Raw genomic sequence first — 72,089 nt, 5'->3', positions numbered from 1 at the left:
TCTTATTCCTTTCTGTGTCCTTAAAGCCTAGAGCAGTGCCCAGTACATAATAGGAACTCTGTGGATATTTGCAGAATGATTGAATGATCACAAGAAAGGTAGAAGGTAGGTACACTAAGTACCCCACCCTCATTTTAAACATGAGGAGACAGAGGTGACACCTGAGCTGGGGCTTGAACCTGAGTCCTCTGGCCGCAAAGCTGGTAAGTTTCACTGTGATGCCTTGGGTTCCTCCAGACAGAACTTAAGACCAGGATTCAAGCTGAAGCAGCTCATTTGGGAGGTGATACCAGGAAACTGGTAGGGGTGAGGGAACGGAGGCAGGGAAGGAAAGAGAAAGAGGCCAGCAAACTTCATCATCAGGCATCTTACTGCTGGGACAGCAGAGCCGACCCCCACCGAAGTGGTCAGGGGAGCCTGATGGCCAGGGGTGGGGGGAACTGGAGAACTCCCACTACGGCTCCCATCAGCCACTAGCTAAGGGCTGCTTCCGGGGGACTGACTCCCCAGCATGTCTGCCTCGCCCCATGTGTGGGCTGATGCTCCCACAGTCAGACAGAAGTTCTCGGCAGAGACCCACACACACTTGCCAGGGGAGTGCAGCGGGCCCCTAACGGCACCCTTTTCAGATGCCACACAGGCTCTCACCCTCAAAAGGTTGCTGTATTTTCTCCAAAGATGACATTTAAAGACCACATATTTATAGGCGAAAAGCCCTGCCTCCTCCCTCCCCCGGGATTGGCAGCTCTCCTCACCCACACCCTCTTGCTCTCACTTCTTGGGGTCCCACTATCCTTCAAGGTCTGGTTTAGACCTCAGCCTGGCTTCAGGCTGGAGGAAGCCCCAGAGATTGCTTGCTATACTCTGTGAGGAGTTCAGCACAGCTCTGGGGGAAAGTCCTCTCTGGCGGGCTGCTACCTGTCCTACCCTCCCTACTCCTACAGAATAGTCCGGTCCCTCTGCTACATTGTGGTCCATGTGCATGGCCTGGAATCTATGCTCTCCCTCCCCAGCTTGCTCTGCAGTTCCTGCCCTTGAGGGCTTCCTCCCTCCAACTGTATTAGCTTTGCCAGCAGCCATCCCGGCATATGTTAAGCTGACGGTCCATCTGAATCCCCAGCATTCTTCATTCAACCCATGTCTTGCAAGTCAGATGGAGATGCCCCCGTCTGAACCTGAGGGCGTGCATCCTCAGAACGGCCACACAAACAGGCTCTTGGTCCATCTTGAATTTCATCTTGATAAACACAGTCCTATGGAGGAATGGGCTTGTTCCTCCTGGCCATGCTGGTCCATGGTCAGCCCAGGGGTTATTCTCTCTCACAGAGAGATGGAATCAAGTACACTCCCTATTTCTATCTTTCCTCCTTCTGACTCACTCTGTGCCTCCTTTCTCTTACTACAGAACCAGCTACAGTTGCTCCACTTTTGCTTTTCTGAGCATCTGGGTTTGAGTCTATCTCCTTGCCTTAAGCTCTTAACCATCCCACCTGTCCTTCTTGAGGAAGAGGTTTTGTACACATTCATCTCTGAATCCTCCCCATCATGCAAGGGACTGGCTCACTGTTGGTGCACAGACATCTGATAAATGAATGGCTTGGGCTTTGGATGGGGCCAGACCCCTTCTACGGCTGTCCGGCCACCATCCTTCCTGCCTCTGTCCCCATCTCCCTTGACACATCCACACTCCAACTATATCAGATCACTCACCCCACCTCCTCATGCCCCATCCTTTGTCTCTCTCTGACATGCCCTTGACACGCTTCTGCATCCTCTTAAAGAAATCCTTCCAGGGATGGAGAAGAGGCAGCCAGCCTGGCTCTTCCTCTTTCTAGATCTGTGCATTAGCTGATCCATGCCTTTTCTTGCTCGACTACAAAATGGGAATAAGAAAATGATCTGAGGTCTGGTTCCCTAGAAGCAGAGCCTACTATTTATCAGGGAGTGCCCTCTAAGAGCCCTGCAGGGGAAAGAGGGGCAGGACAGGGAAGGAGAAGGTGCTTGGCAAACCTGCAGTTTCAGGAAGAGTCCTCCTTCATCCTGATCCCTGATCCCTTGGAGAGCCTTGGAGGCTGAACTGCACCAGAGAGGCTGTTGCCACCTAGTGGTGCCCATCAGCCAAGGACCACATCCTTTGGAGTGAGGTGCAGGTATGAGAAGCCAGCCCCCAGAGAGCAAGGGGCTGAGCCTACGTGCAGCATGGCTTCACAGCAGCATCTGCTAACAAATACCTATCTGAGAGATTTGCTGGGAGGATGAATCAGTGTATTTAAAGTACTAAGACTAGTAATTGACACTAGGTAGAGTTCGGCTGTTGTTTCTCTCATTTGTCCTCTTGCTTCAAAATCCAGTAAAATTCCACCTCTGAAGTCTTCCTCACTGGCTGTCTTGAGAATTGATCATCCCTCCCCCAGTTGCCTCAGCACTGGGTGTTTTTGCTTCCCATTTAAGTTTTAAAACTGCACAAGTAAAACACAGGAGCTTGTTACTGTGAAAGATTCTAACAGAGCCTGAAAAATACAGGGTATACACAGAATGATCTCCCCAGAGGAAATCTCCGTTTGGTCTCCTTTGGTGACACTTTGTGCCTCGAGTGTATCGACCTGCCTTGTATTTGGGGAGTTGGGTTTTCCCAGCTGCATTTAGAGACCCTTAATAGGAGGGATCCGGCTTGCCATTTCCTCTCCCCTGCTCGATAAACATTTGCTCCGCTCAGAGTCAGCCCGAACTTCCAGAGCATAGGATGGGGGTGGGGCGGGTCTCCTGCCTCCTCTCCGTGGAGATTCTAACTCTGCACCTGAGTCAGCCCAGGAGTCTCTTTACAGATTCCGGTACCATGTTCTCCAGGTACGTGGGATAGAAACCTGTCAGTTTTAAAGGTGGCTTCTATCCGATGAAGACCTTGCCCATTGATTTATTTAGATGTCCCCTCCTTCTCACTTAGTAGGACTATTATTTTGTGTGTGTGCACTGGATGACTTTCATCGTGACAAAAATAGTAAGACACGGTCCTTGTGGGGAACTGGTAAATAAAGTCAGCTTTAATCCCATCCCACAAAAATCACTTTTGAGGGAATTTCATGCAGTCCTGCCTGACTCGTCATGGCCAGTTTGCTTTCAGCCCTTTCCGGCCCCTGTCTCTCTAACAGGCCCCGGGGGACCGGTGCTTCTTTCTCATCTTATTATGAACTCAGGGATGATGTGCTCACCAGCTCGCCAAATGCCAGCCACCTCCTGCCTCTTCTTCCCAGTCCGGAAGCGGGAAGCAGCAGCTCCCTCATGATCTGCAGCCAGTGCCATCTCTTAAGAAGTCTTCGAGTTGCATGAGTCTGTCAGGGCCCTATTTTTAGTGGAGTGGGACTTCTTCTGGGCGTCCGACTGCCGGAGCTCCTTCTCTACCAGATGCTCTTCTATGTTATCACTAGAACCCCATGTCCTCACCCCTCACATGCTTGTCACCTCACATAAACTTTGCAGTGGCTGAGTAATTCCTCTCCCTCCCCTGCCCATTCTCAGATGAGGAAACTAAGGCTCACTGAGGAAGAGGGGGTCTCATCTAAGTTCCCACATGCAATAAGGGCAGAACTGGGCCTCAGCTCTGCTCCTAAGCCCAGTGCCTCACCTGACCACCCCCACCCTGTCCACTCCACTCCCATGACCCTTTGTGCCTCTGATGTGGACATGGCCACATTCTGCCAGAGATAGGAGAAGGGGGAGTGTGTGTCTGTGTGTAAACAGATAGCATTGATCTTTCTCCTGCTAACCCAGAGGTCATAAGCTGCCGCCCTGCTGGCCAAAAACCTACCCCAGCTGTATTGTGTTCTGTCCTCTCAGAGTTTTAAATTTTTAAAAGCAGTTGATGACACTTACAGATCAAGAGTATTCACATTAAAAACCCAGAGGTCTAGCTTCTCCTGAAAAAAAAAGAAAGAAAAGAAAATTGGCAGTCTAGTCTCATATTCCTGCTTGGCCACCGTTGGAGCTAAGTAGTGGCTGTATCCACTTGACAGGGCAGATGCCACAGTCCCCACCACTCCTTATGGACTCCCCATCTAGAGCCAGGCTCAGCTGCTATTTGTCACCTCACATAAACTGTTGCTTTTTCTTATTGCCAGATTTCAGAGGAGAGCCGTAAGTCAGAACCAGCCCAGTTCACTCAGTTTTGGCCTGGTCCTTAGAGGCATTCTCTCTGCTGTCTTTCAAATCCCTACCCATTCATTCTTGCAAATCCCAGAGCTGTAGCACATAGTAGGTGCTCAAAAATAACAATAGCCACCATGTGTTGAATGCTTACCTTGAAGGAGGCTATGGAATTTATCACCCTTTAAATAAACTAACCAGCTCATAGAGATGGAGGGTATGCCCAAAGTCACCCAGCTGGTGAGTGTGTTATTAGGACTTTTGTGGTGTCACTAGGACTTTTACCCTGAGTTACCTCACCTTTTGCAGATTTCCCACCTATTCCTTTTGTTTTTCAACTTGTCTTCTGGTTTCTGAAGGTTTCATAAAAGAAATAATAACTAAAGCTGTGCTTTGACACTATGCATGGTGACTGATTGAGAGAGAGAGAAAGGCATTTCCATGGAAGGATCAGAAGAGAGACACAGACATGGTATAATGCTAAATGTGCATCATGGAGGGGTGCTGGGGACCAAGGTGGGAAGGGAGAGGAAGAGCACTTGGGCCGGAGCAGGAACTTGGAACGGCAGCCTGAGGCTCTGGGACTTCTGAGGGTGCCAAGGAGCTATAGAAAGTTTTAGAGCAGAATTGGCCATGATTCATGTCTGGCTTCAGGAAAGCAAGTGTGACAGCTGGGTGGAGGCAGAGAGGAGGCAACTGTCAGAGATGTTGGAGTCCTTCAACTCAGGGTGGAGAGCAGATTCCAGGGGGGCTGTGGGCCTCATCAGTGAGGATTTGGTGATGGGAGAGCCTGGAACTGGCCATCTGGAGGCACCTTCATGTCATTAAGAGGGACAGGAAATGTGTGTTGGTGGAGTGTCCACAGGGAGATGTCCTCTGGGCACCTGAGGGAGAGGACAGGGCTACAGCAGGAGATGAAGGGCTGCTGCCAAGCCAAGTGTGGAGCAGTGAGAACCGAGTGTGCTGAGCCAAGAGCCTGGAGACACCTCCTCTCACACCTGCCTGATGACCTTCTGGTCACTGGCCTCCCAGGCCCCCCTCTTGCCTCTATGCCTAAGCCCCTAAGAGTCAATATCCCCTGCCTCATCCCAGGGCTGCAGAGCACAGGCCATGATGAATTTTGTCCTCACCAATGAGAGCAGGATCCCAGCCATTCCTAGGAAGCAAGCTTTTTAGACGCCTAGAGCCCAGGGTCTCCCCAGGCCCTAGCCCTTCATTCAACAAGCCAAGGCCTGGGGAGTGGGATTTACCGTGGCCAGGCCCTCCCTGTCCCCCACCCCATGGGGGCCCATCTTCTTCTCTCTTCCTGCGAGCAGAGCAGTGCATTTGGCTTTTTATAAAGCCAATAAATAAATAAGCAAGCGGGCATGATTAATTGATGGCATGGAGCAGACCGAGGCGCTGGGAGTCAGGTGGCCAGCTTCCTGGCGGAGCAGGGCTTTTCAGTGACCTGGGGCCTGCGCCAAGGAAGGGAAACCTGCTTTGGGGAGGTGCTTTCAGTGTGCCTGGGGTTTTCACCTTTCTCTTGGGGCAGAGGATCTCTCCTGGCCTTCTCTAGGCCCTAGGCCAGGCAGGCTGGAGGCTGGGGACCAACAGGTGCCCCTGCCCTACCCCCATCTTTTTTCCTGTGTCTGAGTACCCTCAGGCTAAACACCCTAGGATTGGTCCCACCAGCCCACGCCCCCTAAACTAGGTTTCCCCTTCTACCTCCTCCACACCTCAATTCGTCCCACACTATGCGACCCCCGACACACGTTTCAGGTGTGTGTTATTTTGGGGGGGCATCCAGACCCAAGGGGAAGGGGGAAAGGGGTGGCTCCAAAGGGCCCGGCTGATGGTGGGGTGCGGGGGGAGGGTAAGGGGCTGCTGCTAATGTTGGTACCTGAAGAGACAGCCCTGGGGGAGGCCAGAGACCCCTCCTCAGGCCACCCTGCGTGCTCATAGAGAAGGGCGCTGGACGGCGTGTTCTAGGTCCCGCAGGGCGCTCTCCGTGCAGAGTTTGGGGAGGGCCGAGGGGAAACGCGCGGGGGAGGAGGGAGCGGGAGGGGAGGGAGGGAGAGAGGCGGGCAGAGCGCAGTGCAGCGGTGGCAGAGGCGACGGTAGAGGGAGGGAGGCAGGCGGGCGGCGGCGGGGCCGCGGGGCGAGGCGAGCGCCGGGCGGCCGCGGCAGAGGAGCCGCAGCCGCAGCGGGGCCGGGCCGGGCCGGGCGCGCACCAGTGGCGGCGGCAGTGGCGGCGGCAGCGGCGGCAGCAGCAGCATCTTTCTCCCAGAGCCGGCGCAGGTAACGCAGGGGTGGCCGGGCCCGGGGCTCTGGGCCTCCTCCCCTCTCCCTCGTTCTCTATCTCCCTCCCGGCAGGCTTCCTTTCCACTGGTGCTCGGCCTCTCGGACCCCTGCCGGGCCAGAGCCCGAGCCCGAGCCGGAACGCGTCCTGGGTCCCTTTGCCCCTCCAAGACAGGCGCCTTGTCAGCGGTGACCTTGAGCGGGCAGCCGGCGGCGGGCGGGGCGGGCCGAGGTGGGCGCCTGCGGACCCGGCGCCTACGGGCGCCGGGGAAGGGGCGCGCCGTGCGCCGGGCTTCGAGAAAACTTTCGTGGGCTCGAAGCAGCCCCAGAGCTTGGGGGCGTCCAGAGCGCTAGAACCCCCAGTTTCTTCTTTCCCAGCCGGCTCTGACTTCTCTGCCTGGCTTCCCCCTAGTATTGGGGGCCCCTCTTTCTCCAGGCCCCGGTTCCTGCAGGCGAGGGACATGATCAGAGCTGTGGATTCTGGCCCAGGGCTGGAGCTTTCTCCCATCCGCAAAGGCTTCTAAGGGCCGAAGCACTGCAGGACCACCGCCACCCCCCACACACACACCCTGCCAGGTTCTCTCAGTATTTTTCCCCGAGCCCCTCACCCTGCCCACACCCACAGCTCTTCTCCAAGCACTGTGTGCCAGAGTCTCCCACCTGGTGACACAAGAGCTCCAAAGCCCCACACTCAGTTGAGCTCTCATATCCGCAGCTTAATTTTTCAGCCCAGCCGCAAAGGGTCCTTGAGGAAGTGGGCTCAGGCAGGGACCACAGAGGCCCCCCACAGCAGATCAGTATGTTTCTGCACACCTGGGATCAACAAGGACCTGGTCACCCTGAAGCCCTGGGGTCTCAGGAGGAAACTATATCCTGGCATCAGGTGTGTCCTAGCATCCTAGAGCATTAGTCTTGGAAAAGGCAAGTGAGGCCCAGAGAGGGTGAGCCAGCCTCAAGGTCACACAGCCAACCCCTGGAAGGAGCAAGAACTGGGCTTTCTTATAATGGGTTGGGGAGGGATGGAGAGGGACTCTTTGGTTCCTACACCTGGAGGATTTGAGCTCTGCCTCTTACCAGCTGTATGACCTCTGACAAGTCATTTCCCCTCTGACTCCCTTCCCCTTGTGTGTAATGGGGGTAGCTGCCTCACAGGGATGTGCTGATGGCTGGGTTCATGTTCTTGAAGTGTTTACCATCATGCCTAGTGCATGGTCTGTGTTCAAAATTTTGGGCTACCAACCTGTGAACTTTCCCTTCTGGGTCTGGAAGGGAAGAAATTATTTCCATCCTCTCCCTTCTGCTCTGGCACCTAGATTTAGGTGGGCTCTCCCCTGTGGCTAACAGGGCTGCTGGGGGGACTGTTTCCCAGAACCCTGAGCACTCATGCTCTAAATTGAATGTTCAGTGGTGACAAGGGCCCCAGACCCTCAAGACCCCTCTGGACCTACTAGTTGGACTGGCATAGGCTGTGGTTTCTTGCTGCTTCCATGGGGAAATCAGTCCCTAATACCTAGCTGCAAAATGCAGGTAGGGCCCTGCTACAGCCCCGGGAAGAGACCCCCACTCCCATCAGTCTCTTGGGGAAGCATCATTGTCACCTCCCATCTGACCCACTCTTCTCCCTACTTCTGTAAGATGTCACTTCTTCTCTCAGAGGTACTGTTGGCAGCAGAGGAGATTGGAGATGGGAAGAACTTATTCATTCATTCACTCACCAAGCTTTGATTCATGCCTTCTCTGAGTCAAGAGGTGCTTGGAAATACAGAGAAATCAGTCATATCTAGTAGTTATTTAGCTTCTACCAGGTGCCAGGCACCTGCTGGGCCCTGGAGACACATTCATTCATTTGACACATTTTTATTAAGTATTTAATATGTGCTAAGTACTGTTTGATATACCAGGGAGACCTTGGTAAACAAAACAGACCTGGTCCCGATCATCTAGGGTGACCCTATAATTTGTCATCCAAAATGAGATGCTTTTGAGAATGAGAGAGGGCGTTATTAATAATCACACCAGGACCGCAGACCCAAACTAGGACTGCCCAGCCAAAGTGGGATGTGTGGCCATGCTGTGACCTCGTATTTATACTCCAGTGTTCATGGAGAACTGTTCCTGTTTTTTGAGCTTGCTTTTTACTAGGCTCTGTTAAGCACTGCCACCATCTGCTTTAATCCTCCCAGTGCTGTGAAGCTGCTGTTACCATCTGCATGTAGCTGGTGAGCGGTGAGGCTGGGACCACTTCTGCTACTTTACTGCTGGGCCACACTGCCTCCCCAGGGATGGACAAGACCCAGGGCCCACCAGGGCTCTCATTCTCTCACAAAGAGGCTCACAGACTACTGTTATGGGCACAGAAGCTGTAATAGATGTGCCATGGGGGCAGAGGAAGGCCCAGATTCTGCCTGGAAAAGTCAGAGGCAGTTTCCCAAAGTAGAGGACCTTTGAGCTGGACCTTGAAACATGAGTTAGGATTCTGCTAGACTGTGCAATTTCATGGGAGGGCATTCCAGGCCCAGGTGGCTAAGTCTTGGAGGCATAGAGTGTGTGAATTGTTTGGGGATACCACCCCCAGATTGGTCTGGATCTAACTGTGACAAGAGTGAGGTCTGAAACAGCAGAACCAGTGAAGATGTAGTCCAAGAGTGCTATGGCATTTCAAAAGATGCTCTGAAGATGTGACTGTTCTGTAGGCAGGAAGCAGAGAGAGAATTTTTTGGGCTAGATTTCCTTTTGACAAGAATTTTCCTAACCCAGTCTATACTATGGATTGTGTGCAAGGTCAGAGAAATCATTTTGCTATAGAATCCCTGCAGAAGAATTTTACCAGCGACTATAGGGGCAAAAGGGTTTCACCAGGCAAACATTGCCGACAAGAGAAATATTAACCTACTTAAGGGAGAGGGTGTTCAGTAGCATCATTAGCAAATAAGCAATGTGCTCTGTATAAGTTAAATCTCTTCTGTGTGTTAAATCACATTCAAAAAGCTCTAACTTCCTCCTCTCCATGTCACCTCTGTCACAGTATAAATCCACGAATAATAAACCTATGTTTCTTTAGTAATGTCTTATTTCCCAGACTTTTCATGAAGTCAGACTGGCCTGCTTTCCTCTTCCCACCAGTGAAGTGGAATTATTAAAGCTATATGGTAGCTAAAATTTTGAATCCATTAATAGAGAAAAACAAAAAAAGAGGGCTCAACCATTGAGTCCTTGAGATTGGAAAATGAGGCTAGAAAGATTTGAGAAGCAGAAGAGAACTTGATGGAAGCCAGGGAAGGAGGCAGGAGCAGGGCCAGCTTCACGGGTGTGTGACCACGTAGTGACACAGGGCCCGATGACGAGAATGACCCCACACCTGATTTAATGCTCTGGAGTTGCCATATTGAAATTCTTAATAATTTTTATCAGGGACCCCACATTTAAATTTTTCACTGGGTCCCACAAATTATGGAGCCAGTCCTGGGATGCAGAGAGGAGGAGAGAGATGGGGTTAGGAAGGTGTAGGAGAAAAGGTACAGATAGGGGAGAGAGAAAGGAAAATAACACTTCTAAAGCCCCCACCATATACCAGTTGCTGTGTGAAACAATTTCCGTGTTTATCTACTTTATTCTTCATGACAATCCTATGATGTATGTAATAGCGCTCCTGTTTTTCAGTTTAGAGTTTAGGAATTCCCTCTGTGGCGCAGTGGGTTATTGATCTGGCTTGTTTCTGTGGCATTGCCGGTTTGATCCCTGGCCCAGTGCAGTGGCTTAAGGATCCAGGCTTGCCACACCTGTGGTGCTTGGATTTGTAGATGCAGCTTGGATTCAATTCCTGGCCTGGGAACTTCCATATGCTATGGGTGCAGCTGAAAAAGAAAAGAAAAACAAATTAAAATGTACAGTTTATAGGATTTAGGTACAGTAAGGGCAACAGATCAGGAGATGACTGCTATTTTCAATAGCTCCTGAAAGGAGAAGGCACCCCATGCCATGGCAGGGCCTCGGGGGTACACACAGGGAGCACCAGGGTCAGTTGGGAGGCTGAGGGAGGAGGGAGAAAACATGGGCAATAGCCTTAATTGTGGTTTTCATGAGAAGGAACAGGTGAGACAGGGTAAGCAGGTTTAGGATTGACTAGTTTGAATAATTTCAGTGGGCTCTGGGGCATAAGGACTGTCCCTAGTTATTTGGTATCAGGCCCTGGGGTAATTAAGGCAGGGAGAGTTCACGAGCTCCCTAAAGGAGATGGTGAAGAGGGGTATGGGGGGCTGACCAGGTTTCCTCTGACCCTTCCCACCTGTCCTTACCCCAGCAGGTCACAGATCTTTAGAGCTAGGATATCCCTTAAAGACTCTCTGGGTCAACTGCTTGGGCCAACTCCTTGATTTTACAGAAAAAGTGGAAAGATAGGCCCAGAGAGAAAAAGCAACTTCTCCAAGGTCACACAGCATTTGAGGGGTCTGAACTAGACCTAGAATTCATGTCTCCTGTCTCTTAAGCTACTACTTGGTTACTGTTGAGTTTTTCCTGGAGCAGAGTTATTATAACTAAGCCGGATCTACCAAACTGAGCATGTTAGGGTCTGAGTTCCTGTCTCATTTAGTGTCATATTCCCAGGGTGCCTGTAACATAGTAGGTGTTCTATACACCATTGTGTCAGTTCCTAGGGCTGCCCTAACAGATTAGCACAAACTGGGACACTTAAGACAACAGATATCTGTTCTCTCCCAGTTCTGGAGGCTAGTAGTCTGAAATCAAGGTGTCGGGCCACTGTCCTGAAATCTCTGGGGCTTTCACATCTTCCTAGCTTCTGATGGTTGCCAGCAGTCTCTGCTCTTCCTTAACTTGTAACTATACGACTCCAGTTCCTGCCTCTGTCTTCACACAGCTGGCCCCCCTCTATCTGTGTCTCTATTAACAAATCTCCCTCTCCTTATAAGGACAACAGTCATATTAGTAGAGCCCACCCTCACTGAGCATGACCTCATCTAAACTTGATCGCATGTGCAAAGACCCTATTTCCAAATAAGGTCTTGTTCACAGGTGCCAGGGTTAGGACTCCAGCGTATCTTTGGGGAGGATGCGAGTCAGTGCACAATGACAATGAACCAGAGTGAGTGAACATTTATGGGTTTATGAACGATTTGGGCCAAAAATGAAGTCACCTCTCCCCCAAGGCTAACACCAGTTCTGAAGAATCGAAAGTTCTTTAGGAGCCAATAACTACAACTGTTCAGTCCATATTGAGAGAGAAAACAGCCCATGGGTACACAATAGCATCTACCTTTGGAGCCAGCCTACTTGCCTCACAGTCTTGGTGCCATCACTTTCTCGTGGGGTCTTTGTGATCCTGGGTGAGTGAGTGGTTTCAGCCCTCTATTTTCTCATCTGTAAAACAGGCTACCGACAGCACCTGCCCCTTGGGTGCTTTTGTGAGGAAGAAGATTTAAGTCAAGTAATTCTTAGAACAGTGCCTGGCACACAGCTGTTACTGTTACCATTGCCATCAGCTTGTAACTTAACAGAGCATTTTTCACATCTCTTTGTATCTTTTGGTCTCTGCACAGCAAGCTATGATATGTCTCGATAAATACCAGCTTCCTTTCCCCACAGGCTTACTCACTGATGAAGCCTGATCTCAAAACCAGTCCTACGGTTTCCAGTTCCAAGCTGGCCTCACCACGTGGCACCTGCTCCGTTAGCTGGAAGCCACTGGTGTGAAGATGTTGCTGATGGATACTTCCTGGTTTCATGGGGCTAGGAGGTTGGAGAGCAGTGATGTGTCAGGCCCTGGTAGGGGACAAGGGGAAGGGGGCTGTACCCAGAAAGGGGAAACAGCCTCATCCTGTTGCCCTATTGTCACTGTGCTTCTCAGATTGGGTCTTTTACTTTTATCTTTGCATCCTCAAGCCCTGGCACAGAGTAGATGCCTAATACTATGGACGGCTGGATTTCCTACAAAGCATAAATAGTCACTGTCCCCCACTCAGTGACAAACAACAACAAAGTCCTGGGATGAGGCTCCCTTGCCTAAGTGGTGATTGCTATCCACAACTCAAAGGTGGACCATCAAAAAATGTGCTTTTGATGCTATTTGAGGAAACTAGCAGGGTGAGCTGTGAAGGGTAGTGGTGTAGATGAGACGTAAGAGGCACAGTGTGTGATGAACTGGCATTGGAGAGACACGCCATGTTGAGCGAATCTCCCACACATTGTCAGGAGTAGACAAGAACGTGAGGCCAGGGGAGTTCTCACTCAACAAATCCTTGCAAAGGACAACCAGCTGAATTCTGAAGTCACTGCATGTTTTTATCGGCACTGATTCACTGTTGACTGGTAACGTCACATTAGTTGAGGAACAAATTCTAGACAGATCTCTTACTAGCCGCGTGACTTTGGCTAAGTGGCTTCAATTCTCTGTGCCCATTTCCTCAGCAGTGAGAGAAGGGAAAATAAAAGTAGTACTTGGGAGTGCTTTAAGAACTACAATTTGTGAAGTGTTTAGCACAAAGCCTGGATCATAAATGTCATTTCCCTCCTTTGCTCTCTTCTTCCTCCTCCCCCACCTGTCCTCTTCTCAATTCTTTTTAGTGTATTAATTGGGTTAGTCAATAGTGCTGTAGAAGTATTTACATCTCCTTACTTTTGAGGTACATGGTAACTGAACTTCCTTGACTGTTTTGATGTCAGTAATAGTTGTGTGTCTTGCTTTGGCCAGTGAAGTTTGAGAAGTGACATGTGTGATCTCTGGGTCAAAACTTTAATAACCAGTGTGCCACTGGCCACCATCCCCCTTTCCTCCCTGGCAATTGAGGCAGCATGGAGATGGAACCCCCCTCAGTTTGATTCCTGAGTGAGGAGGCAGAGCAGCGCCCTCAACCAACCCATGATGGGCATGTAGCATCAGTGACTTTGCTTAAGTCACAGACACTTTGGGCTTATATGTTATTGCATCATAACCTGTCCTGCCTAATATGGGTAGGGTGTGAGGTAAAACAATCAACAACTTGTTTAGAGATATTTTTACATTTTCACATGTAATGCTAAAATGTTAGTTTTTTAAGGTGTTGTGAACACAAAATGGGTGAGAACCACTGCCTTGTGAGTTGAAAGCCAGTCTCCCTAGGCCAGAATATGTGGACCTTACTGATTTTACCCTGACCTCATCTGCTTCTGTCCCATGTGGTCCACGCTCTGCCTGACAAGTCCACAACATCCTTGAAATGAACCACATGCTTGCACATCTCCAGGCCTTTGCTCTGCCCAGAATGAGGCATCCTCCAGGATATCGTGTCACTTGATGAGTAGCTATGATGGAGGATGACAAGTGCATGGAGGGGGGGAGAGGGGAACAGAAGACCAAATTTGGATTGAGAATGAGATTCCTATTCAATATGAGAGAGTTTTCTGCCATTAGGCTTGGCCTGGCACAGTAGTGCGCTTACTACACTAGAAAGTTTCCAGGTGGAGGTGGAGTGTCATGGGGGCGGGTGTGTGGAGGGGGCGGTTCCAGGGCAGTAGAACCAGCGCATGACTTTAGGTGAGATTGTCCAGAGAAAGTGGATCTTGGTTGCAATTCTCTGTTCCTTTTTCCCTTTTAAAAATAAAAATAACTTTCTTCCCCAATTATAGATGTTACATAATGATAATACAATTTTAAATGGTATCAAAAAGTATAAAGTAAAACTCAAATGAAATGCCGTAAAACAGAGCTAGTCTCCATTAACATTTTGTCAAATGTCCTTCCAGACATTTCTCTATGATTAATTGGTACATAGATAGAAACTTTTTTTTTTTGGTACCTTTCTCTCTCAATAATAGAGTATGGACAGCTTAAACATCAATAAATATATCTCTGCCTCATCTAAGTGGCTCTGCCATAGTTTAGTTAATGGATCCCTTCTTGCTGGGCACTTAGGTTGTGTCCTGAATTGTCCCATTGTAGACAATGTGATGAATATTCTTGCATGTGGACCCCTGGGCAGTTGTCCAGGCATCGCCCAAAGACAGATTCCTAGAAGTGGAGTCGCTGAGTCAGTCAAAACTGTTTGGGATAAAAGAAGAGATGAGAGCCATGGTGTGGTCAGGTAGAGAAATCATTTCTGGTGGAAGGGCAGCCTGCAAAGGATCTGAAGAAGGAGAGAGATGAAAGGGAGATTGAAGCTGGGCTGGAAGGCTGGAGGGAGTGGAAAAGAGGGGGAGCACATGGAGGGAGCTGGTTTGGGATGAGCCATTCCCAACGCAAAGGCCAAATGTGATGGCAATTAAGATTCACAGAGAGCCAAGTAATTTTGAGTATTTTTATATGGACAGTCCCATGAGAACCTCACAACCGCCTCTTGAGGAAGGCCTCTGTTCCCATTTTACAGAGAAACAAAGAGGCCTGGAGAGGATGTGGCAAAGGAGCTGCTATCTCCTTCTGCAATGTGGGCTCCTCCATAGTCCAGACCTTTCCTCTGCACATACCCTGGGCTAGCTCCTGCCTCCTGGTTTTGCAGATGCCATGTGTGCTGACAGGCCAGTTCTTTCTCACTATTAAAATGGAAAAACTGATCATAGATGAAGCTTTGCCTCACCATCCCTCACCCACCTCACTCACCCCCGAAAGCAAGGCACAGCTGCTCAGGGCTCGTGAAGGATGTCCTGCAGGCCATCACGAGAGAGTGGACTCTTGGGGAGTCACTGTTGAACCAGGGGGTCTGCTGTTGGCTTCAGTGAATTGGATTCCTTGACTCTACTGACAGATAATAAGACTCTTTTTCTTTTTTCTTTTCTTGACTTTTCTTTTCTTGTCTTGTCTTTTCTTTTCTTTTCTCTTCCTACGTCTGCGAGTGTGGCATATGGAAGTTCCCAGGCTAGGGGTCAAATCTGAGCTACAGCTGCTGGCCTATGACACAGCTACAGCAACGTGGGATCTGAGCCACGTCTGCCACATACACCACAGCTCACAGCAACACTGGATCCCTGACCCACTGAGCAAGGCCAAGGATTGAACCCATATCCTCATGGATACTAGTCAGTTCATTTCCACTGAGCCACAATGGGAACTCCCAAGACCCTTTCTTATTTTACATATTATTTTACATATTCTTGTTTTACCAAAAGCTCTGGAGTTGGTTAATTCAGCAGCTCCTTTCATGCCATCAAAATCCATAGTCTTTCTATCCTTCTCTGCCATCGTCATCTGGAAGGATTCCTATGTCCCAAGCATCCCCTGTAGATGTCATAGTGCCTGGGAGACAAAAGGCAGAGGCATCTTGGTGGTGTTTCTTTTATCAGGAAGGAATTCTTTCCCAGAAGCTCCCAGACAACTTCCCCTTCTATCTCATTGGCTGGAATTGGGTCACATGTTCATGCCTAAACCAATCACCACCGAGATAATGTGACTAAGGGCTTTAATGGACCAGGACTTTGCTCTGCATCAGCAGGGGTCACAGGTAGATGCCCAACACAGGGCTCTGCCTGCCAGAAAGGGAATGGCCACTGGGGAGGCAGCCCCCAGGATCTGCCCAACTGTGCAATCAGACTCCCAGCTTTTCCATTCGGCTGGAGCTGTGAGAGGACAGGGGCTTGGGGCTTCCTCCTTCCTGCGTCTTCCATAGGCTAACACTTGGCATGGCACATGGTGGATATTGAGCAAATATTGGTTGAACAAATGAATGAAATGAATCAGTAGATGTTTCTGGAGACTCTCTCGAATGCTGAGATTTTAGGATTCTCTGTGTACCAGCAATGCCAGTGCTCAGTCATTTGGGGCAGGGGTGGTCTAGGTATTTAGAAAGTATAGGAGCAGCTTTGCCCTCAAAGATGTTGCAGTTTCATTGTGGGAAGACACTAAAACCTAAACAATGTGTAGAAATTGGGGCCTGGACTGTGGCACTGACTGGATGTGTCATAGAAGGTAAATGCCTCATAGGTACCCAGAAAAGTAGGACGAGGCCCATTAGAGACCAGATACTGTGAAGGGCAGAGGTAGGTGGTGGAGAAAAACACTGTACTCAGTGGATGTGAGTGTGGTGGGTATGAGGCAGTGAAGGCACTGACAAGCCTGAAGAGGATTCATCCCTGAGGGCATGCCATGCGCTGAGCACCGTCCTTGTATCATTTTACCTTATCTTGCCTGTGTCTCTATGAAGTGGATCATTCTGTCCCCCTTTTGTAGATGGGGAAGCTGAGGCTTAGAAGGTGAGATTTCCTGTCTAGCATCACAGAGCCAGAAAGTGATGGAGTTTGGCTGAGAAAGCAGATCTGCTCTGAAAGCCTGCCTCCATTCTACAACAGGACAATCGTGGCCTTCGAGGGCCCACCTAAGACCAACAGGCAGTGAAGTGAATGGGAAAGGGGATTCTGGAAACTGACAGGAGGGTCTTGAGGAGCTTGGTTCCATGTGCAGGGGAGGTGAAACATCCAAGTGGAAGAAGTTTCTTCCAACAGGATTCAGGGGGGCCTGAGGAGCCATGGTCTTTGGTATCAAACCTAAAGTCAGATTCCCCGATCTGCTGATGAATAGCTGTGACCTTGGTAGGACACTTCCTTTCTCCATACCTCAGTTTCTCTGGCTATAATTGATCATGATAATTAAATATGTGCCCAGTGCCCAGCACATAAGAATTTAATAAATGGAGCTATCATAATTCCCAATATTGTTGTTGCCGTTGTTTTAGAACTTGTTAGGCAACCAGATCTAGAGGTGACGCCCATGGTATGCCTAGGTTCCAGTTCTGCTTGGGTCCACCCCTCCACACTTGACCTTGACCTCACCCCCAAGCCTGCCTCTCCAAGCTTCCTTTGCACACTAAGGGGGTTGGGCCAGTTGAATTCTAGCATCCTCCTTGTTCCAAACTCTGCGAGGTAGAGGGGGGAGGCTGCAATGACAAAAGGGATCAGAACAGAGTGAGGGGGTGTTGGGAATGCATTTGTTCTAGGGAAGCAAGGGACAGGAAGGGCAGAGGTTGGAAGGGAGAGCAGAGTGGTGCCAGGGCAAGTAAGCAGCCAGCAAGGACCAGGCAGGTGTGCAAACCAGTGGCCAGGCAGTTTGGAGGTGGGCGGAGGCAACTGCCGAAACCAGCTGAGGCAGAAGCATGTTGAGAACAGCTGCGCCTGACACCTGCCAGGATTGTGAGAGAAGCAGAGACAGAGAAATCAGTCACAGCTCTTCCTGATGTTTAATACCTGGGGCAGGGCTTGGAAGAGCGTGCGTTCAAAGACTGAAATTGAAATTCTCTAAAGTTTGTGGGAACACTGCAATTATGCCTGAGAACATGTCTATGAAATCCCCTTGAAATCTATTTTTGTGCACAAGGTTTTATAACCAGAGTCAGAAATTGAGTGGAAGTGTGTGGGAGGCTGACCCTGGACAGTTTCCATGTTTGAGAGGAGGGGAAAGGGTATTTTTAACTGCAAACACCGTGTCTCCCAGGGTGAGACCGAGGAGGAGGCAGCTTCACCACTTTGGGTTTCTTACCCTCTGTCATGTTCAGACGGCAACGGTCTTTGACAGAGTTGTTAAAGTTCTGTACGCAGAGTAGGCGGCCGGGGGCTGGGGATTGAGTGGGGGAACTTGTCTAGGGCTTTTGTATATTTGGAACAGAGATATGCGAATCTTAATTTGCCAGAGACTCCTTCAAATCCATCTTGTGCAGTTGTCACTGTGCCCAGAGAGCTTTGTCTAGATGGCAGTTTCTCCAGTACTGTTGTATCAGTTAGCTGTTGCTACTTAACAAACTGCCCCAAACTCAGTGTCTTTTTGGTTTATTTTACTGGAGTGTAGTTGGCTTAACAATGTTGTATTCGTTTCAGGTGTACAGCAAAGTGAGACGTGTGTGTGTGTGTGTGTGTATACATACGTCCATTCCTTTTTCTCATATAGGTTATTACAAACTATTGAGTAGATTTCCCTGTGCTATACAGTAGGTTCTTGCCAACTCAGTGTCTTGAAGCAGTCACTTTATGTTATTGCTGATGAATCTTCAGGTCAGATGAATGGTTCTTCTGGACCCTCTGGCTTCCCACATGTCTGTGGCCTGCTGTAGGCCAGGTAGGCAGCTCGCTGATCCTGGAAGTTCAACCTGTGTGGAGGCTGGCTGGCTCTGGGCTGATCTAGGACAGTCTCCATGGGACGGCTTAGCTCTGCTTCATGCTGTGTCTCCTCCTCCATCAGTGTGCCTGGGTCTGTTCATGTGATAATGTGGCAGGCCTATGAGAGACAGCATTAGCACGCAAGAAATCTTGAGACCTAGGCTCAAAATCAGCACAGTGTCACTTCCAGTGTGTCCTATTGGCCAAAACAAGTTTGAGGTCACCTCAAATTCAAGGATTGGGGAAATAGGAGGGCATCTCTTGATGGCAGAGTCACACTGGAAGGGGCTGGGTTCCAGGCAGGCCTTTAACTGAAGGTCTGCACAAATGCCAGCATGAGCCTTGGCCTCCAGGGCTGTCACAGAGGTAGCCATCCCTCTTTAAAGTCTTCCTGATACCTAGGAGTCCTTGCAGTGCAGAGGGTTTTCTACAAGAGTCTTACCTATAGAATCAGGACAATAATAATCCCTAAAATAATGTGAGATCAATTTTTACTCATGAAGTTGGCAGAAACTAAAAAGTGTGGTGCTCTCCAGGGTTGGAGAGGATATGGGAGCAATAGCTGCTGTGTACACTGCTGGCTAGGGTTTCCATGCCACTTGAGGGGACAATTCTGTTGTATTTCTTAGAATTAAAAATACATGTAAGGGTTAAACACAGTGTGGAATGGCCATCTCATGGGGGAACTGTTGATACACGCAGCCATCTGGATGACTGAAGAGTGAAAAGGCAAGTCCCCAAAACGTACATGTTCCACGACTGCATTTAGGTAGCATTGGTTAAATGACAGTAATGGGATAGAAAATAGCTTAGTGGTTATCAGGGGTCAGGAAATGGAGAGGGGAGTACAGTATAAAGGGGAGGTTGGGGGCCTTACGGTGATGGTACAGTTGAATATCTTGGTGGTGCTGGTGTTACACAAAAGTACACGTGTGATAAAATTGCAGAGAGCTGTACACACACACACATACATGCATGCACTCCTGTATGATGGATGTGGTGTGAAAAACTTCTGTGGGTGGTGGAATGTCCATTTCTTGCCTTTGATGTTATACTCTGTTTATGCAAGATTCTGACTTTGGGGGAGGCTAGGAGAAGGGTATGTGGGTCTTCCCTGTATATTTCCTTGCAACCCCCTGTGAATCTATAATTATTTTCAGATAAAAAGTTAAAAATAAATACACGAGCTCTCTGGCCTTGTGAGTCCACAGGGATGCTAGTGTCTGCCATAGAGTTTGTGGTCCTGTGCCCCAGGAGGCCTTCACAGATGGTCACCTAACACTCTGGTATGGAAGAATTAGAAATGACACAGAAGGAACCTGAATGCATTCTTTCACCTAATAATCATTTATTGAGTGCCTACTATATGTTGAGCACTATGCCAGGCTCAGGGGACGTAGCCTGAACAAAATGGTCCAAGTCCCTGCCCATGTAGGTTCATATTCTAGTGACTCTCCCACCGCAGGAAGCTGATTCAAGCTGCACTGAGGAAGCCTGTGTACCAGGAACAAAGAGATAAATCCAAATCTCTTTGGAGTAATGTGGTTCTAACCCAGACCACATCACGGTGAGGAAAGAGCAAGAAGCACAATCAGGCATTCAATACGATGTTTGTTTAGGAAAGAACAAAGAAGCACAGTCCAATAAAGGAAGGGACAAGCTTTAGCATGCACTTTGCTGGCTGTTAAGCAGGTCCACCTCCCCAGAATGGGAGGCCCATGGGGGCAGGGAATTGGGGCTCATTTGCCCTTGCACACGGTGCCCCCCCTCCAACTGAAGCAGGTAGGCCTGGCACGGGGGACGCACTCAAGTATCTGCTGAAGGAAAGCGTCCATTGTACCCATTTTACAGGTTGGCCAGAGGAAGCATGAGGCCCTTAGCCATGATATACTGGCTTTACCCCTCACAAGAGCTGTGAAGTGTTAATCGAATACCCTTGACCTTGAGGATACTACATACTTTTCTTTCACACATTTCCCACTCCAACACCAAGAGGCTGCAATCAGAGTCTCAGGCCTTTTTGCCCACACTGGCTGTTGGCTGTGGAACGAGGTCACACTTTTGTGGTTTGTGATAAGTGTGTCCGGCATGCCTACTGGCATCTCACTTAATCCTCCTTTCAGTCCTGTCTTGGGGAAAATGGATGTTCACACATTTTCTATCTGATCTCAGACCCCAGCTCCTCCTGTAAGTTTTTAGGCACATGGTGACAGATGGTTGGAAGCAGAAGAGTCTGTTATGGGACGCATAGACATTCCCTAGAGCCCACATGAGTGCCGTGCAGGGCAGGGGCGAATATTCTTCTCTCTACTCTCCTGTAGCCCATTAGCAAATCCACCACATGTCCTGGGGGCCATGGAGGAGGCTCCTCTCAGATAGGGGTGCTTCTGCAGCCTGCTGCATCTCTTCATTTCTGCACACCCATGTGTGGCTTGGAACAGAGCACCAAGCAGACTCTTGGGAATGCTTGCTAGGTTGATGAGAGTTGAGATTTTTTTGAAGGCAAGTGCTGAATTTCCAATCACAAGTAACACTTGTACAGCACTTAGCTTTTAAGGTAAGAGAAGAGAGCCTGTTCATTTCCTTTAAACTGCTTCAGAGTTTATGTGGTAGGATAATCACCACCACGGACACCGAAGTGCAAAGCAGTGCACTCACTCACTCGCTCATTCATTCATTCATTCACCAAATGTGTCTTGGGGACCTGGTTTGAACCCCTGGCTTCTCCTGCATGTGTGGTTTGACCCAGTTCATCCCGTTCTCAGTATCACCTGGAAACCTGCATCCTGGGAGTCACAGCACACAAGTTGCTGTGACACCTTCCTGTCCCCTTCAGAGGACCACAAACCATCCTTTTAAGTGCTGGCCAAGACAGTGAAACATGAAGGTGCTCTTTGGGTCACTGAGGGAGTCATTTCAGACCCAGGGATTCCTCGGATCATGGGCATCCAGTAGCCATGATCGTGACCTCGACGTGTCCCCTCATCTGTTTCCTGCTGGGTCTTGGCAAATATTTATCACCCGGCTGCAGAAAAAGACTGCGAGACCAGATGACTTGTCTGCAGCCGATGAGCCTCGGCGCCCACAAAGCAGAAATTAATGAATGATTGGGGCGAGAGGCAGGGAAGAGGACAGCAGCTATTTTCGGCTTACTCTGCCAAAGCAGATCCTAATGCCTGCATCTGTGTATTAACTCTGTCCGCTCTTTGAGCAGAAATCGAAATCCTGTTGGCTTGGGTTTTGTTTGCTCACCACCTCCAACTCCTTAAGCTTGTATGTCTTGTACAAATATGCAGATTTTAAATTAATTAAAAGAAAATAGAGTTGCTGTAAAGATTCATTCCCCCTCTCTCTAACCGAATAGGATTCATCAAAATCTTCTAAGAGCCAGCCAGTAAAACAGATGAGGGTCAGAATGGCCTGAGTTCAAATCTTGACTTTCATGCTTTCTGTCGCATGACCTCTCTGAGCTTTAATTTTCTCAACCTTACGGGGCGGGGGAGGAAGGTAGCGTTGTTGGAAGATTAAGAGAAATACTCCATGGGGAGGTTTTCCCGGAACCCATGACCCTATGTTGATGTTGGATCCATTACATGTAATGAAAACCCATCACCACCACCCCTTTTTCCTCAGATGAATGTGGTCTCAGGGTATTGAGGTTTGAGTGTGAGCTGCTGTGTGATCCTGGGGAATTTAACTTCACTGGGTTCATCTGCTCGAGACATGGGAAGATGGAAAATCTCCATCCTTCTGCCTCAGTGTCAGAGGAAAGGAAATATCAGGTTCCGTGATTATCAGATGTGGGCTGAGCACCTCGTAAGTACAGTCACAGGGAGGCCATGGCGACTTTCTGGTGACTTCCCATGCTGGCTTTTGGCACTGGACCCATGCATCACGGGAATGGACCTGCACTCGGTATGGTTGTTCTCTGAAAAGTGGCAGTTCATTTTCATGGATCTTCTTGGGGACTTCCCATCCTGCTATTTGTATCAGGCTCCAGGCAGAGGAATGGCATGGAGGACCAGGAGAAATAAATGTGAGTTGGGTGCTAATAGAACAGGCTGTTGAGATAAAGCCTGAGGGCCCTACAGAGGTGTCTTGGCAGTGGGTCCAAAAAACCACAGCTGGAGCAGCCAGGGGGCCAAGGCCCTCTCCTGGATGGATGCAGTGGCTGGTATGGTCCTCTTACAGCTGCTGGAGCATGTGAGTCCTGGGAATCAGCAAGGGGAGAGTGGCTAATGTGGTAGCCCCAAGGGCCTGCCTCATGGTACTCAAAGCCCAGGAAGCTTTCCTTCACAGCATGACTTGTTGTGAGATTATTTATGAATGTTGCTCTCTGAACAGTCCAGTGACATAGAGATCTCTCTATCCGCATTTTGCAGATCAGACTCTGAGCCTCCTGGAAGCTAAGGAACCTTCCAGGGATCACACAGTCAGCAAGTGGCTCAGCCAGAATCCCCACCCCACCACCACCCCAAGGCCTGTGCTGTTTCCATTCTTATTCTAAAAGAAACATTCCTATTTTGACTTGAAAGCATCTGGTTAGAAAGAACTGAAGATCTGGAACAGGCCTTCTGAAAGCCTCAGGGGCAACAATTCTGCAAAGACTCAGCAAAAACTTAGCAAGCACCTGCTGCGTGTCAGGTGCTGTACTAGGTGTTTGAGCTTCACTATGAACAGAGAGGTGCTCAATAGGGGGTTATGGTTTGAGTTTTAAAAATTTGATTCAAAGCCTTTTCTTTTCTTTTTTTCTTTTTCTTTCTTTCTTTCCTTTTTTTCTTTTTTTTTTTTTTCTTTTTAGGGCCATACCTGCGGCATATGGAGGTTCCAGTCTAGGTGGCAAATCAGAGCTACAGCTGCCAATCTACACTACAGCTACAGCAGTGTGGGATCCGAACTGCGTCTGCAACCTACCACACAACTCACAGCAATGCCAGCTCCTTAACCCACTGAGCGAGGCTAGGGATTGAATGCCCATCTTCATGGATACTGGTTGGGTTCCTTAACCACTGAGCCGCAAGGGGAACTCCCAAAGCCTTTTCTAAAATGGGTTTGAGCATCTTTTAATTCATAACTAGGTGAGAATGATCGGACCATGACCTTTCCCATAATTAAGTGAATGATTTTCCTCCAGGAGTGGATTTTGCTGCCCTTCTCTTTCTCATCATACAGTATTGATGTCTGCAGGTGCAAAGCCACTTCTGTCTCTGAGGGTGATTACCAGAAGAGTTTTATGCATGTGCTTCACACAGTTTAATCATCAAAAGGTAGAGAGTTCAAAGTTGCTCAAGTGACTTGAGTAACTAGATCAAGTGACAAACTTCAGAACCCTCAGTTTCCTCATCTATAAAATAGGGAAAGTAGTAGTTTTTGTAAGGAGAGACTGAGATGTGGAGATATATAGCTATATCTGTTTTTCTCTATCTTTGTACCCATTCATCCATCCATCTATTCTTCTAACCATCCTTCATTCATTCATCCATCCAACTGTTCATCCACCCATCCATGTATGCATTCGTTTATCTATTCATCCATCATCCATTCATGCATTTATCTTAGTTATACTGTGTGAGTGCTCAGTAATTGTCAGAGGATGATGATACAAGGTTCCACAGTAGCCTTGGCTCACCCTGTGGATTGGGTGTTGCACCTCCTATTGATCTTAAAGGGGTCTCATTCAAGAATCAGAGGTGTATCCTCTTCTGCATGATAAATAGTCATAACTGAGAGTTACCTCCCTCCCAGGTCCTTTCCTGCTTTACCCTTTCTAAACGAAAGCTCCCATTGTTTTGACATGAACATTATTTTTTGCAGTTTGTGCCCAGAGCCTTTGTGTCCCTTCTGCAGTATGAGGATAGAATCCTCTGTGCGTGGCAGGTGGCAGGGGTGGTTTGGTATGTGGAGACAGGGGGTTGGCCCCCTCCCTTAGTTTTAATCTCTGCATGATCTCTGGGACTGGCGTCTGCTCTCTCTGGAATGTTCTTCACCAGTTCACTCCACGTTCATTAAGCACCTCCTCTATCCAGCACCTGAGTGCTGCCCACACAAAGCCCACCACCAGGGGAAGAATGTGCAGCAAATACCTTAACAGCATAGCAGAGTGTGACAAACAAGGCAGGGCACTAATAGACACCAGACTCCCTCCGTGTGCGAACTACTTCATCTTAGTGGTTTCCTGGCAACCACATGAGGCCAGTGCTGGTCCTCAGCAAGGTTCTCTGGTCTGAGGCAAATTGGATGGTGGTGGGAAGCTTTCCATAGCCTTAAGAGAAGAGGAGGCCCCTTTGTCCTGGGATTTCAACCTTCCCACCCTTTCTGTGCTAAAATGGACTTTCTTCTATGATGCTGATGCTAGAGGAAGGTCTTTTCTTTTTCTTTTAATGTTTCTATTTGGCAACACTAGATTGCTTTACCTAATGTTTTTTGTTTCTTTGTTGGATTGGGTTTTGCTTTTTTAAATTTTACTGGCCCAGGATACCCCTAAGTCTGGGGAACACCGAGTTATCCTATTTAGGGAGGGGTTTATCTTATTTAATGTCACTAACAATTCTGTGAGCTCAAAGTGGATCCCCCCCACTAGTCACAGACCCACACTCCTTCCCAGCCGCTCACACTGGGTAGTGGCAGTATGAGCATCCACCCAGGTGGTTTCCACATGGGAACAGTGAAGGGAGAGGCTTTCATGATCCTCCGCTTTGCCTTTCTTCACTGAGGGCCCCACGATACCTTTCTGGGCCACGTCCCCTTCTCTCCGGTCTTCTCCATCCTCATCAATCCAGGTCCTCTGTCTTGCCCATTCAACACCAAGGGAAATTAATGGCCTGTGTTTTGATAAGCACTTTGTGGGTTTTGTAAAATGACTGCTGATTTGGCTGCTTGTATCGGCCATGTCTCTTGCAAGGGATAAATGATACCAACCTGAAGGACTGTTTGCCTCAACTTTGTCCCCATCTGAGAGTGAATTTTCTTTCTCTGGTGACTTTCTTGGAGGATTCAGGTCATTTGGCACAAAGCAACAGGGACAAATCTAAACTAAAATGGACCCGGGCTAATTTCTGAGCAAACATTTTCCCTTCTGATTTTGAACAGTAGTCCTTTGAGGCAAAGGACATGTGGAAGAGTGTTGAAAAGTAAGACATGCCTGTTATTCTAGATGTGTGCTCTCAAGAGTCAACAGCTATTCCCTTGGGGCAAGTGCCACACCTTGGAATTGGGGTGTCCTTCCTGCAGTAGCTACAGGGCCTTCTCTGTGGCTGGAGCTCCTAAGAATGGCGAGTGTGTGGTCTGTGGTGTGTACACTGACCAGCTTGTCGTTTTCTAGGATTTTGTGTCTAAGAAGCAGCATCACATATTTTGTCTTCTGGGTATTCCTGATAAACAGATGGATGCATACATGTATGGATGGATGATGGATGGATGGTTGATGAATGATGGATGGATGAGGGTTGGATGGGAACCCCATGGGGTGGGCCATTGTGTACTGGCCTGTCTCACAGATGGAGAAACTGAGGCTGGGAGAGATAAATGAAGAAGATACCTGATGCTTTCCTCACAGGGGTCATGGTGAAAATTTAATGAGTATATGATCTGAATAATGACAATAAATATATGGATTATATATGTAAATCAGAACAAGGTCTTGGCACAAAGTATTCAATAAGTGTTGGCTGCTGACCATTATTACTGTTATTTCTAAGGCCATACAACTAATAACTGAGATATGTTTTGAGCCCCAGTGACCCTTTTTATTCCCATCATATCATCACCTGTTTTTCCCCTAAGACTAAAAATTCTGATGCAAGCAAATTTCCTCTGAACTTATTCCCAGAAGATTCTAAACCGAAGAAAACAGCGTTGGCCTAAAATGCCATTGGAAAGGCATCTTACATCTGCTTCATGTTGTTACAGAAGCATCCAGAGCATTTTTTTAGCCTATCAAGATAACCCAAGTCAACAATACTTGAGCACTTTATATGCACCATGCGGTGCGCTAAGCATTTTACATGGATCATCTCACTTAATCCTCACAACAATACTTTAAGGGAAAACGTATTTGTTTTGTTCCCATTTTATGTATGAGGACGCTGGAGTGTAGAAGGGTTGTTCACCCCAGGCTGCCAGTAAGAGACAGAACCAAGTCCCCAGACCCACGGTCTTTATTTCCTAAGGTATATGTGCACCAGGAGGTTTTGTGTAGAACTACTTCTGTTGGCCGCCTCTCTGGGCTGTGTGCAATGGATGTCAGCCTTGGCCAGGGATGCTCAGCACTCTGTGTGCTTTCAGAAGACAGGGTTCCAGCCCCTCAGCCGTGCCTCTCCACCTGCCCAGGCACCTCTCTGGGCTTCAGTTTCCCCATCTGTAAAGTGAGCCTGTTGGGTGACATCAGAGCACGGTGCCCCAGCCCCACCCCAGTATTTCCAGAACTAGACCTTTCCATGAATTGTGCCTAAAGCCTTCTCTTCTCATTTTGTTTTTTTAGAGGGAATAGAAACCACTGTTTAGAAAATGTTCTCAGTTTTCCTGTCTGTGAAATAGGGTTGTTGCGATGATTCGGTGAAGGTACAACAACACCCAGAACATAATGGGTACTTGAGAATCACTCTCTTTGAAAAACAGATCCAGTTCTAGTCTCTCAGGCCACTTGTCACAGATCCCCTTGTGGCTCCCAAGACCCAGTCCCTGGCCTCTACAAGCCTGGCATCTATTTGAGGAAACCGTGCACAGCGTTTGTGTCTTGGGGCTTTTCTGTGGAGAGCCATGGGAGCCTGCTGGTCTTTTATCAAAGGGGCACTCACCTCTCTGCTGAGACAAACTCAGCCTCCCATCCCCTGTGGCTCCCACTGGGGTCACCATGAGGTCCCAGGTTAGTGGGAATCAGAAAGAGACTGGAAGAAGATGATGGACCCAGAAAGGAAGGAGAGATAGAAAAAGCATTTCACGGTTCAGCCACGAGAGGTCAATGAGTGGCTCATTAAAACCAAGTCACCCCCTGGAGTTCCTGTCATGGTGCAGTGGTTAATGAATCCGACTAGGAACCATGAGGTTACGGGTTCGATCCCTGGCCTTGCTCAGTGGGTTAAGGGTCTAGTGTTGCCGTGAACTGTGGTGTCGGTTGCAGACGCGGCTCGGATCCTGCATTGCTGTGGCTCTGGCGTAGGCCGGTGGCTACAGCTCTGATTGGACCCCCAGCCTGGGAACCTCCATATGCCGCGGGAAGCGGCCCTAGAATTGGAAAAAAAAAAAGAAAAGAAAAGAAAAAAAACTAAGTCACCCCAGTTCCAAGTGATCTGGTCTGTGGAAGATTGTCCTTTGGTGTTTTTAGGGGAAAAAAATCTGAGATGTTATATAAAAAGGAATTTTGCTTTAGAAATGGAAGCCTTTAAGTACAAGGATAAATAAGTGACAGTGTAACTAGAATTGTGTTTGTCGAAGATCTGTCCCTCATGAAGGGTCACACATAGGTCCCTGTGGCTGTCGTGCTCATATGTACTCACACTTGTGTGTGCGCATGCATACGTGAGCTGCATGTGCCTGTACACTCCCACCACTAGATCAGAGGGTACCTCTGTGCACATTAGGAAAAGGCACCTCCTCGAGGCAGAAGCAACCCCAGCACTTTTTGGCAAGTGGACAGTGGGCTGCCTATAACCTCCAACCCCTTCTCAGCCAGGACTACACAGAGGAGAGTGTGGCCAGACACACACACACACACACACACACACACACACATTTTCTCTCAGGTGGAGAGGAGACCTTTAGCTGAGGGCTGGTAATCTCCCAGTGAAGTGGACACACTGCAGCTAGAGTCTCCACAGCAGTACTTGCTCTCTAAGAGTCATTCCTACAAAACCCTCAGCTTCCCTCTGCTTGTTCAGCCGCCTTCTTGAAGATAATCTATTTTGTTCTGTGCCTCTTCACAACTCATCTGATCCCAGCAATCACAGTTGTTGGTCTGACTCCAGAGTAAAGATTTCATTTCTTCAGTCTAGCACCTTCTTTCAGTGGAAAACAAGCAGAGTGTGTCATTTGATCCTCAAAGCAACCCTGAGGCTTTGATGGCAGGGAATTAATGCACCCATTTTACAGATGAGGAAATAGACTCTAGGACAGGAAATTGGGAGAAGCAGAATATTATGGTGGTCTGGATTTAGAGAGCTTGTCACCTGGTCTTGAGTGATTCTATAGCTTAGTTTAGCTTCTGGTAAATTCCTTCAAAAGTGTGAGTGTTCCTAATCTCAGGCTTAGCAGCCCTTCCACATTCCCCTCTGACCTATTATCTTCCACGATGAACTCCCAACAGCATGAACTCAGCCATTGTCTTGACTTCATCATTGTCCCAAGTAAAACAGCCATCTAGTTGACAGTGGTCACTAGTGGAACTTGCCATAAACTAAATGAGCCTTTGTTGCTTGTGTGATCCCACTGCTGCAAGCCTACTCCCAAGAGCTGGACTTGAGCCCAGACATGTTGGACATTTCTCTTTAGAAACTGCCATCCGAGCCTGGGTCCACTTGCCCCAAATATCCTAAGAGAAAAAGTCTTCATCCTGGAGTTCCCGTTGTGGCTCAGTGGTAACGAACCAGACTAGTATCCATGAAGACGCAGGATCAATCCCTGCCCATGCTCAGTGGGTTAAGGATCCGGTGTTGCCTTGAGCTGTGGTGTAGGTTGCAGACATGGCTGAGATCCCGAGTTGCTGTGGCTGTGGCATAGGGCAGCAGCTATAGCTCTGATTCGACCCCTAAACTGGAAACTTCCATATGCTGCAAGTGTGGCCTTAAAAAGCGCGCACACACACACACACAAAATACCAACACAAAAAAACCTTCATCCTAATTTCCATTAGGCAGATGGCATATCAGTGCCAGGCCCAGAGTGGGTACTAAATAGATCATTGTTGAATGAGGCAATTAATTGATGAATCCTTTGAGGCTGGTACTTAATAGAAGTCTTTCAGTTGCCAGTGGCCAAATCACAACAGGAATTAGTTTAAGCAAAAATGAATGTATTGGCTCACAGGACTGCAGCATACAGGTGTGAGGGCTTTAGGCACAGCTGAATCCAGAGGCTCAAATCATATTAGGAGGGGTGGGCTTTCCTTTTCTCTCAGCTCTGCTTCCAGTGTTGGCTTCATTCTCTGGCATTCTTTCCTCATGGTAGATTAGTTGGCCACCAGTAGTTTTAGGGGGGATGAGGTTCTTCCAGCCAGTTCACAAACTTGGACAAAGGAGGGTCTTCTCCCTCCTTTGTCCGTAAAGGGAATCTCATGGGTGGACTGGATTGGCCCAGCTTAGGTCATGTGCCTTCTCCTTAGACCTATCACTGTGGACAGAGGGTTGGGCTGCCCTGACTGGCCAGGGGAGGCACAGTGATTGACAGCTTCACCCAAGCCCCATAGGATGGGGAAGGAACCATTCTCTAATGAAGTTTGGGTCTCAGCAGACAGTAGATGCTCACTGCAAGGGTGGATGAGGTTTCTGAAAAGGGCAAAATGTCAGTAGGACAGTTTAGTAAAGATTATAAACTTAGTGGTAAGAATTCAGGTCAAAATGAGAAATCAAGTAAGGAGACATATTTTCTTGGATGATCAATCCACCACCAACCTGGAAAAGGGTGTTGGCAGTGGTGTTTTCAGTGACAGCAGCCTAGAAGGAACAAGTTTGATGCTCTCCAGGAGACTGCTTTATTGGGCAGAGAATCTTGAGCTGGGCATTCTTATAATCTGATCACCACACCTCCGCCCCAATTCCATGAGAAGAAATCGGCAGAGCCATGAAATCAGAACTCATCTTTCATTGATATTGATACCCATTCCCGTCATCCCAGCCCTTGAAGAAGGGCCACTCTCATAATTCAGTAGCAGTACCTTTCCTCACATTGCCCTCCTGTGCATCTTTCTCTGCCTCATCCTTGGGATGACAGTGCATGGTTAAGGGCACAGGCCCTGCAGCCACACAAAACTGGGTTCTAATCCCAGGATTACCCCTTAGTCATTTAGGTCCTCTCAGCCTCAGTTTTCTCATTTGTAAAATGGACCTAATAAAGTACCCAGCAGGGGCATTATGAAGGCAAATGAGATAGTGGAGGTGAAGTGCACAGAGCAAAGACTTGATGGGCATGTGTCTGATCACTGTTAGTAACTACATCCACTTTGTGTTCCCATATTTTAACATATCAGTTTCCATGGAGAGGGCACAGCACTTAACAGTCTACAGTCCAAGAACCATGGGCACACAAAGAATGCATCAGTCTTCCATTCTAATCCTTGTCCCACTTGCAAAGCTGCTTCCTATCAGGTGCCCTGTGATTATTCTTTCGGCAGCCAGTGGGAATCACAAGCTGACCCATGAGGCCTTCCACCCTCAGTCCTTCTTTTTTTTTAACTCAATGAATTTTATTACATTTATAGTGTACAACGATCATTGCAACCCAATTTTATAGCATTTCCATCCCAAACCCCCACAGCCCACCTCCCATCCCCCAACCCATCTCATTTGGAAACCATAAGTTTTTCAAAGTCTCTGAGTCAGTATCTGTTATGCAGAGAAGTTCATTGTGTCCTTTTTTTAGATTCCACATGTAAGTGAAAGCATATGACATGGGTGTCTCACTGTCTGACTAACGTAGCATGATAATTTCTAGGTCCATCGATGTTGCTGCAAATGCCATTATTTCTTTGCTTGTAATGGCTGGGTAATATTCCACTGTGTAGGTACCATATCTTTTTTATCCACTCCTCTCTTGATGGGCATTTAGGTTGTTTCCACATCTTGGCTATTGTGTATAGTGCTGCAATGAACATTGGACTACATGGATCTTTTTGAGTCACGTTTTTCTCTGGTTAGATGCCCAGGAGTGGGATTGCTGGATCAAATGGTAATTCTATTTTTAGTTTTCTGAGGAATCTCCATACTGATTTCCAGAGTGATTGCACCAATTTACATTCCCACCAACAGTGTAATAGGGTTCCCTTTCTCCATACCCTCTCCAGCATTTATTGTTTGTAGACGTTTTGATGATGGCCAGCCTTAGTCCTTTATTCAGATCCAGACTAGATATGGTGGATTCTGGAATTTCCCATGTTTCTCTTAGATTTATTCACCCAGGCCTCCATCTGGCCCTGTCTCTGCCCTGGAAATCCTCACACACGGAGTCCACAGGGATTCCCCTCACCCCCAGTTCTGTCCTTTTCATGGACCTTCATGTGGCAGCTCTGTCTTCCCAGAAAGTTCCCAGGTTTAAAATATTGATTTAAAAGACATGCAGTATTTATTAGGCACTTCCCATGGACTTTGTAAACACTTTACCTCTACTGACCTATCTAAACACTGCCATGCCCCCCCCCCCCCACCAGGTACATAGTGTTGTGATCTTCATTTTATGTGTGAAGAAACTGAGGCACAGAAGAGTTAAGTAACTTACCAAAGGTCACACAGCTTAATGGGGAAGCTGGGCTTTGAACCCAAGTCTTTCTGCTCCAAAGCCTGTGTTCTTGGCCAGTATCTAATTCTGCACCTCTCTGGTTCATGCTTTCTATTACAAGTTTTAGTCTTGGGGGCCTCCCTGCCTTCTGAGGTAACTCGTGTTTAAATGGGACTCAGTCTCCAACTTGCTGTCAGACATAGGGAAAAGAGGATTTTAGACCTGGTGAAAACAGATGGAAAGTCCTCCATGGCAGGCCTTTGTAAGGCATGAATGGGAGCCCCATGCCCCAGGTTACGTTTCCATCAGTCTGTGCTCATTATGCAATCAGTGTGGCTTGTTGAAAGAATTGGGAATCTGGAGGTGGATCCCTGGTGAGCTCTTATTCATCCCACATGACCCAGCTCCAATGCTGCCTCCTCAGGGAAACCTTCCCTGGCTGCCTCAGGCATCTCCAATCATCCATTCATCTAATAAGTACTTTCTGAGATTTACTCTGTGCTTGGAGACCACACGTTCTCCATACCAAACTGCAAACTCTCAAAAACAGACCAGATTAGCAGAACAGTTAAATCTGCAGGTTTTGGAGCCAGACTGTGTGTTTGAATCCTGGTTTCTCCATTTACTAGCAGTACAATTTTGGATGCATTTCTTAACCTTGATAAGCCTCAGTTTTCCTCTCTGTTAAATGAGCCTAAAAACAGTGCCTGCCTCTCAGAGCGTGGTTGTAAAGATTAAGGGAGTCATAGTAGCTACCTAAAAATTGTTGCCAGGTAGCAGATGCTTAGTAAATGTTACAGGTGTTATGGAGGCTCTTTTTCATTTTTGTATTTTGAGGATCAGACTGCCCCTGCAGCCAGCAGGTGCCCATAAATGTTTGTGTGAACAGGTGAGTGAGTGAGCAAGTAAGTTGGACACTTCTCCTGTTGGCACGTAGAATAGGGGGATGAAAGCCTGCCTCCCAGCTTGTTGTGGAGATTAGTGGGGGTGCACAGGACGTGACAGCACCTTGGAAACGGGGAGGTGCCCTGTACACAGTGGAGAGATTGCAATCATGTTGGCTGTAGGGACAAATGACCTGCGGCTGAGCCTCCAGTGTGGGACCCAGCCTGGGAATGTGGCCAGTCAGGGAGGGCTTTGGAAGCTGGAGGAACCTGCAGCTTCCAAAGCCTGGAACATCCCACCTGCAGGGTGTCAGCCTTGGGCCAGTCCTGAGAGCATCCTCTCCATGATGCTTGTACTGGTCCTTGCACTTATGGGGCGCAGGGTAGGACCTAAAAAGGGCTGCCCCACTGGTCATCACCTCTGATGGGCAGGTTGAAGATGGGATATGGTTCTCCATTTTTGGACAAGAGCATTAAGGCATCAAGAGATGGACAGCCTGTCCAAGGTCACACCACCAGCAAGGTCCAGGGCTGGCACATCCCAGCAAAACCAGCCCTGAGCCCTGCAGGGAATGAGGGTAACTTTAAGGGCTCAATAAAAGGAGAAATTCCATAGGAACAGATCTCAGCTGCACTAGTCTGTGACAACCCCATACATAACTTTCCAGAATCCTCAGAGACCACAGGCCCCTGTAGCAGGAGATAACTGAAGCCAGCTCATGAAGCCTCCCAGTTTACAGATGACAAAGTGAGGTCCTAAGAGGGGCAGAGATCCCCCCTGAGGCCGCAGGGCAAGTTGGTGACTGGAGATGGGATGGCTCTGGTGCCTGGATCATCAAGGTTGCATTATTTTTTTAAGATGCATGTGAGGGTCTAATAGAACATAATGTAACCAAGACTATTCACTCATTCTTTTGCTCACTCAACTAATGTTTATTGCACCCCTGGCCAGGCTTACCTGGGTCCTCTGCTCCGGATCTCATAAAGCTGCCATCCAGGCTGAGGTAGGGGTTCTCTTTTGTGGCTCAGGACCCTCTACCAAGCTCATATGTTTGTTGGCAGAAATCATTTCCTTGCAGCTCTAAAACTAACTAGTTTTCCAAGGCCAGTGAGCCTTTTTTTTTTTTTTTTTGTATTTTTGCCATTTCTTGGGCCGCTCCCACAGCATATGGAGGTTCCCAGGCTAGGGGTCTAATTGGAGCTGTAGCTGCCAGCCTACGCCAGAGCCACAGCAATGCGGGATCCGAGCCGTGTCTGTGACCTACACCACAGCTCACGGCAACGCCAGATCCTTAACCCAATGAGCAAGGGTAGGGATCAAACCTGCAACCCCATGGTTCCTAGTCGGATTCATCAACCACTGCGCCATGACGGGAACTCCCAGTGAGGCTTTTCTAAAGGATCACCTGCTTAGGTCAGGCTCACCAAGGATAATCCCCATTTGGTGTAATTTAATGCCAACTGATTAGGAACCTTAATTACATCTGTAAAATCCCTTTATGTTTGCTATATAACCTACCATGACCACAGAAGTGATATCTCCTCATATCCACAGGCCCTGCCCACACTCAGAGGGAGAGAAGTATTCAGAATTTTTACACTGGGGGTGGGAATCTTGGGAGCCATTTAGAGTTGTGCTCATCCAAGGGTGGTACTATTACTATGGCCATTTTAACTCAGCACAGTGAATTGGTTAACCCAGGTCACATACTGAGCAGGAGGGTGAGGCTGAGATTCAAACTCATTCTCCTAGGGGAGCACAAGTGCTCTCCACTTCCAGGACCTCTCAAGGCTTATGAGAGGAGCGAAGGCACCCTCCTCCCCAGACCTTACTTTCCCCTCAGGCACCACGCCCTCCAGGCCTCTTGCCATAGAAAGGCTGTCCATCTCCCCAGCTGGACCTGGACTCCTGGAAATCAGGCCCAGCCCCTTGGCTGCCCAGGTGGCCCCAGGGCTCAGTAGGTGCACACAGGTATTTGCTTGCTGCAAACATTATCTCCTTTCCTTTTTTTCCTCCAAGCTGCTGAGCACTGTTGAGAACATCTCTCATTCCAAGATAGGGGTCCAGGAATCACAGAGTTATGCTGCAGAATTTCATCTCACAGACAGTTTGGTGAGGACACATGCCTTGGCTAACCTAGGGATGTCCATCCAAGTTTATTCAACCTATTTCTTACTATAAAAGCAACACTACTCATTTTAGCATAGAGAATACCAACGAGCAAAGTAATAATACGAACAATTTTCTAGCACCAGAATCCTTGCACCTGGGGAGAACCACTGCTAGCACGTTCTTTAGCGGGCAGCGTAGCCTGGCAATTAGGAGCACGGATGCTGGGGCCCCACTCCCTGGGCTTTAATTATACTTTCCCTATTGCCAGCCTTGTGACCTTGGACAAGTTATTTAACCTCTCTTTGCCTCAGTTTCCCCATCTGTAGAGTGGGCATGTCCGTAGTGCCTGCCTCATAGGCTGTGGCTGGTGTAAATGGGGGAGTACATGACACGCAGGCCTGAGAATGGGGCTTGGCACACATCACATTTTATGTGATTGTTAATCATGAATATTGTTTTGATAGAAAATAGCATCCTCCTTAACATAGTATCTTATAACTTTTCTACATAATACGTATCTTTCCTGGTTAATAAATGTTCATCCATGACATAATTTAAAATGGCCTGATTACCTTCCACATAATATATTTAACCATTTCTCTATTTAGGGCCTAGATGTGTTTTCACTCTTTAACCATTATAGATAACACTGTAGGAAGCTGCCCTGCAGCTTGACCTGGGCACACATCCTTAATTCTCCTTCCCATAGACAACTGGCTTTCTAGAAGGGGGATCTTTGGGGCAAAGGCCCTTTAGTTCCTTGAGGAAATCTCTGTGGCCCTCCTGCTGTGTGCAGGCATAAGGAATCAAATTGACCTCCAGAGACACTTTGCCACCAGTTTCCTCCTCCCAGGACTGGGTGCATGGTTCTGTCCCCAACCCTGTAGCACAGGGGATTGATGTGAGCGAGCGGCTCCTCCCCATCGAGAGTTCCTGCGGGTGTGACAGCTGCGCACATCAGCCATCTGCTACCCTCTTGCCCATGGAGAGTCTGGCTAGACCACTGAGGTGGCCACGGGGCTCTGTGGAGTGATGTGTCCCCCTAGCCCTGGCAGCAGAAATTCCTGGAACCCACCAGGAGGAGCTGGCTGAGGATCAGTGACCAGGGCCCGCTTCCCTCCTTCCCTCCCTCCTTCTCCTCTCCCCTTCCCTTTCCTCCTCCTTCACTGAACTTACAGAGTGCCTGTGCTAAGTGTTCAAAACAGATCCCTATCCTCAGGGAACTAGTGAAAGAGACCAAAAATAGATAAATTCACATTGGTGATCAGGGTGATGAAGGGGAAGTCTGGGGCTCTGAGAGAGCATGACCCCACATTCACCACTGTCATCAGGAAAGACCTCTCTGAGGGAACAGCATTTGCATCAAGGCCTGAAAGACAATCACAGGAAGTGAGTAGAGGAGAGCATTCTTGGTGGAAAGCTCAGCCCGTGCAAGGGCCCTGGGGTGGGAACTGAAAAAAGGCCAGTGTGGCTGGGGTGACCCAGGTGAGGTGCTGGTGACTGAAGAGGGAGGTGTGGCAGACTGCACCTTGCAATTCTGAACAGCAAATTCAGAGGCTGCTGGGAGGGGTGGCCCAGCCCGCGGTCAAGGCCAAGATTTGAGTTGGCTGAAGTCCATGTGAGTGAGAGTAGGCCAGAGCCAGGTCATCAGGCATCCTGGGCTATGCCTGGACCCCTCTTTGCTGCTTAACTTGTGAGTCAGAAGAAGCCTGACGGCTGGCTTAGAGGGCCAGGACAGCGCCCTCTAAGGGCTGAACACATGTGTGTCCTGACCCACTCTCCATTCCCATGAAAATAATAAATCCGTGATCATAAATACTGTGAAGCACAGATCCACGCAGCAACACACCTGTATCTCACAAAATGATGTTGCATGAAAGAAGGCAAACCCCCGGGGAACCTGCTGAATGATCCCCTCTGTGTGAAGGTCAAGAACAGGCAGAGCTAATCTGTGATGACAGAACTCCCAGGGCAGGATGGGGTTCTGGGAGGCTGGTCTTCTCTGTGTTTTGACTAAGGGGCTGGACATTTAGGTGTGTTCAGTTTGTAAAAGTGCAGCACTGGTTGCTTCTCTGTCAGAAATCAATATGATATTTGCTACAACTGAATCCTGTTCCCTCAGCGTCACCTGTGTAATATTCCTGCCTCAAATGTTTACTATGAATCCAATCGTGAGAAACAATGAGATGACTCCAAAATCAGGGACATCCCCAAGTGTCGATATTGCAAGAAAGCAAGGATCTGGAGAACTGTTCTAAACTAAGAAGGACTAGAGGCACATGACAACTAAACATAATGCATGACCCTGGAGAGAAAAAGAGTCGTGAAGACATGGAAACCTGAACGCGGCCTGCCGATTACATGATAAAGTGTTGATTTCCTTGGTGGGATATTGGGGTTGTGGCTGTGTGGGAGGATATCTTTGTTCTTGGGAGGTTCGTGCTCAAGTACTTAGGACTAAAATGGACTGATGTCCCAATAAAAGGGAAAGAAAGGGAGATAAGGAGGGAAATAGAGGACAAATGGAGTAAAACGTTAACAGTTGATGTGTGTAAGTGAGGAGTAGGTGAACTTGCATTGAACTATTCTTGCATATCTTCTGTAGGATTCAAATTTTCTGAACTAAAAGTGTGGGAAATAAAACAAAGAAAAACACTACTTTCTATTTTTTAAAAAGTGTGGAAAAAAACTATCATTCATCTAGTTATGGCTGTGGGTCTCTTGCCTATTAGGCTTTTAATATGCATTATAAATAATATCACAAGTCAGGTCTTTATAAGGAGTAAAAAATTCAACCAAATAACTGAAGTAGCTATTTTTTAGTCCATATAGCTGAATAATCCAGGAACACCTGGCTTCAGGTCAGGCTTGATCCAGGACCTATTCTTGTTCCTTCTGTTTCTTTGCTCTGCTTTTTGTAGTTTGACCTCATTTTCAGACTCACTTTGCCCTTCTGAGGATGAAATGGCTGCCAGGACCAACCAGGAAGAAAGTAAATTCCCCAAAGGCAGGAGAGAGGGAATGCTAGGAACCACTACCCTCCAAGTGGCTTACACACTTGGGTGTAATATATGAGGCTCAGAGAGATTATGTGATGTGTTCAAGGTCTCACCATAAGGAAAGGAAAGCTGAGATTTGAACCTAGGTCTGCCTGCGCCCCAAGCCCCTATACTCCCCTAGGTTTTACAGATCATTTCTCTTATTACAAAATCTTGGGGAAATGGCAGGGGAAAGAGTAACTGCATTCCACTGGGCACCATCGTTTTGTGTTTTCATCCATTCTTTATCCACCCCCAAAAGCTTTTTTTTAAAAAAAAGAAAGAAAGAAAGAAAGAAAAGCACATTGAAATTAGATGTTGATATGAGAAGCCCTAAAGACCCCTGAGCTCCCTGGACACCCTCCATGTGGATACCCACTCACCTAGGGCTGGGGTTCTGATCTGAGTGTGAGGCTAACCCTTTCCAATGCAGGCATCTAGATCCACCTTTACCCTTTTGCAAACCCAGTCTATTCAGGAGACCAGCCATGCTTAGGAAATGAAAGCAACAGTGATGGAACTTATGGGAAGGTGTGCATGTCCCCACTTGCTCAGACTGGCGATCACTGCATTCTTGAGGGTGGATGTTACAACTCCTGTATTTCAGAGGGGGAAACAGGCTCTGAAGGACAAATGACTGGCCAGGTCACCATCCAGCAGGTGGCAGAGGCAGAAACCAAGCCATGCCCTGTGACAGCGCCGCATATTCTGTGAATAATCCTGGGAGTGTCCTTCCCCCTCCGCGGAGAGCCCTGGGGATTTCAGCATTGATCCCCATGTGGGTTATAAGAACTTGAATCAAAGGCCTCTCTGTTGTTGGAGAAAGCCATCCAGCTTTGCCTTAGCCCAGGCACTTTCTGTCAAGGGCTAGGTTCCGTGCTAATAAAAACAAGTGTCATTTTACAGTGCTTTCTATAAATCTGTTAGTGACCTTTAATAAAAATTTATGACCCTGATAATCCTGTTCTGCACACTCCGGTCCTATCACTGCTCACTGGCCAGTAATCTGCAAACCCTTTAAAATTTAGTGACTGTGCCTGGGCCCACGCCAGGGGTCCGGCTCCAAGTGATGGGAATAGTATGAATAATGATTAATCCAAACCACCCCGTGCAGAATGCAAAGCTGTTTTCTTGACGCAGGCTGTTGGGCTGGGAATCCTAGAAAGAGCAGGAACTGAAGACACCTGGGCTTTCCAGAAAGCCCATCAAACCTGCTCTTCACTGAGCTTAGCCCCACCTGCCTGACCTTTTCCCCTGCGTCCTTCTCTTCCTCCACATCATCAGAGCAAGGAGCCAAGAATAGAGTGGGCCCTGTGCACACCCAGCTGTTGCGGACAAAATCCAAGGACCTTTCCTGAACCTGTGAGTTTGTCCACACTTTGTTTACGGGGTTGGAAATTGGAGCGCCAGGAGCTGGGAAAGCCGGGGTGGACGTGAGCTTTTAGGATCTGGTTGCTTGTGATTTAAATGGTGGGGCGTTATGATTACCAAGGAAAGGTTGCCACCGGCCCCAAACACCTCCTTGAATGTTTGCTTGGTGTTCATGTTGTATAAGATCATACCGCCTTTGCTCTGAGGCTCTCTAACAGGAAAATTTGCACAAATAGGACATTTGTACATGTAGGACATTTGCTCAAATAGTACAGTGTACCATGGGGCTCCTGCTTGCTGTGCAAATTGCGGGAGTTCCAACAACTTCAGCTTTCTCCATTACTTAGGGTTCATGGGAGGGACCTATCATTGATGCTTCAGGGGGGTATGTTTTCCTACAGGGAAGGGGCCCTCCGAGGCCACCAGCATTCCTAGGGCTCCTCTTAGCTAAGCAGGTGACTGCCATCACCACCTCACCCTACATTAGGTGGCTTCAGCACATCACCAGGCTCCCAGTTTGCAGAAGGGCCATTTCTTAAGTCCTACGGGCACCCGCCCCAAGCTTTTCCTTTCCTTTGTGGCGGAGGGAGCAGGGATTCTGGAATCCCAGACTGTTCAAACAAAGACGGCCTGGAGACTGCTAAATCTTTCTGCTCAAACTTGGGGCACCTACGGTGTAAGCATTACTGGGGATCTTTCCAGAAATGCAACATCTCAGACCAGGGTTCCCAGGACTCGGGATTTCGGGTCTCAGACGGGACAGGTACCAAACCTACTGAGGCAGAATCTGCACTTCAACAAGATGTGCAGGTGATTTGAGAGTGCCTGGAAGTTTGAGACACATTGGTCTAATATATACTTCCTCACTGTGTAGTTTGGAAACGGGCACAGAGAGAGCGCCACACCACACCACACAGCAAGTCAGTAGCTGAACTGAAGCCAGTTCCCTGGGCTCCTGGCACTCTGCCCTGTTCTCCTGCCCCACAGCCTCTCCTTTACCACTAGCTGCCTGCCGACTGTGCTTTCTGCTTTGCTTCTGGCTGGCTGGGAGAAGAGGGGTCCTGAATTCTTGGGGTGTCCCTAGGGCTTCCAGCTGGACTGTTGGTTGTACCTGCTGCCTGGAGGATAAGTCTGTTCATCTAAGAAATGACTATATTGGGAGTTCCCATCATGGAACAGCAGAAGCAAATCTGACTAGGAACCATGAGGTTGTGAGTTCGATACCTTGCCTCAGATCCGGCATCGCTGTGAGCTGTGGTGTAGGTTGCAGACGCGGCTTGGATCTGGCATTGCTGTGGCTGTGGTGTAGGTCAGCAGCTGTAGCTCATATTAGACCCCCAGCCTGGGAACCTCCATACACTACGGGTGTGGCCCTAAAAAGCAAAAAAAAAAAAAAAAAAAAAAGGAAGAAATGACTGTATTTGAAATTGAAACATCCTGGGATCTCAGGGCCAAAGGGACCTTAGGGGTCATGTATGCACCCTCCCACCCTATGCAGAAACCCTTTTCACAGGGGCCTGGTGCCAAGGCCAGCCAGCTCTGCTGGAATACCTGCAGCGACGGGGAAGTCACTACCTCATAGGGCACCAGCTCTGTAATTGGAAAACATTGTTTTTACATTCATTTCTGATATAGATTTAATTCTTTCTTGCTGCAGCTTCCACCCCCAGTCCTACTTCTGTTCCCTGGAGTAGCTTAGCATGGTCCATGCCCTCTTCCACACGAGTCCTTTAGATATTTAAACACTAGTGTCAGGACTACCTTCTCCAGACTAAACTTCTGTTTCAGGATTTTTACTTTACTCTTTGAGGAAGATGATTTTTCGGTGCCTCCCTCCAGCCCCATGCCTGCAACCCCACACTGCATCTCAGCCATTATCGTCAGAGTGGTGGCTCCCTGTCAGATATCACACCCCAGCTGAGGCTCGCCTAGTCCAAAGAGAGGGCACCATTATCTCCCTTGACTGGGTTCCTTGACTGGATTCTCTACCTCTTTTAATGCAACCGAATTTTGTCTGGCTTTTTTACTTGAAGCAACCATACCACGCCGTTAACTTCTATTAACCCTGTCAGATACGCCTTTTGCATCTTTCTCATATAAACTACTACCAAGGAAATGTCCCCACTGATTTGTGCTTAATTTTCTGAGTCCAGAGGCCCGACTTTCATCTCTCCTTGAATATCATTCTCTCTCCGTCTGGCCCAGGGTTTCTGCCTTTTGGGATAATTTTGGCTCTGAGTCCTTTACCTTGTGAATTAGTCATCCCTCCCAGCTGGGCTGACCTCAGCCAACCCTCAAGGACTTCCTGAGGCCCTCCTGAGTGTTCAGGGTCAGAGTTGGAGGATGATAGTGTGACCCACATCCCTGTCTCTTAGGGGGTTACAGCCTGGTTGTAAAATGAGGACTCATCTCTAGGGCATGGGGGTGAGTGCAAACCAAGGCCAAAGCTGCAAGTGGTCTCCGAGGGAGCTCCTGTTCCAGGAGGATCTCCCCCATCACAGCTGCCCGGAAGCTTGTCAAAAATTCAGGCACCTGGACCCACTCAGCTCCAAGACCTGGAGTCTGGGCGGAGGGGCCAAGCCCCTATTTGTAACACCCCAGAGGACTCTAAAGCAAGCCAGAGTTAGAATCCACAGTTTTAAGGGGCTGCAGGAGGTGAGTGCAGGACACAGGGATGGGGAGGAGCTGGGAGAGGGGAAAGGAGGGGGAGGGGAGGAGGCGGGCCCTTTAGATGCAGAATAAAATGGGGCACAGGCTGCAGGCCAGAAGGGGCTGGGTTGGGCAGAGGAGGTCAGCTACAGGCACACCCCCCGGCCCACCCTGCCCTGCTTGGGAAGGTCCTGCAGCATCTCTGCTCAGCCCCAGAGAGGTGTCTCACATGGGGTTCAAAACCAAGTTCTCTTCTGGACTAGAAGAGAAAAGCATCTGGCAAAGAGCACCACATCCTGGCTCCCCTTGGGTCCCCCTTCCCTGATTCTGAAAAGATGGGGTCACCCCCCCCCCGCCCCCGCCGTTGTATTCTTGGTATCTCAGTGATTGGATATTTGCTTTCTGGGTCTGCATTTAGCATTTACAAACAGTGTGAATCAAGACAGGTTCCGGAACACGTGAGGGTCAGTTTAAAGTGATCTGGCATATCGTATGTGATTTAATTGCTCAGTATTAACATTAATATCCTTATTAGTATTGCTAATCTTGGTAGAGCCATAGCATTTCACTCCTGAAGCGTGTGGCATTTAGAGCATGAATCAGGATTAGATCAGTCTGGGTTTGAGTCCCAACTCTGCAATTCTCAAGCTGTGTGATCATGGGCTCGTCACCTAACCTCTCTGAACTCCTACCCAATGGTGATAACAAGACCTATAGTTCACTTTTGTCGTGGGGATCAAATGCACAGAAGCCTAGAGTTGCCCCTAAAGTGTGGGGACGAGCGGGCTGCTGTGAGCCCCCAGTGTCACCTCCCACCTTACCCCAAGGTCACATGCACCCGGAGGCTGGAAGCTAGGGTGGGGCCCCAGCAGCTACCAGGAGAGCCTGTGAGTTCCCCCACCCCTACCCACGCCCACACTTTCTATCCTAGTTCAGCTATTTCTTTTTTAAAGTGAAGCAGCAGCCCTTGATTTTGAAAATAGATCACTCAGAGTTCTCCTCCCTCTAATTAGGTTGTCTCACTTGTTTGTTTTGCATAGTGAAGAAGGGAGCTTGGAATTTACCCAGAGGACTAGCGAGGGTCCTGAGCTGAGAGCTTTTTGGCCACCAAACATGTCTGCCTGTCTTTCCAAATGTGCTCCAGTTCAGAGCACACTGGATCTGGGATCCAAGGATTTGGGTTCGAATTGGGGTTTTAGCTTTAGCCTCCCTCTCCTGACCTTGTTCTCACATTTATAGAGGTGACCAGAAGGGGCCTGATGAGCTCAGGGACTCTGCAAAGACCCAAGCACCAGGGGTGAGGAAAGGTCCCTGGCTAGCGCTGACCAAGTGAGCCTTCAGATGGCATGGCACTTTGGTGGCATTTTGGGATATGGAATGCAGCCCAGGTTGACACGCTAAGGCAGGAAACTCAGAAACTCCATGCTTTAAACCAACCTTCCTTGGCTGCCTTGTTTCTGGAATTTATACCAAGAACAGTTGACCTCTGGAAACTTTCAGGCTCCACAGCCATCTGAGGTGTCTTGGAATTACCCAAGGGCATGGTGTTGTGGTGTTGGAGAGCATGGATAGCTCCAAATTAGAGACCCCAGGCTGAAATCCCCCTGTTGCCAACTAGCTGGGGACCCGGGCCACGCCTCTGCTGCTCTGCCTCAGCCTCCTCATCTACAAAACAGGGAGGGGACCTATCTAACACTTCCAGGTCCTCTGCCGAGGACTTCTGGCCAGTGCCTAGCAATGAGTGATGCTGGGAGGGACAACCTCTGAGATGGTGCTGCCTAGCCCCTTCATTTTCCAGATGGGGAAACTGAGGCTCAGCAGGGGGGAAATGGTCTGAAGGTCAGTGGCCCAGCTGGGGGTCCTCAGTCCCCAGGGCTCTATCTTGCTGGAGTCCCAGTGAGGGTGGAAACTACTGCCTGCATCCTCACAGGAGTCTAAAGGGGGGGAAGAAATAGTGCTCGTTGCCTGGAAACCCCACTAAAGTGGGAAGCCTGGAAAACATCAGGTGGTGGAATTTTAAAGCTCAAGAGTAGTGTGGGCAGAACTCTGTGTTCCCAAAGGGGCAGGATCCCCCTCCTCTTGGCCAACCATACCTGCCAGACTCCGGAAGAAAGCAAGTCTGGGGTCAGGGCCTGTGCCCCTCGGCCATGCATAGGCTCCCCCAAGGCAGTGAGATTAATTATAGGGCTGCACGAACTGGGAGTGAGTGGGAGAAAGATGGCAGGGGCCGGCCAGGAAGCTGGGCCCCGTCCATCCATCCCTGTGTCCACATTCTTCTCCTTGGACCTCCAGCTGGGCACCATGTTGTGTGCCAAGTAGACGGAGGAGAGCATCGGATCTGCCCAGTTTCTTTGTCTGGGGAGACAGATATACACATGGAAATTCTCAGTGAACAATAAACAGCCTCAGGGGTTGTGAGCCAGTGGGAGCCAAGCATCACAAAAATAGGCCAGGAGGGCTTCCTGTAAGAGGTGGCATTGTAGAGCTCAGTGGATTTGATGGTGGTGGAGGCACTGGTGACTGGCTAGCAGCTCTGTGCAGATCAGCACTGGGGGTTCCAGGAAGGAAGGGGACAGTGTCATAGAAAAGGACAGAGAGGGGGTCTGGGTTCAGGGGAGCAAGGTGTGCATCCAGTGTCAGACACAGGCCACACTTTTACCCCTGATTGGAGGAGTTGCTCCCCTGGTCCTCTGGCTGCCTCTCTCAGTTGCTGCCATGTTTCTGCTTTGAGAAGCAGCAGTTTGGGATGGTGGGTAGGAAGAGGCGGGAGGAGATCTCTGACCTGCCAACCCCCTCAGGGACTTGTTAGTTAGTGCCTCTGGGGCCCCAGGCCAGCAGCCAGGGGCAGGATGCACAGCAGGAGAGCTTTAAGCGCTGAACTGGATTTGACTCTTGCTCTGCTATTGGCTTTTTACAACCAGAAGCAGGTCCTAAGACATACTGGAGATTTGCTTACTCTCTCTACGAAGTGGATCATGTGGATGGTTCAAGAGGCTCCTGGAAATTCCTTCCATCCTGAAGAATCTTTTCTAGGTTTTCCCAACATTGAGGACAGGGGTAGAGCCCATCTCCAGTGGTTCCAAGCGGCAGCCCTTGGCCTGTTCTTCCCTCTGTGAGGGATTTCTCTGTGCCACCAGTTCTGACACCTGCCCCTTCCTATGCTGGCATGAGTGGGACGTCCTGTACAAGAGGTGGCCCCACGCCTGTCCTTCCTTCAGGAGCTTAAGCCATCGGGGATGGGGAACAGGAAACCTAAATTTTAGGAAGAAGTTCATCTTTGGCAGGTCCTCTGAGCAAGCTCAAAAGTGGTTTCAGCCACAAGGTCCCACATCTTTGATTCATGCATCCAGGCAGTGTTTATGGAGGTCCTACCCCATGCCAGGCACCATGGATGTCCTGGGGACACAACAATGAGCAAAACCAGATAAGGTCCCTTCCCTGTCCAGCATGGAGACAGATGTTAATCAAAGAATCACACAGCTCTGCGTAAAGTTCCATCTGTGGCAAGAGATGCATGCAAGCCGTGCACAGGGCTATGGAAAGATAGTAGGGATGCAGCCCAGGCGGTGTGATCAGGGAAGACTTCCCTGAAGAAGTGATACTGAGCCAAGGCCTGCAGGGTGGGGAGGAGTTAACCAGGCTAAGGGGAGAATGAAGAGGCAGGTCAGCCTGTACAAATGGCCAGTGGCCTGAACTCTGGAAGCCAGGAGTGAGTGGTATTGACTGAGCTGGGTGGGGCCAGACCTGGGGTTGGCAGGCCCCTGTGGAATTTATTCTTCATCCCCAATGCAAAAGGATGTTTCATGGTGTTTGAAACAGGGGATCCAGGGAGAGGCTTGTGAGGTGACACAGACCACTCTGCATTCCCAAAAGCACAGACAGAAAAGGTCTGGGACCTGGAAGCCCAGGGAGGACCCTTGCAGTCCCTGGGGAAGAGGCTCAGATGAGGGCAGTGGCAGTGACAGAAAGCAGAGATGGATAGCTGGCCTTGACAGCAACTTGGGCCTGAAGGAGTGAAGGGGTGGAGGCGGGGAGAGGCATCACGTCCAGGTGACTCTGGGTTCCTGCCTTAGGCATCTGGGCATTTGCTTGTGCCTTTTCCTGAGATGGGGAGACTGGGAGACAACTAACATTTGTGAGAAAAGGTGAACTTTGTCTTCATCCCCAAATTAGGCAAAGGCAGCCTTCTCCATTGCCTTTTATTTTCAAGGCACCTGGGAGATCAAATACCTTTGCTCCTGTGTTTCCAATGATCTTTTAGCATCTCTCTTACCTCTGAGGAAAAGCAAATTAAAAATCCCATTTGATCCAGCAATCCCACTCCTGGGCATCTATCCAGAGAAAACCATGACTCGAAAAGACACATGTACTCCAATGTTCATTGCAGCACTGTTTGTAATAGCCAAGACGTGGAAGCAACCTAAATGCCCATCCATTGACAGAGGAGTGGGTAAAGAAGATGTGGTATATATACACAATGGAATATTACTCAGCCATAAAAAGGAAAGAAGTAATGGCATTCGCAGCAACATGGATGGGCCTAGAAATTATCATGCTAAGTGAAGTTAGACAATGAGACACCAACATCATATGCTATCACTTACATGCAGAGCCTAAAAAAAGGACACAGTGACCTGCTTCACATAACAGATGCTGACTCAGAGACTTTAAAAACTTATGGTTGGGGGGTGGAGGGGATGGGCTTGGGGTTTGGGAGGGAAATGCTATAAAATTGGGTTGTGATGATCGTTGTACAACCGTAAATGCAATAAAATTCATTGAAGCAAAAAAAAAAAAAAAAAGTAAGCCCAACACATCCAGGTCCAAGACTCACAAAAGGGTTTTGGTGAAAAGGATTAGTCTCTAAGTCCTAGCAAAGCTGGTGTTCATGCCAGGCAGAGGGGAGGCCTGACCTGCAGGGAAGCCGAGTCCCATGATCAGGAAGCCAGTCAGAGGTGCCCTTGGGTTACGCCTACTTGTGGCCAGACACCAGTCTTTCAGAAAAGGAGCCCCGGCCTTCATGAGTGAGTAGCTCAGTGGGACCGCCCTGGGGTTGGGAAGCAGAGGACTTTGCTTTAGGGGGAGGGGAGGTGGGGTGGGTGGGGTCTCTCTTGGGTCAGGCTGCCCTTTTGTTCCCCTCCCCCAGCTGTGATATGCTTTTGCTTCACATGCACCTGCAACTCTTTGACCAGATGCTTTTGGTCGGGTTCCTTGCCAGCACTTGCAGAACCAAAAATGCCAGGGAGTTGTTGTCCCCTCTGGTGGGGGGTGGCCTTTGGTGGTAACTGGTGCGTGTGGGAGGGTGAAAGCCCAGCTTCTTTCCGCGGGCCAGGCAACCCTGAAGAGTGACTTTTCCCCAGTGCACCCTGCAGCCTTGGGCTGGAGCTGCTGCGAGAGGTCACACCCTTGCTTTCCCTTCCTGTCCCTGTCCTGCTCCCTTACTGCCCCCCACCCCCCAGGAAGTGGTCCCTTTATAAATCACTGGCCTCGGAATCCTCATCCTAGAATCTGCAGTGAGTGTCACTGTTTTCCCATTCTGCAGATGAGGGAACTGAGGTTGAGGACAGCTCAGCTGCATTCTCTGGTGTCCCCAGCCAACGGTGGCTGAGCCAGGCCATGGGCCAATTGTGGTCTGACTGCACAGCCCAGGTTTTTTCCACCCTGCAGCATGTGATAAGGGCTAACACAGAGAGAGATCAATTTCCAAATGAGGCCAGAGAAAGGGGCAGTCAGTTATCATGTTTAGACATGAGGGCAGATGGTGTGTGGCTGACACTGAGCAGCTCTTGGAAGCACAGGTGGGATTTTTCAGCTCGAGATTGTGGGAATGGCATTGTAGGAAGAGGAACAGCATGTGCAAAGGCACAGGGGTATGAAAAAACTGCTTACTGGGGAATCACATGTGCCTCCTTCTTCCAGTCTTATTATTTCTCACCTCCTGATTGCCTCTCTGCTTCCACTCCAAGCCCCTCCAATCTGTTCTCCAAATAGAAGCATCCAAATCTGTCTTTTAAAAATGTAAATCTGATCATGTCTTAGCCTCCTCCAAACATAAACCTTCTGTGACTTCCTCTTCCACTGAAAAATAAAAATCTAAGCATATATCTATGTTCAACGAGCCCTGGTGATCTGGCCCAGCCAGCCTCTGTCTTCATCTCCTGCCCTGCCCGCCTTCAAACATTCCAACCACTTTGGACAACTCTGTTCTCTGAATGCTGCAAGCTTTTTCCTGCCCCAGGGCCTTTATGCATACTGTGTTCTCTTCTAGAGGAAGAAACTTTCTTCCTCCAGATCTTCATAGGCTTGGCTGCCTCTTGTCTTTGGGGTCTCAATATGTGTCATGCATTAGAGAAGTTACACCCCAGCCCATTGCCTTGCTGGATTCCTTCGTAGTGCTTCTACAGCTCCAGGTATCAGGCCTGGTCCTTTGTTTTCTTGTCTCTACACATCTCTCCACTGGAATGTGGGCTGTCTGAGAGCAGGGACCTTGTCTCTCTCACGTCTTTATTCCAAGTGACTCTTGCAGTACCTGGCACATGGTAGGTACTTAAGGATAATTGCTACATCTGACTGTTGTGTACGGAAGGATCCATGATGGGAGCGGCCAGGGCCAGGCAGTGAAAGCTTTGAGTGTCACCATAAGGCGTTTGGATGTTATCCTTTGAGTAAGAGGGAGCCACCAGTTAAAGCCACTGCCTCTGACAGTTCCGGTACTGAGAGGAGGGGAAAAGAGAGCTTTCCCCGGGGGTTCTGGGATGTCCAGAGCCAGGCAGATTGGCTCTCATCCCTGAAGTGGGCTTGCCAGCACTCCCTGTGTCACCTCCCCATCCTGTTTGAAGGGGGATACAAAAGAGAATGGATTTGAGGGGGATTTGGCTAGACCCACCGAGAACTGCACCCTGCCTCACTTGAGCTCCGGGCGCTGCCTACCCATCTTTTTCCTCCCCATCCTCCCTCCTCAAACCCTGACACCTCCACTGCCCTACTGCCTATGGAATAAGTCAGATATCTTATTCAAATTTTTTTTTTCTGGAAGCTTTAACCCATCCCTAAAGACAATGCTGTGCAAGTAAAAGCTTATATTTTTTTTGGCCTCATCGATCCAGGGTTTGTTTTCCTCATTCTTAGATATGTTTCCAAGAGGAAAAATGTTTTGTCCTTTCACGGCATTGGCTTGTTGAGAGTTGAAAAGGGTTATTAAGTACACCAATTAATTGTAAATCAGGCATTGGCAGAGAAGGAAGTGGCTTGAGGGTTGGATAGATTTTTAAATCAGGTTTCCACAGTTTATCATGGGGAGGTTTTCTCCCGTTCCTCTTGAAAGCAATATATTGAGTCAGGCTGTTTAAAAAGAAGAAAGGAAGGAACTTCTCTTGGTAAGGGGAAAGGCAGAGAACTGCTTGTAAAATGTCCAAGTGGGAAGGCAGTACTGAGAGGACCATGTGGGCTGGACACTCCAAAGAAACGAGGGAACATGGGGCCATCTTTGACTGTCACGTGTGTCTGAACCACCTGGCTTCCAGGTACACTGCAGGACAGAATGGGCCCTGAGGGTGGATAGTGCTAGTGCCTCCCACGTAACGCTCCTGCTCCATGGACCCCACTGTGAGAAGCAGGAGTCTTGGCGACTAGAGCACAGTGGCTACGCCAGGCTGGATTCTTGCTAGAGTACCTGGGGAATTCGAAACCAGAGCTCACTGGTCCTAACGTTGGGGATTCTGATGGAGCAGATCTTGGGGCCTGAGAATGTGCATTTTTAATGCACCGCTAGGTGCGGCTGATGCTCTTGGTGCGTGGACCACACTTAGGTCCTAGCGAGGAAGGTCTGGCAGAGGAGCTGAGGAACTGAGGGGCCAGACTGTCTTAAAGGACTCCAAATCCCAAGAGCAGAGGGAGGAGTGTGGAGGGGAAAGGGGAAGGGAGGGGCAGAGGGAAGCTAAGAATGATTGGTACGGTTGAAGCAGAGTGAAGTTGAACCTCCAGCAAGTATGTAGCTTATTTCCATTTGCCCACCATTATTCTAAATATCGTGCCTTGACCTGTGGCCAAGCTGGTTATTTGTGATTTGTCAGGCCTTTGCAGTTTTATCTACTAGGTCTAGCTCAAAGGAAAGCTAAAACGACAGCATTTAAAAACTAGTTGGGGAATTCCCATTGTGGCTTAGTGGGTTAAGAACCTGACTAGTGTCCTTGAGGATGCGGGTTCAATCCCTGGCCTTGCTCAGTGGGTTAAGGATCTGGCATTGCAGCAAGCCTGCGGTGGAGGTCACAGATGTGGCTCAGATCCCTTGCTGCTGTGACTGTGGTATAGACCAGCAGCTGCAGCTCCAATTCGACCCCTAGACTGGGAACTTACATATGCCATGGGTGCGGCCCTAAAAAGTAAAAAAAAAAAAAAAAAAAGAGAGAGAGAGAGAGAGAGAGAAAGAAAACCCAGTAGCAGACACTCCTTTTGCATATATATGTAACATAAAATTTACCATTTTAACCATTTTAAATATACAGTTCAGTAGCATTTAGTATATTCATGTTGTTGTGCAGCATCATCAGAACTCCACTCATCTCCAGAATTTTTTCATCTTCCCCAACTGAAACTCTGAATCCATTAAACAGGAACTCCTCACTCACTGCTCCCCTGCTCCCTGGTACCCACCATTCTACTCTCTGTCTCTGAGTCTGACTCTCTAGGGACCTCAAATAAGTGGAATCACACAGTATTTGTCCTTTTGTGACTGGCTTATTCCACTAAGCATAATGTCCTCATGGTTCATCCATGTTTAGCACAGGACAGATTTCCTTAAATTCCTTTTTAGGGCTGAGTAATATTCCATTGTATGTAGAGACCACAATTTGTTTATCCATTCACCCATTGATAGGCAGCTGGGTTGTTTCTCCCTTTTGGCTGTTGTGAATATTGCTGCTATGAACGTGAGGGTGAAAATACCCATTTTGAGTCCCTGCTTTCAGTCCTTTTGTGTACCAATCCAGGAATTGCTGGAACATGTAGCGTTCTACTTTTATGTTGTTGAGGAACCTCCATCCTGTATCCCACAGTGGCTGCACCGAGGACCCTGCCTGTTGCTGCCTTCCTCCAAGGACTTAGGCAGCCAAGACCTAAGGTCATCCTGTGACATCAGTATGTAGTATTATAACAACACTTAAGTGACTGAGTTAAGTGACTAGTCTGCTAAGTGACCATAGCAGAAATGGGACATGTCTGCATAGTGAGTTTGAAAGATCTTCCCTTACAGCTTCACCTCGTGTCTTATGCCTCGAGGGGACTGACCATCATTTATTTTCCTTGATGTCATCATGATGTGTGATAGATTGCTCTGGAAATGATGGAAACCTTTCTGTTTGAAGATGGCTTGGAGCATCGGCCCCTCAGGGCAGTGTGTGGTCATCAGCCTTCAAAGGCCATTCACATCAGCCAGGCCACATCTGGGACTGGAGTGGACACAAAAGGCCCATTTATTCATTGACGATAAAAAATAGCCCCATTACCTAGATCAGCATATTCCCTCCTTGAAGCGCTAGGCTCTCTGGGGAACTGAATCAGCATAGAAGGCCATTGAATGATCTACACAGAACCATTCTTACCCTGACTAGAAACCTGGAACAGTGCATTCTCTCCTGATTTGCAGGATTATGTGGGCATCAGAAGATAGTGCCCCATCAAAGCAGGGGAGTGAGGTGGAAGGAGTGTGAGTTGGCATCAAGCTAAAGGACTCTATGTCTAAAGGGGCAAATACTGGCCAGAAGATCACAAATCCTTGATACTACTAAATCTTCATCCACTACCTTCATCCACCCAACCACCCACTGGTCCATCTTTGCATCTGTGTATCTGTTTATCCAAGCATCCATCCAACTCATCCTTGAGCATGAATAGGAGTTAACTAGTCTAATATGACAGAGAAGAGGGCTCCAAGCTGAGGGAACAGCCTATGCACAGGGCCTGTGGTAGGAAGAAGTTTGTCTGCCAGAAGGGCTAGATCAGAGATGAGCAGGAAGATGGTACAAGATGAGGCTGCAGGGAAGAGCAGAGGCCAGACTGCAGAGGTGTGTGGGAGACCCTAGGTGTCCTGGCTGTACCAATGATATCCAAACAAACTTTCTGTGGTGATGGAAATGTTCACCATCCGTGGGTCCAATATAATAGCCACTGGCCACAGGTCACTACTGAGCATTTGAAATGTGGAGAGTATGACGAAGAAACTGAACTTTTAATTTTGTTTTAATTAGTTTAAATGGCCACATGTGGTTTGTGGCTGCTGCATTGTACCACACAGGGCTATGCCCTAAAAGCAGTGGGAGGGCATGTGAAGGGTTTTAATAAGGGGTGAATCAACGTGATCCTAGTCATCTGGGGCTGCCGGGCGGAAAATGGATTGGGAGGAGGAAGGGAGGATGCGGGGCACCAGTGAGAAGGCTTCTGCCATGGTCCAGAGAAGAGGAGTGGGACCCTGGGCTAGGGACCAGTCCTGTTTCACAAAATCCTTTTTTGAGCATTGGGCCTGGGTGTGTCCGGCGCATTTTTAATTTGCTTTTCCTCAGAGGTAAGAGAGATGCTAAAAGATCATTGGAAACACAGGAGCAAAGGTATTTGATCTCCCAGGTGCCTTGAAAATAAAAGGCAATGGAGAAGGCTGCCTTTGCCTAATTTGGGGATGAAGACAAAGTTCACCTTTTCTCACAAATGTTAGTTGTCTCCCAGTCTCCCCATCTCAGGAAAAGGCACAAGCAAATGCCCAGATGCCTAAGGCAGGAACCCAGAGTCACCTGGACGTGATGCCTCTCCCCGCCTCCACCCCTTCACTCCTTCAGGCCCAAGTTGCTGTCAAGGCCAGCTATCCATCTCTGCTTTCTGTCACTGCCACTGCCCTCATCTGAGCCTCTTCCCCAGGGACTGCAAGGGTCCTCCCTGGGCTTCCAGGTCCCAGACCTTTTCTGTCTGTGCCTTTGGGAATGCAGAGTGGTCTGTGTCACCTCACAAGCCTCTCCCTGGGTCCCCTGTTTCAAACACCATGAAACATCCTTTTGCATTGGGGATGAAGAATAAATTCCACAGGGGCCTGCCAACCCCAGGTCTGGCCCCACCCAGCTCAGTCAATACCACTCACTCCTGGCTTCCAGAGTTCAGGTCACAAGCCCCTTGCACAGGCTGAAGGTAGAGAGAAATGAATAAATTTGAGAATGACTAGGGATGGAAAACGAGCAGGACGTGGTGATAAAGGAGATGGTTATTTTAAAGCAGAGGCATGAATATAATCCCCAGTCTCTGGCAAACCCAGCGAGATGGAGAGTGGTGCTTTCTCTGAAGCAGGGACCCCTGGAGGAGAACCAGATTTAGGGACTTTGGGGGTCCTGAGTTCTTCTTGGGTCACATTGTGCACGAGTGGGTTTTGAGTTATCTTAGAAGAGATGTCATTGGGAGCTGGAGTTCTGAGGAGAAGTATGGGTAGAAAATAGAAGGTAGGGGTCATCTGTGAGTGGGCAGAAATTGAGGCTGGGGGCATAGGGGAGAGAGGGGAAGGCCTGGACCCCAGTTGTGATGCTGGTGCAAGAAGGTGCACCAAAGAGTGATGGAGAGGGCATGGCCAGAGAGGTGGAAGGGAACCCAAGTTGGAGTTGGTCATGGAAGCCAGGGGAAGAGGTTGTTTCCAGATAGAGGGGTGGGGAGTGGGGGCGAGAGCTGCTGTGAGGACAGCACCATGTCCATCCAACATGTGGGTGTGGAAGCCCATGGTGACCTAGGTCAAGGGCAGTCAGCTGAGAACAGCCAGCATCTGCCTCTGGGCTCTCCCATTTCTGCATCCTTATGTCTGCCCAGCATGTTGCTGTTTTGGATGCTAATAACGTCCATTGAGTTACAGTCAAGACTTACAGACTTGGGAACTGGAGGAAGTTGTCTTTGTGTTGATTGTATAGTAAGGCTTTCAGCCAGACTCTGGTTCCTTCTTTCCCATTGTATGATACCCTCCAAGTCTGGGACCAGTATTGATAGCTGCTGTCACAAAGAAGGTAGGTCCCCCACATCTGCTTAGTTATAAATGCATCTGGTTCTGCCCTCTTGTTTCCTTAACTTAGCCATTTCCACCTCCTCATTCCTACCCAGAGCATCCACTGAGAGCTTCCTTCTGAACCCCACATCTGGTCCCCTCTGTCTTCTGCTCCTGCAGAGATGTTGTTCTCCCCACTTGCCCTAGTAATTTCCACAAGTGTTAGGACACTTTGGATTGGTGAGAACAGAAACCACTTCCAGTTGCCATATGCAAAATTGGGGAATTGGCATGCTGTAGGGAATCCATTCATTTACTCATTCATTCATTCAGTGTTCCTTTATGTGTCAGGCATTCTTCTGGACATGGGGGAGGCAGTCAATAAACAAATGAATAAAGCATGGTGTATGTTACATGGTAATAAGTGCTATGGAGGCAGATAAATCAGGGAAGGATTAAGAATGATAAGGGAGAAGGTTGCAGTTTTCAAACATGGAAATCAGGGAAAGCCTCATGAGGTGGTGACATTTGAACAAGGCCTGGAAAGGAGTGAAGGAGAGAGCCTTGAGACTGGCTGAGGCAGATCTGGTGTCTACAGACTGGTGTGGCTGGAGCAGAGGGAGTGATAGGAAGAGGAATATGGTAGGTGACAGCTGAATGGCAATAGGATATGAGGCTAAGCAAGGTCCTTGCAAAGACTTGGCCTTCATTCTGAAGGAAAGCAGTGGGAAGCCATTGTAGGGCTTTGAGACCTGATGTGACTTGTGTTGAACAGGACCTGTCTTATTAAGAGGAGGCCTAGGGAAGAAGAGGAAGACCAGTGACGCCACAATCCAGGTCAGAGATGATGATGTTAGAAAAAAGACAGTAGGTAGTGGTGGGTATGGTCAGATTCTGGATGATTTTCTAAAGGTGGACTGGGTGTGGTAGAGGAGTCAATGATGATATCAAGGTTTTGAGTGTGTGAACTGGGAAGATGTTTTCATTAACAGAGCTGGAGAAGATTATGAGGCTGGGGAGGAGTATCAGAAGTTTGGCTTTTGGATGTATTAAATGTGAGATGCGTGGTAGGAATCTAAGAGGAAATGTCAAGCAGGCAGATGGATACGGTGGTCCAGGCTGGAGGTATGAATTAGGGAGTCTTCACCATAGAGAAATTCTTAAGATGGGATGAGATCATATAGGTAGTGAAACTACTTAGAGAAGAGGACCAAGAACCCTGGCAGATTCTCTGACTGGCCCTGCCCATTCTGTTCCCACCTCTCTCTAAGTCTTTCATCTTTTGTTGCCCTTTCTTGTCTCCACCCCACCTAGCCATCAAGAACTCCTGAGTTTACCAGTCCTGAGTTTTGGCCACAGGAAGGGAGAGACAAAGTTCCCTCTCTTAATTCAAGTTCTGAAATCTCAGGGGAGGAATCCGATTGGTCTAACTGGGTCAGGGACCTACCCCTGAACCAATCCGCTTTGCCAGGGTGTGAGGTCATGCTATGTACATATGGCAGCTCCCTCATTGACCATGTGAGTGCAGTGAAGTGGGTCACAGTTCCCTGAAATAGCTGAGCATACTTGACAGGCACACACGTAGTAGAATTTTCAAACATGGATTTAAGGGCACACAGGTCACTTTTTCCTTAGGAAAGACTGGCCAGAAAAACATGGACTGTGAAATGTTTTGTGAGGAGTGCCTCCTGTCTATAAACCATCACTGTCCTTTCCCTCAATTACTCAGTTGGCCCAGATTTGCTGGAGAAGGTCATTTGATGGAGCCAATTCTTTTTTTTTTTTTAGGGCCACACCCGTGGCATATGGAGGTTCCCAGGCTAAGGGTCTAATCAGAGCCACAGCTGCTGGCCTACACCAGAGCCACAGCAATGCCAGATCCAAGCTGCGTCTGTGACCTACACCACAGCTCATGGCAACACCAGATCCTTAACCCACTGAGCAAGGCCAGGGATCAAACCTGCAACCTCATGGTTCCTAGTCAGATTTGTTTCCATTGAGCCATAATGGAAACTCCCCAATTCTTGATAAACTGCTGACCCTTTGGTGTCTGCTGCTACTACTGCATCCTCTCAGTGCTTCAGTGAGGCCAGCAGACTTCATGTTGACTTCCTTGCTGATTGGCTAAGAAGACTTGCTTGATTTCCTTGCTGATTGGCTAAGAAGGTTGAGCAACCTTCTCTGCTCAACTTAGGCTCCCAAGTACTCCCATATCTGTAGCCAGATGCACCCCCTGCTCTCCTGCCAAGAATTCACTTTCCCATGTTAAGGCATCTTTTTAGGAATACATCATGTAGAAAAGGAGAGAGTAGCCTAGAATTATGTAATGGGGGCCACTGGGTATGAACTTGATCATCTTTTATACCTTTACACCTTTTCTGGATGTCTGCCCTCCTTTCCTCTGTGAAGGCAGGCATCTCCTGTTCTGCACTTCTCTGAACTTCACCCCTGAGTTTTATTTCCTAATCTTCCTGTTATTTTATTGATCGCCACCAACTTCTTTTCCTTTCTCCTCAAACACACTCAGACTTCCTCTACTGAGGAAAAAATATGCCTTCCTTTGATGGCTTTTCTCTCCAAGGATCATCTTTTAGCCCCTTTTCTTCTTCAGCCTAAGTTTCTAAAGAGAGCTCTCCATCTACCACCCAACCCCCTGCCCCATCCTCTGAAACTCTAGCAGGGTCCCCCACCCCATTGCAGGCAAACCCAGGGGACCCGTTTCACGTCCATCTTCCCCTCTTCCCCATAGCAGCTGTGGTCATGTGGTGGAGGGTAACCCCACTCAGCCTCTTCTCCACGATGATACTCTGTTCCTTGGCTTCCGTGATGGCAAGTTTTGAACCTAGATGATTGCAGGGGGTGGAAAGCAAAGAAAAATTTCCAGCCCAATGTGAGGGCACTTTCCCACCCACCTCAGCCTGCTGTCCAACCTAACTCCCACCACTCACTTTCCTCTTTCCCAGACTGACCTTCCCAAGGACCCTAAACACACCTCCTCCCCTTACCCCCATGTTCACTTTTATGACCCCATCCCCTCACTAATATCTCCTTCTCCTGTGGAAACCCTCCCCATGGGCTGGACACAACGCAGAATCCCTCTTTCCCCACTTTCCTTCCCCTTCCCAAATCTTGTACTGCAGAAGGGGCTGCCCACACTCACTCTCACCCTCACCACGCACAGTGTGCTGAAGCCCCACTGCTTTGCTGAATCACAGCATCATAGAATGTCCCTTTGTAGTCCATCATTCACCTGGCAATTAATCACATCCTGCTGTGCCTGTCTCTGATGCTGTTGATTTGCAGGGCGCTTCATGCCTTGTATTATTATGTAACTCTCCACGTGCTGGCTCTTCAACCTGAATTAAGTTCCGGTGGTGGTGGGGGTGGGGGAGTAGGCAGGGGTGGCTTTTCTGTCTCTGAATCCTCCAAAGCTCTTAGCGGAGTGGCTCACACAGGAGATGCTCAATAAGTGCGTGATGATTGATGGGCTCGCTGTTGATTTTCCTCCAGCCCATCCTTTATGCTGCTGTCAGAAAAATCTTTCTCAAGGATTGTTCTCATTACGTAACGCATCTGGCTCCCTCGATTCTGTCCACCAACATTATTGAGTGTTTGCCGGGTGGGTGGTACTGGGGAGGGAATTTGGGAGGGAAGAAGAGGCGAGGGGAGGAACAGTGGTAGAGGTCCCCATGCGTCTGACATGCTCAGGAAGTGATTAGACCCAGAGCCATCTATGGAATTAAGGGATGAATGGAGGAAGCGTGAGGGCCATAGGACGTCAGAGATGTGGGGGCATCCTCCTGAGCTCTGATCATGGGCCTGACTTTGAGAGGTGGGGAGCTTTAGCTGGTCTCTGGGATGGGATGGTTTGGGATAGGAAGAGGTAAAGGGCTTCCTGGCAAGAAGAATTGAGGAACAAAGTGATGCAGCTTGTAGGATCATCCCTGCAGTATCTGTGTCCACTCAGGCATCCCCAGGTCAGTCTGAGAAGGTCAGTAACTCGTGTGATTTGCAGCAACCTAGCCTTTGTTGATTTCAGGAGGATCATCAATGACCTCAAATAGGCAATTCACCAAGCTCATGATTGCAAACCTGCACAGTGAGCCCTCTTGGCACGCATTTGCTGCCCCATCTCTTGCCAGTTTATCCTACTCCTGCTACTGCAGCAGCCCTTAGCCCCTGATCACAGAGGGGCTGAATCCAGAGCAGCAGAAGTGTGGGCTTTGGGTGCTTGTCTCTGGGCAGAGTGGTGCTGGGGCCTCTTGTCTCCTGTGATTGAGAACATCTGCCAAGGAACCCTGTCTCCTCAACGTCTTTGCAACAAGGACTATGCTGGGGTCATGTGGGTCCTCCCAGGTTCAGTGGGGCCATATCAAAGATCCTGTGAATGCCACAACACAGGAGGGTGAGCCTTCTGGTCCCCACTTTGACCCTATTCTAGTCACATGAAGAGACTCTGAATTGTTGCGGGGTGAAAGGAGACCCAGACTATCATCCCAGCAGGAAGCAGCCACAGATGCAGGAGAGATGGGGACTGAGGGAGGGACGCATCAACCACATTTCCAGGGATCATCCAGGGCCGTGTCAGAGGAGGTAAACACAGACCCAATAGGCAGATGTTGTAGCTCGTGCCTCCACGATTGCCTTTTTTTTTTCTTTTTATCAAATATATATATATTTTTTCTACTGTACAGCATGGTGACCCAGTTGCACATACATGTATACATTCTTTTTTCTCACATTAAGTGTTCCATCATAAGTGAATAGACAGAGTTCCCAGTGCTACACAGAAGGCTCCCATTGCTAATCCATCCCGAAGGCTACATTCTGCATCTATTTACCCCAAGCACCCAGTCCCTCCTACTCCCTCCCCCTCCCCCTTGGCAACCACAAGTCTGTTCTCCATGTCCATGATTTTCTTTTCTGTGGAAAGGTTCCTTTGTGCCATATATTAGATTCCAGATATAAGTGGTATCATATGGTATTTGTCTTTCTCTTTCTGACTTATTTCACTCAGATGAGAGTCTCTAGTTCCATCCATGTTGCTGCAAATGGCATTATTTTGTTCTTTTTTTGGCTGAGTAGTATTCCATTGTGTATATATACCACATCTTCCTAATCTAATCATCTATCAGTGGACATTTGGGTTGACTCCATGTCTTGGCTATTGTGAATAGCGCTGCAATGAACATGCGGGTGCATGTCTTTTTTTAAGTAGAGTTTTGTCCAGATATATGCCCAAGAGTGGGATTGCTGAGTCTATATGGTAGTTTTCTAAGATACCTCCATACTCTTCTCCATGGTGGTTGTACCAGCTTACTTTCCCACCAACAGTGCAGGAGCATTCCTTTTACTCCACACCCCCTCTAGTATTTGTTATTTGTGGACTTATTAATGATGGCCATTCTGACTGGTGTGAGGTGGTGTCTCATGGTAGTTTTGATTTGCATTTCTCTAATAATCAGTAATGTTGAGCATTGTTTCAAGTGTTTGTTGGCCATCTGTATATCTTCCTTGGAGAAATGTCTCTTCAGGTCCTTTGCCCATTTTTTCATTGGGTTGTTGGCTTTTTTTGCTGTTGAGTTGTATAAGTTGTTTGTATATTTTAGAGATTAGGCCCTTGTCAGTTGCATCATTTGAAACTATTTTCTCCTATTCTGTAAGTTGCTTTTTGGTTTCCTTTGCTGTGCAAAAGCTTGTCAGTTTGATTAGGTCCCATGGGTTTATTTTTGCTTTTATTTCTGTTGCTTTGGGAGACTGACCTGAGAAAACATTGGTAAGGTTGATGTCAGAGAATGTTTTGCCTATGTTCTCTTCCAGGAGTTTGATGGTGTCTTGTCTTATATTTAAGTCTTTCAGCCATTTTGAGTTTATTTTGGCGCATGGTGTGAGGGTGTGTTCTAATTTCATTGATTTGCATGCAGCTGTCCAGGTTTCCCAGCAATACTTCCTGAAAAGACTCTCTTTTTCCCATTTTATATTCTTGCCTCCTTTGTCAAAGTTTAATTGACCAAAGGTGTCTGGGTTTATTTCTTTTTCTAACTTTTTTGATGGTGTCATTTCAAATTGTAAGAATAATATAAAACATTCCTGCACCCTTTTACTCATAAGTACCCAGTGTTTACCTCCTCCTCCTTTGGGGTGTGTGTGTGTGTGTGCACGTGTGCACACTTCCACATGCACATCCGAGAAAGTTGCAGACCTCCTTAAGCATCACCTCTGATTACTTCAGTGTATATTTTCTGGGAACAAAGAGCTGGTACAGTTATAACATCTGGAAATTTAACATTAACCCAACACCAATGCTTAATACACTTGTCATAGTCTCATTTCATCAATTGCTCCAGTGATGCCCTTTAGAACTTTTTTTTCCCCTGACTTCTTTTGAGCATACCCTCCTCCTTTTCTTATTGTTAACCTTTTGTTTGGAAGTAATTTCAAGATCAGAGAATAGTTGCAAGAAAGCTACAGAGAACATCTGTATATTGTACCTGGATTCACCTGTTGTTAACATCTTACTCAACTTGCTTTACCATTTACACAGAGTATCTCTACTTAGCCATCTACACATAAAATATTCTTCCTAACCTACTTGAGAGTAACTTGTATACATCTTATCCCATTACCCCTAAATATTTCAGTGCGTATTTCTTAAGAGGGACTTTTTCATAAATAACCATAGTACAGTTATACAATCCATAAGTTTGGCATTGATATCATAATTTTTGTTGAGATGGAATTCACATAACATAAAAGTAACCACTTTAAAGTGAACAATTCAGTGGCATTTAACACATCACAATGTTATACAACCACCACCTCTATCTAGTTCCAAAACATTTTTATTACCTGCAAAACTAAACCCTGAACCCATTAAGCAGTTTCTCCCCATTCCTCACATCCAGCCCCTGTAACCACCAGTTCGTGTTCTGTCTCTATAGATTTGTCTATTCTGTACATATCAATGGAACTGCATAATATGTGTTCTTTTATGTCTGTCTTATTTCACTTAGTATGATGATTTCAAGGTTCACCCATGTTGTGGCATGTATCAGAACTTCATTCCTTTGTATGGCTAGATAATATTCCACTGTATGTTTTGTTTAATATGTTGATGGGCATAGAGGCTGCTTCTACCTTATGACTTTTGTGAATAGAGCTGCTATGAACATATGTATACATCTATTTGTTTACTACACATTTTCACTTATTTGGGCCATGTGCCTAGCAGGGGAATTATTCATTTTGATTACCTGGGAAAAGTATTATTTAATTTCTCTACTGTATCTTTTCTATTTTAACCTCAACCTGTGGGGAAACACTTGAGGGCCATGTACACATCTGGCTTCTCCAGCTTCCCCTGCTTAACATACATTGCAAATTCTTGCCTGATCCATTCCTTTCTGAGATGGTTACCAAATGCTGATTTTGCAACCCTTGTACCCTCTCTGCACTTCCCAGGTGGACCAGGCACCCCCAAGGCAAGAGCGCCCCCTTCTCCCCCACTGATTCCTTGATTTACCAGTTTTTCTATGCGAGTTCATGAATTCCTATTTTCTCCCAATGTCTTACAATTCATTAAATTATTTCATTATTTTGGTGCTCAAATCATCCCAGAATTAGCCAGTGGGAGCCCCTGTTTGAGTCTTTATGACATGCCTCCATCTTTGTTTTGTTCTTGTTTTTTGGTGTGTGTGTGTGTGTGTGTGTGTGTGTGATCTCCTTAGCTTTCTGGCTTGACCTGATATTCCTCCTGGCTCATCTTGAACCTACCCTGCCCCTGCCCTGTAGTCAGCCATCTCCATCTGGATCTATGGCTCCTGTTAGAGGAACATGGCATTTGAGAGCAAGGTGTGACCACCAGGTGAGCACATACCTTTGCCAGGCCTCCTCAGGGCTCGGGCAGTGGAGGACTAAGCTCAGTGTATGGGGGACGAGAGATGCTCTGCAGTCCCAAGTGTAAAATACATAGCCTGCTATGCCAAGGATGCAAAACAGATTGACCTGTGTCACTATCTCATGCTGCATCTCTTTTTTAGCTAAATCTCTGTGCATACCTGTGATTATTTCCATAGGAATGGGCCTATTGGGTCATGAAAAATCGTGTAGTGTTCTTTAAATATAGAAATGGATTATTTTGATGATATATGATCACAGGGCTCTGCTGAATTTTACAAAGGCTGGACATGTGCATGCCCATGTGTGCATATACGTGTACAAAGTCTCTTTTATTCTAAAAGGTAAGAATGTAAGTTACCTGTTTACTACTGTCTCCTCCAGGTGTATAGGCTCCTTGAGGGCAGTGACTGTGCCTGTTTTATTCCCCACCCAGCACGCAGTATAGTGCCTGGCATATCCCTGACTGCTGAGTGAATACTAATAGCTAAGTTAGCTCCCATATATGGAGCACATACAATGTGCCTGGTGCTGGTCACTGTGCTTTACGTGCATTAACTCTTAATCCTCACAACAACTCTACTATATCTTCCCCATTTTACAAATGGGGAAACTGAGGCTCAGGGAGGTGGAGCACTCTGCCCAAGTGTATACATTCAGGAAATGGCAAAGCTAGATTGGCTTCCAGGCAGTCTGGCTCCAAAATCCATGTTCTTGACTAAAATAGCATACTATAGGATGGATGAATGATGGATGGATGGTTATGTGGGTAGAAGGATGGGTGGATGTGTGGGTAGGAGGATGGATGGAGAGTAGATGAATGTGTGTGTGGGTGGTAGATGGATGGATGGATGGGTAGATGAATCAATCATATATGGTAGCTCATCCATTTCTCTCCTTGACATAGCTTCTCACTGAGAGTGTCTCCATGCCCTCTCGTCCTGCTCCCTTGGAACTTGTTCCCTTTAAAGGGTGTCTCCCGGAGCTGCAGCCCCAGACATATTTCCAGTTACAGTTGAGCAATGAGAGAGATAGATGAGGGAGGGATGGAGAGAGAAAGATAAAGAGGGAGAGGGAAAGAGAGAGAGAGGAACTGACATCCTTAGTATAGACCGAAGGTCATCAAGTGTCAGTTTAAGGGCCAGATCTGTCTCTTGGGTATGTTCTGTTTGATCCACAGAACATTAAATCAAAACAAAGTTTAGTATTTAAAAGTAAGGCAGTTACCTTGAATTTTGATTTCCACCTTCTCTTTAAGAAAAATTGCAAGAATGGGGATCTCAGGCCTTCATCCATGCTGGGCCACTCTAAGCGGGGCTGAGAATCAGCTGTCTGTGACTTGGACATGAAGCTCTCTATTTGCTGCTATCTTCACCCATCCCTCCTCACTCATCATCTGCTTGACCCCTGGGGGGCCTGAGTTTACTGCCCCTGGTCAAAACATTGCCCCTTTTTAGCAAGACCATAGTGAAATTCTCTTTCTTGGAATTTCTTGCAGTGATTTCCTTTGACTCTGTTGAGCAAATAGTTATTCACAAAAGTGTTATTTTTCAGCATCCACCTGCTCCATTTCTGTGTTTCCTTCCATTCAGTTGAGGTCCCAGAGTTGTTAGTTGTTCTGAGTTCAGTTGAGAGTATGAGGATGCCATCACCCTAGGAGTTTATAATCCTCTCTGCCTTAGGTCACCCCCCATCCCAACCCTAAATTGTTCTCCTTCAGATCAGTGGTCAGTATGTTGTAGGCACAGGGCCAGGCCACGTGCTATCAGAGACACCCCTCTGGGTAGTACTTCTAAGTTCATTTGGCCATCCAGGGACTATGAATCCCTCTGTTTTATGAGGACCTGGTTCTCCTTTCTTCAACATTTCCTCCAAAGCCTTAGGAGACACCAAGCCCCTGCACTGGTTTTGTTTCTTTCCCAGAGAGCCCCAGAAGAGAAGGCAGGAGGCAGGAGGGTGTGAGGCGGGGATCAGGGCCCCAGCTTGAGGGCCCACCCACAGTGAGTGCCCAGTCATCCACTAACTGTCTGCTATTATCATTGTGCTAATTTCTTTTTTTTTGTCTTTTGTCTTTTTTTTTTGTCTGTTGTTGTTGTTGCTATTTCTTGGGCCGCTCCCGCGGCATATGGAGATTCCCAGGCTAGGGGTTGAATCGGAGCTGTAGCCACCGGCCTACGCCAGAGCCACAGCAACGCAGGATCCGAGCCGCATCTGCGACCTACACCACAGCTCACGGCAACGCCGGATCGTTAACCCACTGAGCAAGGGCAGGGACCGAACCCGCAACCTCATGGTTCCTAGTCGGATTCGTTAACCACTGCGCCACAACGGGAACTCCTCATTGTGGTAATTTCTAGCTGTTACCTTTTTTATCTGGATGTGTTAGAAGGTGAACGGGACTTGTAGGCAGAAAAGTCTCAGTGTAGGTCCTGACTCTTAATTACTGAGTATAGGGCCTTGGGCAAGTCCCTTAGTCTCTCTGAGCTTCAGTTTCCTCATCTGTGAAATGAGATTTATAGCAGTAAACCTTGCAGTGTCTGTCGACTAGTGGGTGGTTTATCCAAAAAGATGATAAATAGGTGGTGCCCCACGGCCTTCGCTGCCCTGTGAGCAAGATGAGCACTCTTCTTCACCCACAAACATGCACATCTGGATAAGGAAATGCTGCTTCTCTGTCCTCCTTTGTTCCCAAGTAAGCATGAAGAACAAATGTCGCAGTTAGGAAGTTTCTGTCCTTGCCTCCAGTCCCGTGGAAGCCCCTTCACTCATCCTTTCCATCTGCAGGTTGAAAGGAGGATGCAAGGTGTGGGTATATGCCAGCCTCCCTCCCAGTCAGCACAGTTCTTCCATCTGCGGCAGCTCTTCTAGGCTCTCCCTTTGTGTTAGTTGAAGCTGATTTTGAGCAGCCATCTCTGAGTACTGCCAGTGTGTATCTCAGCAAGGTACGGAGAGAACAGGGGGTGCAGGACTTAATACTGGTTTAGAAAACAACCATCTTGAGTCAAATGGCCCTGATGTGACTGACAGATGTGGTGATTAGCACTGCATACACTAAGAACCTAAGATTCCTTCCAGATCTGAGATTCTGAAATTCTTATATCCCCTGTTACAATACTCAGTGGCCTGTAGTAGTACCTTGTCTTGAATCATTATTTGATCATTTTGGTTGAAAATTGTACAAATTCAGTTCCAATGCTTGTAAATTTTTTTAAGGGGAAGATAAAATTTCTCAAAACTAAAACCATACAGCTTCAGGCAAGGCTGGATCCAGGGACACCAACTCTGTTGCCGCTAATTCATCTGCATCTACCTGTCAGCTCTGATTTGTTCTGCATGGCCTCATGATATTTAAAGTTGGACTTTAGTAGCTCCAAGCTTATGTCTCATCAGCTCAGAGACCTCAAAAGAAAGCAAGTGCCTTTTGCTCCATAGTTCCAGCAAAAGTCCTGAAATTAGCTTTTGTTAAGGTTGATCAACCAAGTCACATGACCACTCCTAACCAATCACCATGGCCAGAGGCATGTGATGACCTCATTAACTGGGTCTGGTGCCCCACTGCATGAGAGGTGTCAGGCTCCCCGAGACCCATAGGGCCTGCCAAGAGGTTGGGCTCAATGATGCCAAAGCTGATTTGAGAGCTAACATTTGAAGCTTCTGCAGTTCCCATTTGTTCGCTTCATTGATGGTAGCCCTGTCATTAAGAGCTAGACCACCTGGGTTCAAGTGCTGGCCTCAGCACTTTCTGGCTGTGTGAACCTGAGCAAGTTACTCAACCTTCCTGAGCTGCCATTTTCTCATCTGGAAAATAAGAACAATTATCATGTCTACCTTGGAGACAGGCTGTGAAGATTAAAAGAGTTCATCTCTGCACAGTGCTTTGAGTGGGGTCTGGCACATAGAAGTTCTCTGTATGTGTGCCTGGTACTGGGAATTCCAAGATAAACCAACCAGACTTGCTCCCTGAACTTACAGAAGGCATCGTGTGGGGGCAGGCTGGGGTTCTTTTAATCAGCACCATAATGTTAGCAGTTAGTTAAACAGGTGATTATAATACAAATTGGTAAGTGTAAGAGCTCAGGGGGTTACCTAATGGGGGCTTCTAGAACTGAAAAATTAGTAGGAGTCATCTGGGTGAATTTAGAAGTGGGAAGGGTCCAGAGGGAACAGCAAATACAAAAGCCTGGAGATAACACTGGATATGTTGCCTTGAGGAGGTGAAGTTGAGCGTGGCTAGAGGCTGGTGTATGAGGTTGGGAGTGGGAGGTGGGGATGGGGGTGGCACGGGGGGGGGCATCCATGCTAAGGCTGGAGAGGGTCCCAGGTGACAGATTGCCCTCCCTGGGTCCCTTAAGCTCTTACAGGAATTTGGGCTTCAGCCGAAGGGCTGTACAGACTCCCTGAAGAAATTTTTATTTTGTTCAGTTTTAAAAATTATTTTAAACAGCTCTTTTGAGGTATAATTTATATATGATTAAACTGGACACATTTAAAAACTACAGTTTGATGAGTTTGTGTTACGGGTACAGCAATGAAGCCATTGCCACCATCAAAAACAAACGTCTCCATCACCCCCAAAAGTTTCCTTGGATCTCTTTGTAGCTCCCTCCCTCCTGCCACACCCAGCTGCCCAAACCTAAATCAACTACTAATCTTCTTGTCACCATCAATTATTAATTTGCATTTTCTAGAAGCTTTATATAAATGGAATCATACAATTTTTACTCTTTTTGGGGGAGGAAGCTGGCTTCATTCATTCATCATGATTATTTTAACATTCCCACATATTGTAGCATATTTTAATGTTTCAATTCCTTATATTTCAATGGAGTAGTATCCCATTTTAGGAATATACAAGTTTTTTATCTATTTATGTATAGATAGTCAATTGGTTCACTTCCACTTTGGGAATATTACAAATAATCCTATTATGACCACTCAATCTTGGTGTGGACATATATATTTTCATCTCTCCTGAGTAAATACTTAAGAGTGGAATAGCTAAATCATATCACTGGTATATAATAAGCTTTTTAAAGAAATTGCTGAACTGTTCTCCGAAGTGGTTGTACCATTTTTTGTCCCCCTCACCAGTTTATGAGATTTCCAATTAGGTCACATCCTCAGCAATGCTTGATGTTGTCTGTCTTAGTTATTCTAGTACTTGGGTAGTGGTACCCCCCACTGGGGTTTTAATTTGCATTTCCTTCATGGCTAATGATAGTGAATATCTTTCTTCATATTTATTTGCCAAATGTATATCCTCTTTAGTAAAGTGTTCAGATCTCTCTCCCAATTTATTTTGGGTTGTTTGTTTTCTCATTAATTGGTCTTGAGAGTTCTTTATATCTTCTGCATACATGTCCTTGATCAGCTATATGGTTTACAAATTTTTTCTCTGAGTCTGTGACTTGACTTTTAATTTCCTAGCAGTATCTTTCAAAGAACATAAGCTGTAAGTTCTCGCAAGGTCCAATCACCAATTTGTTCTTTTGTGGGTGGTGCTTTTGGTAGTGTATCTAAGAAATATTTGCCCAGATCTTTGCCTAAGATTGCAAAAGTTATCTCCTGTTTCTGTCCTTTGTTCCATCATTTATTAAGAGAGCAGTTTTGAAATCTCCAGCGATGACTGTGCATTTGTCTATTTCTTCTTGCATTTGTGTCAGTTTTTGCTTTATATATGTTAAGCTCTCTAACTAGGAGCTTAAACCTTTAGGACTGCTCTGTCCTCTTGATAAATGGATTCCTTTATCTTTATGAAATACCCCTCTCTATCCCTGCTGGTATTCTTGGCTCTGAAATCCACTTTGCTTGATATTATTATAGCCACTCAAGGTTCTGATTAGTGTTAGCACAGTGTATCTTTTTCCATCCTTTTGCTTTTAACATATTTGTGTTATGTGGAAGTACATTTCTTGTAGGCAGCATAGAGTTGTGTATAGCCTTTTAATCCAATGTGACAATCTCTGCCTTTTAACTGAAGGACCTTAGACCACTTACATTTATTGAGATCATAGATATGATTAGCTTTAAATCTCTCATCTTGTTTGTCCCCTCTGTTCTTTGTGTTCTCTTTTCCTCTTTTTCTGCTATCTTTTGGATTGCTTGAATAACCTTATAATTCTGTTTAATTCCCTTTGATATTTTACCAGCTCTATTTCTTTCTTTTTTTTTGGTTATTTTACTAGTGTACTTAGTATTTGTATAATAGATCTTTAACTTATTGGTCTGTATTCAAGTATACCGATTCACATATAGTATGCCTTATGATATTATACTTCCATTTTTACCCCTCTGAACCTTTGTACTATTATTGTTAGATGCTTCACTTGTGTGTATACAGTTGACCCTTGAACAACACAGGGTTGAACTTCATGGGTCTACTTACAAGTGGATTTTTTTTTTCAATAAATATGCACTATAATACTATACAATCCATAGTGGGCGACTGAATCTGAGGATGCAGAACTCTGGATATGGAGGGCCAACTACAAAATTATATATGTATTTTTTAATTTTGTGGGAGTCAGCTCCCCTAACCCTCACATTGTTCAAAGGTCAAGTGCATTACAAACACCACATTACTTTATTATTTTTGTTTAAACAGTCAGTAACATTTTTTTAAAAAAGCAATGGCTTTATTATTTTTTGGCCACACTCAAGGCATACAGAAATCTTGGGCCACAGCAATGACAATTCCAGATCCTTAACTGCTAGGCTACCAAGGAACTCCTTAAACAGTCAATATTTTTTTTAAGGGTTTGAGGAAATTTTAAAATCTTGTATATTTGCCTATGTAGTTAATATTTCCAGTGCTTTTCATTCCTTGTAAGGATCTATTGCCCTATCTGGAGTCATTTTCCTTCTGTCTGAAAGACTTCAACATTTCTTAAAGTAAGACTTTGCCAGTGATGAATTCTTTCAGGTTCTGTGTGTCTGAAAATGTCTTTGTTTTGCCTCTGTTTTTGAAAGCTATTTTCACTGATAGACTTACAGTTGTTTTTCCTCCATATTTTAAGATGTTTCCCCACTGTCTTCTTACTTGCATTGTTTCCAGTGAGAAGTCTCTCATCATTATCTTTGTTTCTTTGCAGATGATTCAGTTATTTTTTGGCTACTTTTAAGATTTTATCTTCATCATTTGTTTTGAGAAATTTTATTTTGATGAAAACTCATATAGTTTGCTTTATGTTTCATGTCTTTGGGATCCTTTGGTCTTCTTGAGTGTGTGTGTTTATAGTTTTCATCAAATGTTGGAAAATTTTCAGCCATTATTTCTTCAAATATTTTTTTTCTGCATTCCCTCTCCTCCCTCCTCTCCTTTGAGGACTTCAGTTGCATGAACATTAGGCCACTTACAGTTGTTCCACAGCTCACTGACATTCAGTTCTGTTTTTTCTTCTCTCTTCTTATTGTGTTTTATTTTAGTTTCTATTGCTGTCTTCAAGTTCATTAATCTTTTCCTCCACACTATCTAATCTACTGTTGAACTCATCCAGGGCCTCTTCAGTCCATACACTGTAGTTTTCATCTCTAGAAGTTAGATCTGTGTCTTTTTTAATATCTTCCTTATATCTGCTTACCTTTTCGAACATATGAAATCCATTTATAATAACTGTGACTGTGTCCCTACCTGCTCATTATAGTATCTGGTCAGTTCTGGGTCACTTTTAATTGCTTTATCTTCTCAGTATCATTGTAATTTCCTGCTTCTTTGCATACCTGATAATTGTTTATTGGGTTCCAGACACACTGCACGTTAACCTTGCTGTGTGCTAGATGTTTTTGTATCCCTGTTAATATCCTTGAGCTTTATCTGAGATGCAGTTAAACTATTAGGAAACAATTTGATCCTTCTGGGTCTTGCTTTGAGTTTGATGGGAGCAGAGCCCTGCTCCATTTAGAGCTAATTATTGCCTCCTTCTGAGTGCCTGACTCAATGTCCCATGAATCCTGAGAGTTACCAGTCTGGCTGGTGGCCAAAGGCACTATTCCCAGCCCTGCCTGCGTGCCAGACCTTGTTCTCTGTAATCCTTTGGGGTGGTTCTTTTTCTGGCTTCAGGTGGTTTCCTCACACACAGACCAGGTCAGTACTCAGTTGCATACTGCAAGGTACCCTCTGCAATCTCAGACATCTCTCTCAGCACTGCTCTTGTCTCTCCAGTGCTCTGTCCTGGACCCTCAGCTCCATCTCCTCAACTTAAGGAGTCCACTGGTTTCCACCTACATTCCCCCTGCTGAGCTTGGCCTGGAAATGTTTTAAGGCAATGAGCTGAGGCAGTCACTGGGTTCACCTCTTATTTCCTGTCTTTCATTTGCCACTTTCCATCACGGTCTGATGTCTAGTTGAAAATAAATTATTGTTTTGCTCACTTTTCATTCTTTGTAGATGTGAGGGTAACCTGGTCTCTGTTACTCCATCTTGGCTGGAAATGGAAGCCCCCTGTGCAATTTAAATCAGGGAAGCAATGGACCAGCTTTGCCTTTTAGAATAATCCCTGTTTCTAAAAGTTCTTCCTAATCTCCCTAGGGTTATAGGCAACAGGGCTCCTCTGCCTGAGTGAGCTCATTTCCCCACCATCCTCCAGCCTGGAAAGGTGCTGTGGGAGTGAAGCCAGCCCTTCAGGACCAGGCCTGTGTTTCTCCTGGAAAGTGGCCCAGCCTCCTCCACTGTCACCTCACATTCCTGTCTGAGGGCCCCTGGCCTGAGAAGTGAGTAAAGCAGCTCATCACTGATGCCAGGAGGGCCCTTATGGGTCATGGGAAGAAAAATTCACCTTTTCATTGGAACAGTAACTCTGCGTCTGGTTTGTCCATATCCTGCCCCTGTGGGGTCATCAGGCTGAGGGTTTTATCCTGTTCTTGGAGGCTGGGGTTTGGGGAGGTCACCCAGCTTCTCAGTGGCCTGGTTTGTGTCTCTGGGTACTTGTGCATCAGTTTGGATGGCCCTGAGTGGTCCTTAACCACCACCCATGTCCCCAGGAGGCCTAGAAAGAAAACCTGGGAGTAACCTTCAGAGCCACTACCGTAGCCTCCTTCTCCAGCAGGAATCTCTTTGAGCTGAGGTTGGGGAATGCTTAGTGAAACACCCCCCCAAGGGACAGTTTGCAGAGGCTGGTCTTGCCTGGTCAGTGCAACAGTGGCAGGGATGTAAAAAGATGACCAAGAAGACACCATCCTTGTCAGGGAAGAGCAGGGCTTTGATGTCTGTGGATGCTGTGTTGTCGCTGTGTGACAATACTACCTGGGAGAAGCCAGTGGAATTTTCCACTAAAGCCAAATCATGGGAGACGATGCTGGGCAGCAACTTCTGATTCCTCTCTGACTCTGCATCCTGAATGTGTTCAGAGCACTGGAGAGGGCAGGGAGAGGGATGGGGTGGGCTTCAGAGTCTCAGGACATGGCACATGGGTGTGATGCAGTGGAGAAACCTAAGAGCCAACAAGCCCTATCGCCTCGTGTCCTCAGGATGTCATTGGCAAAGGGAGGGGCACTGTGTGTGGCTTTTAGAGCCACTTCCTGATTACTTGACTTGCAACACTCCTAACTCCTGAAACTCTAAATCTAAGCTTCCAGCTAGGGGTCTTCAGGCTAATCCCATAAACACGTGTTTAATTCTGTGTACACTGCATTACCCCATCTGCTGACTTAAACTGGAATTAGCTACCCAAATCCCCAAACTGGGAAATGTCATGAAAAAACCCCTGGATTTCCAACTTCTCTTAGAAATTCAGAAGCTTAGGTAATCCTCTCCAGATGCCCATGGTCCCCACCATTTCCTATTGTCTTCTACACAGCAGGGCCAGTGAGAACCCACCGATTCCTATGGACACTCACCTGGTGATCCTGTGAGTGTTGAAAGGCCCCATCCTCTGTCAGATAGGACCTGTCTCCCTCTAGTTTCCATGCAAGGGTCCCTAAAGCCACACTGAAGACGTCATCTCCCTTTCCTTTGAGACAGCCTCGCACCTGAGTAACATGCTGCTGTGTCTCCCTGACACCCAGCTTAGACCTCTGAGCCCCAGCTCCCCATGAGATGAGCTTCCCCAGCAAACCTTCCCCTAAAGAAAGTGTTCATTCCTAGGTAGACTGGGGCAGTTTGCATGCTGGCCAGGACAGAGGTTTATGCTGAAGGCATGCACACTCCTATGGAGTCTTAGGTGCTCACAGGGGAAATACTTTGAGGGTAAGGGTCCTTCTGTGTGACTAGGCTTGCTGGACATGGGGTCAAG

This window comes from Phacochoerus africanus, chromosome 1 (assembly GCF_016906955.1).
Source record: "Phacochoerus africanus isolate WHEZ1 chromosome 1, ROS_Pafr_v1, whole genome shotgun sequence".
Lineage (NCBI taxonomy): Eukaryota > Metazoa > Chordata > Mammalia > Artiodactyla > Suidae > Phacochoerus > Phacochoerus africanus.
The sequence above is the reverse complement of the archived record's forward strand: the minus strand, read 5'-3'. Positions refer to the sequence as shown.